The sequence below is a fragment of the Primulina eburnea genome, chromosome 7 (assembly GCF_022965805.1).
Source record: "Primulina eburnea isolate SZY01 chromosome 7, ASM2296580v1, whole genome shotgun sequence".
Taxonomy (NCBI): domain Eukaryota; kingdom Viridiplantae; phylum Streptophyta; class Magnoliopsida; order Lamiales; family Gesneriaceae; genus Primulina; species Primulina eburnea.
Genome location: NC_133107.1, coordinates 6,521,619 through 6,592,008, shown reverse-complemented (window position 1 = coordinate 6,592,008; position 70,390 = coordinate 6,521,619). Strand labels below are relative to the sequence as shown.

The 70,390-nt window shown below is 33.1% G+C and overlaps 8 protein-coding genes across 14 annotated transcripts; 3 read left to right on the top strand and 5 right to left on the bottom strand.

The window, feature by feature from the left end:
* The first annotated feature begins 3,562 nt into the window (after positions 1–3,562).
* Positions 3,563–7,190, top strand: LOC140837003 (uncharacterized). Of its 2 annotated transcripts, none has more exons than XM_073202949.1 (7): positions 3,563–3,845; positions 4,267–4,352; positions 4,696–4,842; positions 4,977–5,085; positions 5,537–5,660; positions 6,366–6,444; positions 6,845–7,190. In XM_073202949.1, the coding sequence occupies exons 1-7, from the start codon at positions 3,719–3,721 to the stop codon at positions 6,950–6,952; spliced, it is 780 nt and encodes a 259-aa protein (XP_073059050.1). In that variant the 5' UTR covers positions 3,563–3,718; the 3' UTR covers positions 6,953–7,190. The 2 variants fall into 2 exon arrangements, with proteins under 2 accessions (XP_073059050.1, XP_073059049.1); XM_073202948.1 differs by having other exon boundaries at positions 3,566–3,845; positions 6,174–6,444.
* Positions 7,191–12,981: 5,791 nt separating this feature from the next.
* Positions 12,982–17,233, top strand: LOC140837002 (glucan endo-1,3-beta-glucosidase 6-like). 3 transcript variants are annotated; one of them, XM_073202944.1, is made up of 7 exons: positions 12,982–13,098; positions 13,301–13,401; positions 13,946–14,006; positions 14,116–14,175; positions 14,763–14,825; positions 15,486–15,759; positions 15,975–17,233. In XM_073202944.1, the coding sequence occupies exons 2-7, from the start codon at positions 13,351–13,353 to the stop codon at positions 17,089–17,091; spliced, it is 1,626 nt and encodes a 541-aa protein (XP_073059045.1). In that variant the 5' UTR covers positions 12,982–13,098; positions 13,301–13,350; the 3' UTR covers positions 17,092–17,233. The 3 variants fall into 3 exon arrangements, with proteins under 3 accessions (XP_073059045.1, XP_073059048.1, XP_073059047.1); XM_073202946.1 differs by lacking the exon at positions 12,982–13,098 and adding an exon at positions 13,118–13,135; XM_073202947.1 differs by lacking the exons at positions 12,982–13,098; positions 14,116–14,175 and having other exon boundaries at positions 13,105–13,401.
* A 12,698-nt stretch (positions 17,234–29,931) lies between these two features.
* Positions 29,932–36,618, top strand: LOC140837001 (short-chain dehydrogenase ptmH). Its single transcript, XM_073202943.1, has 3 exons — positions 29,932–30,520; positions 35,717–35,876; positions 36,139–36,618. The coding sequence occupies exons 1-3, from the start codon at positions 30,184–30,186 to the stop codon at positions 36,473–36,475; spliced, it is 834 nt and encodes a 277-aa protein (XP_073059044.1). The 5' UTR covers positions 29,932–30,183; the 3' UTR covers positions 36,476–36,618.
* A 4,626-nt stretch (positions 36,619–41,244) lies between these two features.
* LOC140837000 (uncharacterized) lies at positions 41,245–45,947 on the bottom strand. 2 transcript variants are annotated; one of them, XM_073202941.1, is made up of 8 exons: positions 45,575–45,947; positions 45,297–45,413; positions 43,842–44,089; positions 43,404–43,559; positions 43,111–43,267; positions 42,742–42,902; positions 42,617–42,652; positions 41,245–42,373 (listed from the first exon to the last, which is right to left on the bottom strand). In XM_073202941.1, the coding sequence occupies exons 2-8, from the start codon at positions 45,370–45,372 to the stop codon at positions 41,630–41,632; spliced, it is 1,578 nt and encodes a 525-aa protein (XP_073059042.1). In that variant the 5' UTR covers positions 45,373–45,413; positions 45,575–45,947; the 3' UTR covers positions 41,245–41,629. The 2 variants fall into 2 exon arrangements, with proteins under 2 accessions (XP_073059042.1, XP_073059043.1); XM_073202942.1 differs by having other exon boundaries at positions 42,760–42,902.
* Positions 45,948–46,916: 969 nt separating this feature from the next.
* LOC140837465 (uncharacterized) lies at positions 46,917–48,507 on the bottom strand. Its single transcript, XM_073203634.1, has 3 exons — positions 48,435–48,507; positions 47,531–48,379; positions 46,917–47,389 (listed from the first exon to the last, which is right to left on the bottom strand). The coding sequence occupies exons 1-3, from the start codon at positions 48,505–48,507 to the stop codon at positions 46,917–46,919; spliced, it is 1,395 nt and encodes a 464-aa protein (XP_073059735.1).
* Positions 48,508–50,197: 1,690 nt separating this feature from the next.
* Positions 50,198–54,407, bottom strand: LOC140836999 (uncharacterized). Its single transcript, XM_073202940.1, has 5 exons — positions 54,172–54,407; positions 52,443–53,792; positions 51,528–51,731; positions 51,294–51,445; positions 50,198–51,170 (listed from the first exon to the last, which is right to left on the bottom strand). Exons 2-5 carry the CDS (start codon positions 53,776–53,778, stop codon positions 50,643–50,645), a joined length of 2,220 nt encoding a protein of 739 aa, XP_073059041.1. The 5' UTR covers positions 53,779–53,792; positions 54,172–54,407; the 3' UTR covers positions 50,198–50,642.
* A 1,111-nt stretch (positions 54,408–55,518) lies between these two features.
* LOC140836998 (uncharacterized) lies at positions 55,519–62,194 on the bottom strand. 3 transcript variants are annotated; one of them, XM_073202939.1, is made up of 11 exons: positions 61,998–62,194; positions 61,577–61,729; positions 61,457–61,491; positions 61,261–61,313; positions 60,616–60,681; positions 60,427–60,467; positions 59,799–59,935; positions 58,740–58,830; positions 57,192–57,263; positions 56,217–56,332; positions 55,519–55,934 (listed from the first exon to the last, which is right to left on the bottom strand). In XM_073202939.1, the coding sequence occupies exons 2-11, from the start codon at positions 61,660–61,662 to the stop codon at positions 55,807–55,809; spliced, it is 825 nt and encodes a 274-aa protein (XP_073059040.1). In that variant the 5' UTR covers positions 61,663–61,729; positions 61,998–62,194; the 3' UTR covers positions 55,519–55,806. The 3 variants fall into 3 exon arrangements, with proteins under 3 accessions (XP_073059040.1, XP_073059039.1, XP_073059038.1); XM_073202938.1 differs by having other exon boundaries at positions 61,577–61,685; XM_073202937.1 differs by having other exon boundaries at positions 61,577–61,675; positions 61,998–62,193.
* Positions 62,195–64,373: 2,179 nt separating this feature from the next.
* On the bottom strand, positions 64,374–67,057 carry LOC140836997 (large ribosomal subunit protein eL30-like). The gene is made up of 5 exons (XM_073202935.1): positions 66,926–67,057; positions 66,684–66,789; positions 66,388–66,489; positions 64,774–64,842; positions 64,374–64,692 (listed from the first exon to the last, which is right to left on the bottom strand). Exons 1-5 carry the CDS (start codon positions 66,944–66,946, stop codon positions 64,652–64,654), a joined length of 339 nt encoding a protein of 112 aa, XP_073059036.1. The 5' UTR covers positions 66,947–67,057; the 3' UTR covers positions 64,374–64,651.
* Between the last annotated feature and the right edge of the window lie 3,333 nt (positions 67,058–70,390).

Genomic DNA, 70,390 nt, shown 5'->3' with positions numbered 1-70,390 from the left:
ATCCACTAAATTAACTAACCCTTTTTATATTATTGATTGATTTTTTATATTTATCCTTAGAAATAAATTAAAAAGCCAAAAGTCAGAGCCTTTGTATACTTTATAAATATATGTGTATTTATATATAGACGACCTTTCGAATTCTGTAGTGACAGTAGTCAATTTACTCTTAGTAATTAAGTCAAATATATGAAGAAGAAAAAAAATGTTGAGGTACAATGATTATTTTTTTATCTCAACATTTTTTGTGTGGGTAGATCGATTAAATCAGTGTTTGGGCTACTATGTAATTTAAGATATTTGAGTTACACCATTACCATTGTTATAGTTTTAGGGTAAAGCGGCAAACGTTCGGTCTTATTATTGGTATCAGAGTCAATGTCATGAAGTTCGATTTCTATTGATTGCGAGGAGTGCAATTATTGAGAATGAGATTGTTGAGATATAATAATTGAATCTAGTTGGTAAACCAATCGAACTATGACGCTTGGGCTACTATGCGATTTATAAGATTTGAATTGCACAATTATCATCAACGACAACTTTTGGTAAAGCGACGAACCAAGTAAAGTTTGTTCTATATATCTAATTTTTATTTCAATAAAAATCAGACTAATATTTTTACACAAAAACACTTGTGATACTGTTTCGTCATTAATTTTTGATACGGATCTCTAACCCAGCCCATATAATGAAAAAATATCATTTTTATGTCAAAAATATCATTTTTATGTCAAAAATATTATTTTTCATGATATTTATAAATCATTTCAACTCGTTTATATATATATATATATATATATATATTACTACGAAAATATAACAATTTTAATTGTTGTCCAAAATGACAGCAGGTCTTGTCCACTTATCATATCTATTCACCGTGATCACTCTTGAGGTGGTGTTAAGATTGATATATGAACCTTATTCATTTCTAAAACCAGTTTAAGTTTCAGGAATTTTAATCAAATCGACGTGAGACAACTAACACACTCTCTCACCCCTGGTATTGAACATCTAGAACAATCAACATGATACAACTAACACAACCTCTCATCCCTAGGAATGAACATGTGGGACTCTAGAGCGTGAAGTTTACAAGACAATATTGATAGGTGAGAGTATGTCAAAACTTATATATATATATATATATATATATATATATATATATATATATATATATATATATATATATATATATATATATATATATATTCTGAATACAAGTGCTTAGCATTAATTAGTTCCAAGTTGGCTTCGCTTTCAGGTATTTGAATCTTTTTCTTTTTCTCTTTTCCTCATTGAAGTCGAACTTCAACACGAATAGGGTTAGTTAGGACATGGTGGTGATGATATTGAAATGCACACACACACACACACACCATAATAATGGAGAAACATTGGCTGATTCTAAAGGGATTCTCCTTTCCATATTCCCTCACTGTTGTGTGTTTGAAAAAAATGAAAAGATACGTCACACAACACAACCATTTTCGTATGCCTTTTGCTTCGAAATGTAATCGTGGTGCTTCTTGCACTTTGTAAAGTTCTTTCCCACTAACGGTGGCTAATGTGTGCCAATGAAAATGGAGAATATTCACTCCAATTTTGAATGAGATCCTTTCCCATGAGTTTGGATTTCTAGCACAAACTGATCAACAGGGTACACTACTCTAAAAGTTATATGCCTTTCCATTTGTCCTTCATGCCTGTGTATTTGTGCTGTGCTGCCCTCTCTCTCTCCCTCCTTTACGGAAGATGACTCGAATCCAAGACCTCACACATAAAAATAAATAAATAGTTATAGCATCGTGGCCGGTATGTCGATTGATTAGTTATGGGTGCGTATTCTTATTGTGCAACTCAAAATTTTTTAAATAAATATCATTCATCACTCGTTACTCTACTAAATGAGATATCCAAGTTGGTGGAGTACGTGAACGCTTGACCAATGATCATGTGTTTGATTTCATCTATCAACATCATCTCAGAAGAGCATGTTGCTTGATTAACGTGGTTTACGAGCTATAAAAACAAAAAAGTATTACTATTCAAGTGTATATAAATTGTGTATCGACTATTCGAAGACATACTTGCAGAGAATCACATTCTAACGCACACATGATGATTATAACAGTTAAAAAGGAATATGGCATTGTGGATCACACTACTTGTGGTATTAGTTCAATTAGGCATATTCAATTCATATTTCACTTTTATAACTCAATGACCTTCGTGTAGCATAGATTCTCAATAGCTCTTACGTAATTACTCTTCAATTTTCAAAATATTTACCTTATTTTTTAGCCTTCTTTTTTATTCTATTTGGGCCTAGACCATTGAATCAATGCTGCTTTATGTCCACGAAAGGTTGAGTTTGTTAGGGTCCAAAGGGCCTGATAAAGGTTGGGCCCAACTTCTAAATATACTAATTACACGTTAAATTTCTCTCTCTGTTTTTTTTTATTTAAAAAAAGGGCTGATAATTAGATAATACAATGCCCATTTTTTTTTTTTTGAACAATAAACATTACCGATTCTATGAATACATAGATTAGGTGAACTACTGAATTTTAGTATGTCAAATAATTAGCATAATAAATATAAAAAATATATATCTTGTGAGATAGTTTGACATATTTTTATTAATGAGATAAGTTAATTGTGCTTATATTTACAATAAAGCAAAAACTTGTGTGAGACGATCTTACGAGTCGTATTTATGAGACGGATCTCTTATTTGGATCATCCACGAAAAATTATTCCTTTTTATGCTAAGAATATTACTTTTTATTGTGAATATCGATAGGAGTGGCCCGTCTTACAGATTAATATCCGTAAGACAGTCTCACATGACATGAGACTTACTCTTACAATAAAGTAATAATTTTGGTATTAAAAGTAATATTTTTTTATAAGTGACCTAAATAAAATAAATGTGTAATAAAATCGACTTGTGAGACCATTTCACAAAATTTTTTATGAAATAATATAAAATACATGTGTCCACTTCCACTTTTTTTTTATTGGTAAATATTATATTAATTAGCAAATACAGCACATGTATTTGGAATGCAAAAAATCTCTTATGTTTTCAGGAATATGATTTTATTCCATCATCATGGGTATTAATCATATAAAAAAATATCTCTTGAAATAATAATAAAAAAATAGACAAAAATAATTTCATAACTGAAAAACTATATATCTATAAAACATAAAAACTCTTGTTAGATTATTTTATAAGTCTTCGATCATATTCATAAAAAAATATATTTTTTTATTGTACGCATGAATCAGATCGACTTGTTTTACAATATATATTATTTATTAAAAGAAAAATCGACTCATATGCATGCAACACATAAAACGATGATTAATTTATAATATAAAAAAAATTTTGTAAAACTATTTTATAAATTAATTTTGTGAAATGAATATTTTATTTAGATTATTAATTACAAAATATTATTTTTTATATTAAAAAAATAATTATAGGTAGGGTAGGATCAAGGATGTACACAGAGAATTTACTTCAAATCAGAGTCAAAAGTCTGTTCTGCTCTTCCTTTATTATTATCATTATTCTCGTTTGAAGTCTTTTTTTTTTGGTGAAATAACCGTAGAATTTGTGTTTAGGTAGGCTTGAGAGGTATTATAGGGGTCTGCCGCATGATTTACGCTGATTTTTTGGAATTTATCACCAAATTCTGTGAAAATGGGTCGTGGGCACACCGAGTTTTCACCATTGCTGCCACCGACTCCGATCACCAAGCACTCGGAGATTGACCTTGAGAGTGGCACGGAGGACCAGATTCAGTGCCGAATATGCCTCGAAACTGACGGCATAACTCCTCAAATCTCCTCAATTTTCAATTTTTTATTTTAGTTCTGGCAGATAAAGCAGCTAACTTGAAAAAGTAGCAAGTTTCGCATGATTTGTGAGATGTTTATTTTATAAAATTGTGGAAGGATGCGATACGCAATTTTTTTTAGTTTTTATTTTTTATTTACATTTATAATTCTTAAATAAAACAATCTGTTATTCTTAGACAGATTTATAATTTTTTAATCAGAACTTTAATCTTGGGCTTTTTTTGGGGTCTAAAATCACTGTTTTTTGTTAGCATAAAAAAATTTGGCTGTTTACTTCTGATGCAAAAATGGAGGATTTTGATCGACAGTGTTGCGTATATGGATGCATTAATATAAACCTCACTGTGTGATTTTACAGACTCACAAGCTACATTTTCTGTTCCTAAATAGGTCGGGATTTCATTGCTCCCTGCAAGTGCAAAGGGACATCGAAGTATGTTCACAGAGCTTGTCTGAATCATTGGCGCGCTGTTAAGGTAAATATTTATAACATGGCATTCTCTTTTAATTCTACTTCTGTCACCCCCCACTGAATTCTGTAGCTGTTCTACTCATCTGCAAATGATTTTCTTTTACTTTTTTTGGTGGTATTATATTAGTTTTTTAATTTAGTTCCTAAATTTGTCAGGCTATTTTACCTGCCTGTTATTCCCTTTATTTCATGATTGCTGTTAGTCGATACGGAAAAATATATTAAAAAAAACGACACTTATGTTCATTGAGTGGAACTGTCTTAACTAATACTACTCCTGTATTTTTTAAAAAAAATTGTATTAGGTTATTTGATCTATATTTCCTCGTTTGTGTTTGTTGGTGCAGGAAGGGTTTGCTTTCGCTCATTGCACAACTTGCAAGGCTCCTTATTATTTGAAAGCTGATAATATAGCTGATAGGCGATGGCGAACAATCAAGTTCAGATTTTTTGTTGCAAGGGATATTGCATTCATCTTTTTGGCAATTCAGATGGTAGTTGATTATTGGACCCCTTTTCAAATTTATTTTCTGTTCCTTCCCATGTATTTTCTTGTGTTTATGTTGTGATAATGCCAGTAGCTCTTTCCTTCCTAGTATTTTTACGATTTTTATTACAATTGTTATAGGTCATTGCTATATTGGCATACTTGGTGTATCTTATTGATGGTAGCCAGAAATTTTGGCTTCGTCTAACCTGGGGTTTCGGCAGCAAACTTAGTTTCTACTACGTGTGTGGTAATACTTCTTGAGCTTCAGATTGGTTATGATGCCACTATCAATACTTATATTTCAAGTAGTTATTTGCTTGATTTGAATTTTGGAATGTATGACGAACAATTTGGCTGGTCATAACTCTAGATATTTTAATGTTATCAACAATTATTTTATATTCTATTTTGGTTTAATTTTGCATACTTCTTGCATGCTTATCACGGTTCTCTCAGTTTGTATCCAACAAAAAATAAACAATTCACATTGCCTGAATAGAAGAACAACATATTGGAAAGAAGGATATAAAACTTTTAGTCAGAGCTGAAACATGTCGTTGTGAGTAATCTATATTGGTCACAGATGCATGGTCCTATCTATACGTATATTTAGTATTAAAGAATGGTTGTTATGTGCGTTGCCTTTCTCACTTAATCCCTGTTGCAAGCACATTTATGACATCGAACTTTATTTCCAGGGACTGTATTGTTTTTCGCTTTTATCGGCTTATCTGGGTGTTTCATTACTTGTTTCGATCAAAGAATCCGCAACGATCCAGCCGTACCATGTCGTGAATTGCATCGTTGCTGTTGTGAGCTTGGGTATTATATTTTTTATTATATGATATCTTTCAATTTATCATAATATTGTGTATTTATAATCATAGCTGTGGTGATCAGTTACTCTCATATTGTGTTTTGTTCCTTGTATCTAGACTCTTTCTTATCAAAATTATTTAGCCAACTTAAAGAAAAATCTTTGATCTGCAATTCTTATCATTGTATATAGTGGTAACAGGGTGTTTTTGTGGAGTTAGACCTAGATTTTATACTGAGGACGGAGATCCATTTTTGGCATAGCCTAGTGAGTAAACCTTCTTCACGCTTGCTTTGCATGAATCCAAATCCCATTCAAATCAATTTGATTTATTCTTCTAACATTGATCTTATGTTTGTGTTATGATCAATTTTTTTTGTCTTTTCTTTTATAATTTTTAGAACAATGAATTCAGTGAAAAAGTTATTACCTGATGGTTCTTGTGGTTGTGAATTCTGCTTAACCTATAAGTCTATGTATTTCGAGTTAAACTGTTTGTCCTTGTGCCATTTGTTCAGGACGTGCTTTGACTGCCAATTGCCTGCTACTCTTAGTTTGTGGTCTACTGATAGATCCATATCGGAAAGTTGTGATTGTGCATCCTGTGAATGTGGTTGCCTGGAAGGAAATCATGAAGCTGGTCTGCCATTATTATGTATTATGGCTATAATTGTGATATGTTTATTTTCTGTATTCGGCATATTTTATAGCGTATTGGTGGCCACTATGGTTGGGCAAAGGATTTGGCAGCGACACTACCACATACTTGCAAAAAGAATGCTAACAGAAGTGAGTTACCGCTGCATTTTTTCATTTGTTTGATTTTACCAAGATCTACATTCTTATTATGTTCAAGTAGTTAAACCTGTTATTCAACCTTTTCTTCTCTTCATATCTTGTTTTCTTTCACATAAAGTTAAATTCTTTTCCCGTGTGCGAAAGATGGCCTGTAATTTTGAATCCAATTATGCCAATCAATTTCTTTGCATGTGTTTAGTGAGCTCTGCCGGTGAAATATTGCACAAATCTTTATTACCTGTTCAACTTCTCATGCTTTCTGTTCAATATTGCCAGTGAAATAGTGTGACATTTTCTGTTCGAGGAACCGAGACTACCTTGCATTCCCCCCAGCTTTTCATTATCAATCAATTTTTGATTAGTTTTCTGCTATATATGTTTATTTTGGTAGGAATATGTTGTTGAGAACGTGGATGATGAGATGAATGAAGCCTCTTGGTCACCCCCGCCTCTTGCTCCTGACGATGTTCAGCAGCTGAAATCTCTTGGACTTCTCTGAATTGCCAAAAGTTTAACAAAGTATTCCCACGTATAGACATGGAACTGCGTTTCAGTTGGTATTCCTATTCTCTGTTAATATGCTCTGGTAATTATGTAGCATCGACATATAGAAACGTGCTCGTTTTCTATAGGTTTAACTCGATTATGTACGTCCAAATATGAATTTATACTGCACCGTCGAATCCCTACGGTGTTATTATCATAATAGATGGTCACTTGGAGGTTGGAATCGACTATGAATTTTGTTGGAGTGCAGTATTTCCTTTTGCTAGGAGAGCGATCAACTCGTAACAACATTTGACTTTTATGGTTTAAAATATTGTATTTTGGTAAATTGATAGATTCTTGATCTTATCATTGTTATTAAAGTCGATGTCATATGTTTGATTCGACATTCAATTTGTTGTTTAATTTAAAATATTGAAGTGACATAGTTATTGCCGACTATAATAGCGCTTAATATACAAATTTATACTCCAGCATAAATCTCCACATTTAGATTATCCATGTCTATTGCAAACATTAACCCGCCTTAAAAGTTCAATATTGGTTCAAATAATCTTAAAAACTTGTCAATTTGAATTAACATTTAAGAGGTTCGTCGACGACCCTTGGCTATTTGAATTTACATGTGTCTTGGGATTCATCAGTTTATTGACAAAAATACACATTGAAACAACGTGTCTCTTCAGTTTAACAACATTAAATATAGAATACCAAACATATTTTTCATATACTTACCAGATTTCTGAAGACATTTGCATCCATCGTGTGATTACAGTTCTTATTTATTCTAAAATAGAGTTTGCTACATTTTCTAGTTATGAAACTTATGATTTATAGTGTTGTCATCATAAGTTAATCTTAAAAGACGACTATCATATCTCATGACAAATATCATATATATCTCATGAGAAACATGATATTTCTCACGAGAAACATGTTCGGGAATTCGTCTTTTAAGGACAAAATGTTCTCTCTTGTCTCGACTTCAAATTTGCTAACACATATTTATGAGTCTTGTTATCTTCAGGTTGCAAACCTAATTAAAATGTTATGGAAAATCCCTACCAACAATCCTAAAGCGATTTTTTTTATGTTATTTTTTGTTTGCAATTTGATTATGTGTTGACTGTCATGTACAAAATACAATGATGATAAATTATGAATCACGAGGATTATACAAAACGTATGAATCTAAGAAAGTTCAGTCAAGTAGTTTATTGGTTCAATAGTTCAATCTTTTGTGTATTGATTTGAGAAAATTCTTAAAACTGAAGAAATCGAAAATCGAGATGATACCCGAGTTCTTAAAATTTGGACTTAGATTGAAAAAAAAAAAACCAATGGGATATGCGTCCAAGCATAAATCATCTCGATTCATCTATCGGAAAATTATTTGTACCCACAAATAAAAGAATAATATTTCATCATATTGATTGATGAATATACAAGATATGATATGCATATCTTGTGAAATGAAATATTAAGCTTTAGTGACATTTGATGAACGTAAGAATGATGTTGAAAATAAATATAGAAAAGGAGTAAAAGTTATTTAAAGTAACGAAGGAATATTTGGTGCAACATTTGATCATACATTAATGTGTGGATATATATATATATATATATATATATATATATATATATATATATATATATATATATATATATATATTTGAATAAATAAAATAGAGTGGCCGAAATAAATATTCGTACTCGGTATAAAATTAAGGCAAAAACTTGTGCGAGACGGTTTCACGGGTCGTATTTGTAAGACAGATCTCTTATTTGGGTTATCCATGAAAAAATATTATTTTTTATGCTAATAGTAATACTTTTTATCGTGAATATCGGTAGGGTTGATCTGTCTAACATGAGACACACCCTAAAATTAATGAATCCCGCCGCAACCACGTTCCAGGCAACTCTTGTGAGTTGTGAAACTTGTGCCTGCACTCTAATCTCCTTATCTCTTCCTTTTCTTTGTATGGCGACAGGCACACTGCACGTTACGGCGATTCAACTTCGAGCCCGGAGCTGTATCGACGGGCCGGGATTTTCTCGTCGACGAGTTTGAGGAATTTGGCGCTGTTTATAATTGGCGGCCTGGGATGATGGATCCCATGGCTAGGCGTAGCAGTAGGTGTAGTTGAAGGAGCAGGATGGAGATGAAGACAGTCGTGATTGTGTAGAGATGGAGCAAGAAATGTGATAGGGTTGCCATTCCTATTTTCATGCTTGAATTATTTCATATGTATTCAATTTATTCTCCTCTCCGCACCTTTGACATTGCTGTCCGAATACATTCCATGCAATATTCCGAGTCTCCGACAGATATATTTATGGGGACATTTTTTTAATATAACTAAGTTTTCTTTTTCTTTTTCGATATTTATAATATTATTTCGGTTGAGATGCAATAATTATGTGTCTTTTAAGAGCTACCGATTCTTTGGGCACTCAACTCTTCTGCAATTGAAAATAATTTATTACACGTTTTTCATCTCAAGTATAATTTTTAGTAAAACGATAGACATTATTGATTTTTAGTAATGAAAAATTTTAAATAATAGTTTATGCATTTGATTGAGATATTTATGTTTAATTTCTGTTTGTTTACTATAATTTAATTTAAGTACAAAAAATTTATTTTATATTTTTTTTACCAATTTAATAAAATATATTTTAAGTTTTTTATATGATTTATTTATTGAGTTGTAATTTTATTAATATATAATTATAATAATATAATACAGGTGGACTAAAAAATATCTATCATTTTATTATATATGAATAAATATTTGTAGAATATTTTATATTTGTGTATATAATTAATCAATTAATATTTAATTGTAATTAATAATTCTAACATTTTTATGCAAAGAGTATGATACTTGTTCATCATAATATAATTTTTAAATAACGATATATTTATTTTACAATTTCAATCAATAAAATAACCTTAGAAAAATTAAAACATGTATCTAATTGAATTTAATAACATTAATTGCACTTGGAACAATTTAAGTTAAAGATAATATTAATTTTTTTAGTTGGATCATGTATCAATTAAGTCATTTCCAATAGTTCATAAATCAATCTGACTATTTATCAATAATTCGTTAATCAAATTATTTTACTAATATATTTGGTCTTCAATGAGTCAGGATTACAAATTTATTTGTTTAATAAAATCGTATAAACTATTTTTATTTTTATGAAACTCGGTGACCCCAAAAAATATATGACTCACAAAATTGACTCATAAAACTTGTTGGGTGCAATAATTGTCCCTGCTTGGTAGAACGATCGAACCGTGGTGCTTGAGCTACTGTACGGTTTAAAAGATTTGAGTTGCACCATTACTACTAGCTATAGCTTTTGGTAAAGCGGTAAGCACTCGGTCCTGCAATTGGTATCAAAGCCAAGGTCACGGGTTCGATTCTCATTGATTGCAAGTAGTGCAATTATTGGGAGGGAGATTGTTGGGTGTAATAATTGTCCCTGCCTGGTAGAGCGATCGAACCGTGGTGCTTGAGCTGTTGTACGTTTTAAAAGATTTGAGTTGCACCATTACTACTAGCTATAACTTTTGGTAAAACGGTAAGCACTCGGTCCTATAAAACTGTCTCACTAGAGTTTTTCTGTTGTTAGGATGAGAAGAATTTGTGAAGAAGTATATAACAATGACGAGAAACAACAGTGAAGGGTCTAAAGACTGTCCATAGGGTTTTTAAATTTTTTTAAAACTCAATCCATTTAAGATTTGCGTTTAAAAATGGATTTAATTAAATTTGGTATTTCTGATTCCTTATGTATAGTGCGTGGTAAGTAAATACTAAAAGTAAATGGTGCATTGATTCGATATAGGGTCAAAGTTTAAAAATTTTACTCATAATTCTAAACATGTAACTTGTAAATTTTATTATTTTTAGTTATGTTCTCGATCAATTCATAATTTTATATTTTAGTTTAATAACTCGTATTTTTCTTTAAAATTTTAGTATTTTTCACTAAAATATTGACGTGACATAGATCACATAATCATTTTATAACGTCACCTCATCATTTTTTATCTGTTTTGTCGTTATTCTATTAGAAGGGTGATAAAATTTTGAAAAAAAAAAGTACAAGTTAATAGACTAAAATTGTAACTTGTATATTTTTTATTTTTAGTCATGTTATCAGTCAATTCACAATTTTATATTTTATTCCAATAACTTGTGTCTTTTTAAAATTTTAGTATTTTTCATCAGAATATTGATGTAACACGAACCACGTTATATTTTTTAGAATCATGTTATTATTTTTCGATATTACGTCATTGTTGTGGTTGATGAGATGATCGAAAATGAAATAACTGAACAGATGTATGCATTTCAGTTTCCTGCATTGGATAGCCTTGCACGTAAGCTTCTTATATTAAATAGTCAAGTACAAGACCTTATTTATTTATAAGCATTCGATTTTTTATTTTATTTTTAAAATGTTAGACTTCTTTTATAAAATTTTGGCTGACTATTTCCAACGAAAAATATATATCAATAATTAAATTGCTTCGAGGAACTTCTCGAGATATTTTGAGCGATTCAAATATGAAAGATCGATCGAGAGTTGAAAACAATGAATTCTTGTGAAACAAAATTAAACTCAGAGGTATGCATAAAAATATTTGTCTCAAATATCAATGACAGTTTTCGGGAAAGTTATCTCGATCCGATTGGACTATCTTTAGGAATCCTTCGACTGCTTTCAATTTCAATGATCTTCAAAGTCTTCGATTCTACGGTTTTCATGGATTTAATACATATGGTTATGTTTATGGTGTTCTGTAAATGCATCAAACACTTGATCAGAGTTCGAAACCTACCGTCTCGAGTTATATGAAATCATGTGATATATCCTAAAGTTACGAAACACATTACTTTACTCATAAGATGAGATGATAAATTGAAAAAATATAATATATATTTTTTTTACTTGTAATTATTGTAAAAATTGAGTCAAATATGAGATAGCGGAAAGATGTAGAATCTTATATTTAACACCAGATTTCTTTTTACTAAAATGTAGTTTAACAATTATCTAAAAAGAATCTATACAGTCGGTATAGTCTCATTTTAAATTTTATTAAAGTAAGATTTGTAAATGGTTTAAAAAAAGATTATAGATTTTTTCTTAAAAATTTTACAAATTTGTTAATAAAAAATCTATAAATCAATTGTTTAAAACAGTTGCAAATCCTACTTAAAACAATTACAGGGTAGCTATAATTCAAAAATTTTACATCATATTTTCTAATAATGGTAATATATTATTTTTCATACTATTACTATTATATATTATATTTAAAGTTTAGTTTTATATCTTGATAAAGTTTCAAAAAAAATCTTAAAATAAAAAAAAATACAAAACATCTGAAAATCCAATCCATTGAAAATTGATCCAATTTATAAGCCCAACCCGAACCACATTGTTGATCAGACGGATATTTTTAGAGCACCGAAATATGTTTAACAGATATGATACGTGAGAGCGTCTCATATAAGTTTTTGTCCTCTTGAAAAACTAAACAATCAACCTAAGAGTAGGTCTCTTATGGAACGATCTCACGAAACTTTATCTGTGAGACGTGTCAACTTTACCGATATTCACAATAAAAAGTAATATTTTTAGCATAAAAAATAATATTTTTTCATGGATGACCCAAATAAGAGATCTATCTCACAAAATACGACCCGTGAAACTATCTTACACGAATTTTTGCCTCAACCTTTATATTCTTTTTAGTCTTATTAGTTATTATAATGAATTTCAAGTAATACATGATAAAACTCCAACCATAACACTGCATAAGAATAGATAATCCGTCGATGATTTACAACTCATATGAGAGCAAACAAGATCTAAAGTTTAAAACGGAATCTTACTTGAACAAAGAACTTTTATATATTAGTTCGATATAACGTCAATCTGAGATGTCCCAATTGATTTGATTACAGCATAAAAAAACTAGTCTCCTGGAAAATATAAAATAAACCTTAAAACTCATAGAAAAATATGATCTTGGCTAAAAAGGCGAGAAAAAAACAAGAAGGAAAGGAGGATGTCCTAAACTCAGATGCCCCCACATTTCAAAAGGTTCGAATTTGAGCGGATTCTCATCTGAAAACTTAATGTGACTCTTTACACCTCAGTTCTCCTCTCTCTAAAACCTCTGCAACTTCCAATCTTTAATGCAGTACTTGCTACTTTCTTTACTCTCTTACCAGCTCCTCGAATATATTGTAGTGAAGATGGAGAAGATTTATTTTCAAGCCTGATTTTTGCTTTGTTTTTCTAGTTTATTTTGTTGGTCAAGAAAATAGAGTTCAAATTAAAGATCTGATTCAGATGTTTCCTTCCTTTGATTTTTACTCTCTGCCCTTCTTCATATTCTTTCTGGTAAGTTATCCTTTTAACCCTTTTTGTCCTTTCCTTTTTCAGAAGCTGATATAGTAAGGAGTGGGAGGGGAAGAAGCATTCTTTTTCCTTATTTGATGTGTTTGGCAGGCTTAGTTCTTAATAAAATGGTATCTTTTTGACTGCTGAAATTGATTAAATTTGGCCGAGTTTCTAAATTTTGCCTTTGCCCAGTACGCCCGATCATTTCTTTGGTTAGACTCTATTTATAGGATGGTGTTTAAAAGCTTAATTGCCCCTAATGTTAGGTTATCTCATTATAATTGCAAAAGTGGGAAAAAATGAAAAATGTTTTGCTCAAAGTACAATAGATGACCTTTTGGTCCCGCTGTTTGTTTTAGGAGACTGATTTTGTTCAATAATCTGACTTAAGTTGCGGCTTTTAGAAAGGTTTCCAATTTGGAAGCCATTTGATTTTTGTATTGTTCTTGTTTTACCGTTTGTTGTCAATAATTTATGTGGAGAGAGCTTTGTTATGGGAATATTGATGAAAATGTACTGATTCATGCTGTGATGTCATCCTCAGCTGATAGGGGCTCAGTTGAATGGATTCAGTCCAATCTTGGGCGAGTCCGTTGTTGATAATGGTACTTACATATATCCATTGTTTTTCTGCAATTTGTTAATCTTCGAAGGGATTATACTATGAGCATTTTCTTGCTGCTTTTTTTAATCAATAATCTCTAACTTTTACAGATGTTAATCATCACATATCATTTAACCCAAACAAAATTAATGATTTTGGTCTCACGGCAGGTACTTGCCCTTGTATCAGGATCATCCTTGAAATTACCGAACTTAATCTTGTTTTGAGTTCGTATCATAAACAGTTGATTTAAATTTGATTTTGTTCATGAAACTGGTTGTTCGCGCTGTTCATTTAGTCAAGATTCACCCTTTACTTATCTTTTATGATTCGGTTATCTTTTGTGCTATAGGAATTACACTCATTATGATAATTATTTTACCAGAAGCTTCTTCTTTTCTTGGAGTTCATGTTTTTCTGTTGCAACTTAATGCAGAGATGATAGTTTTTTTATTTTGTGAGAAACAACCATGGAACATGTCAAAACAAAATTGATGTCCAGAGAAGAGAGTATATTCAATGAGAAATAATGAACTAAGAAATTTGATTCATTGAACTTGAAACTGAGACAAAAAATTTAGAAGGCAGGTATGTTTGTAAGTTATGAGTTTTCTGTGATTGGTAATTGTTTTCTGTTCACGACAAGCATTCAGGTATTAATTTTATTCTTTACTATTTCTGGAGATTCTCTCTTAACTCGTTGGAATTGGCTTTCCTTATCCTCCGTTTTTCCATTTTTGTCCTCGTATGTGTACAGATGCTGGGAACAGAGAATCATTTAGCTCATTCAAAATGACAACTGAAAGGCAAAATGTGGCAGGTCTGTGCCTTAGATATGTCTCCCTGAGAATCTTGTCTGATAATTTATGTTATATCTCTTGTTTGGTGTTGCCAATGCCTTGTACTGTTCTCTTATGTAGGACTACTGGCTTTTTTTTACCAGTTACGTCTAGTTGTTAACAGGCATCTACTAGAAGATGAAAATTGTAGTTGGTTGCTTATGAAATTGAGAGATCTGTTTAAAATTCCCCAAAAGTTCAATGATAGAGATGTGTATTTTTAGCGGAGTTGGATTCACGAATTTATTTTTCGTGCTCTAGTTAACACCCGTTCCCATACTTGTACCAGTACTATTATTGCATCATGCAAGAGACTTCTTGATAACTACCTTAGCGTGTCGTATTTATAAAAAAACTTTCAGCTAGAAGTATATAAAGGGATAAGAATGTTGAATAAAAATTATATTTATAAGATTGTGATATTGCTTATAACATTATGATTGCACATCCCATTAGACTGAGGTGCTAGTGCTCATCATTGCTGTTTATTTTGAACCTAGTTTAAAGCTACTTTCGGGAGGTTGGAGAAACCGTAGTCAGAGTGCTTCAAATTTTCAATTGATTTAAACAGTTTTATTCATTGGGTGTCGTTTGGGGTCCTCTTCAAGTGCTCTTACAGTATTACTTTTAATGCCTTCCAGTGGGTGGGATTGGTGCCAACTGGGGCTCACAAACGTCTCATAATTTGCCACCTGATATAGTGGTGAGGATGCTACGAGAGAACGGTATTCAAAAAGTAAAGCTTTTTGATGCTGATTACGATACTTTACAAGCATTGGGCAAGTCTGGGATCGAAGTTATGGTTGGAATACCAAATGACATGCTTTCATCTTTTGCTTCGAGCGCGAAGGCTGCTGAAAAATGGGTATCTGAGAATGTTTCCCATCATATAACCACAAACAATGTCATCATCAGGTCATTTGATAACCTGGTTCATTTTTGTATCGAGTCTTGAATCCGTTCTTTAATGAAAGATACATAGATCATCTTTTTGCAACTATGGCTTACTATGCATATCTTTTCTCATGCTTGTACGGTTCACACTTTGCATGCTAGATGTCACATTTGTAAAATTATTTGAGTTTGATCATATTTTATTTTATGCAAACGGCCTTCAAATTGATTTACAGATACGTTGCTGTTGGGAATGAGCCTTTCTTGGCGACATATAATGGAAGCTTTCTTAGAACGACTTTCCCAGCTCTAAAAAATGTTCAAGAAGCGCTGAATAAAGCACGGCTTAGCAACCAAGTAAAGGTCACTGTTCCCCTCAATGCCGATGTCTATTCAACCTCAACCACCTACCCTTCAGGAGGGGATTTTCGGGCTGATATCCACGATTTTATGATCCAAATCGTGCAGTTTTTGAGTGATAATGGAGCACCATTTACAGTCAACATCTACCCATTCATTAGCCTTTACACAGACTCAAACTTCCCAGTTGAGTACGCCTTTTTTGATGGAAACGCTACCCCCTTGAATGATGGTGGTATGTCTTATTACAACATGTTTGATGCAAACCACGATACCCTTGTCTGGGCATTACAGAAGAATGGTTTTGGGAATTTGCCCATAATTGTTGGTGAAATCGGTTGGCCTACAGATGGTGATCGAAATGCTAACCTACAGTATGCCCAACGATTCAACCAAGGCTTCATGACTCATATATCAGGTGGAAAAGGAACCCCGATGAGACCTAGTCCAATTAATGCATACCTATTCAGTTTGATCGATGAGGATGAAAAAAGCATCGACCCTGGAAATTTTGAGCGTCATTGGGGTATTTTTGGGTTTGATGGCCAACCGAAGTACTCTCTCAACCTTGGCACCACAAATTCAGGCTTGATCCCAGCCAGAAATGTCACTTATTTGGAGAATAAATGGTGCATATTGAAGTCAAATGCAAAACTTGAGGATCCCCAGATCGCTCCTAGTGTGAGCTATGCATGCTCGCTTGCGGACTGCACGAGCCTCGGTTATCAAACTTCTTGCGGCAATTTGGATTCTGCGGGTAATATTTCATATGCCTTCAACAGTTACTACCAGAAGAACAATCAGCTTGATGAGGCCTGCAAGTTCTCCGGTCTTGGGACAGTTACCAAAGTCAATCCGTCTACCGGGAGTTGCCAGTTTAAGGTTATGATCCATCCATATTTCGGTGGCGCTCAACAAATATCAGGCTATATTCGGATGTCAACATTAGCTCTGGTTCTTGGTTTAACCGCCTTTTTGTTGTGTGATTTGTGATCTTCCCGTATGTTTTTTGGAAGACCTTTGTTACGCTGTAGGTGAACACTTTGTAATTTATTTGTGTGATTGTGTATCCATCCACAACTCTCATTTTTCTCAGTTTTATATTGTTTTAAAACAATATAAAGTTGCATCTCGATTAATGAATTTCAAATGTATTTTCGTTGTTTTAGAATTAAGATCATAAAATTCAAATTAAATAATGGTTTTTTTTGGATTGATGAATTTCAAATCCATAGATTTCAAATGTATTTTTGTAGTTTAGAGAAAGAAGATAATAATCTTCAAATCCACGAATTTTATGTTCATATAATGTTTTACTTAGTAACTAAGGATTTCAAATTGCTCAATAATGGATGTATTTGAAATTCATTTTATTTTATGTTACAATTGTATAAATAAGTAAGTTATGAATTTAATAATTCATTTATTATTTTATTGTTTACAATAAAAATATAATCGAAATCCTTAGAAAATGAACATTTTGTACTCTCATACGTGGCTTTCATATATTATTATTTTTAGCTCCAAACTCTAAGTCGAGTTTTTTTAGTGATCATTTTATACATATTTGATTTTATTATTCAATTATATGCATTTGTATTATCTTTAAAATAGTGATTTAATTCAAAATTTTGTTATAAGTATAAAACAATATGAATGCATATTATGATTAATGGGCCTCTTATTAAAGTTAGATTCATGTCCAAACTCCCGGCCCATCCCTAACACAAGTAGAGGGCCCATGACAGACCCAGTTATTATTTTATAAATACCAGGGGCTACGCCAGGACACCCTCTCTGCCCCTTCTAACGATTTTATTCGTGATTTCAGAATCACGACAAATTCAAAGCTTGCGTCTGGACTAGTGACACTTATTAGAATCAGATCTTAAATTTTCACTAGAGGAGAGGGGATGGGAGGCGGTGGTTGGTAGAGGGGAGACGAGGGAAAGGTATCGATCCCCTTTGTCATATCTCATATCTAAAATGCATTTAATTACTTCTGACTTAAAAGTTTTAATATGCAACAGATACAACACATAAATTTAAACATTCAAAAGTATAAAACATTTATTAAAATAGGTCATTAAACATTACATGTATAAACACATCACTATTTTCTGATAGATTTTAAATATACCAACATCCTCTTATTTAAATTCCAAGTATTAAACTATCTTTGCCTAATTTCTGTCAAAAAAAAAAAAAAACTATCTTTGCCTAACATCAGTCTTTGTCATTCTAAGATTTGAATCCGAAATATTTATATCTCCTCATGCCATTTTAATTAAACTGTCTTAATATACAATATTTTCCAAACCAAAAAATGGTAAAAATTAACATATATAAGTCTTCCACCTAATAAAATATTGAAATCCACTTATAATTGACCTAATATATATACCTTTAAAAGTGAATATGATCTCAAAAAAAGTCGACTGAGTACTTTTTACGTTGTTCCATTCTATGTTCTGTGGCTTCTATTTACTTCTGTTTTGTCGGTTTTGCTTCGTGCTTGTTTCTTTGGGTCTTTGACCGCATTATTACTATTTAATTTGTTATTATTGGTGGAAGAAAACTCATTTGATTAGGCAATCAAACTGGCATGCAATACCAAAGCAAGAAGAAATAATTTTAAGAATACAGAGTGCGTTTAGATAAAATAAACAAATGTCGCATGTCGTCGGGGACGACAATTATATAACATTGGATGTATTTTAGTCAGAAAGTAGAGTGGCAAAATCATATTGTCTGTATGTTGGTTTGTTTAAATCTTTGGTTATTTAAGTTGTTTTGGGATGTGAGTGTAAATTGGCAAACTGACTGAGAAAAATAGTTAATGGTAAGATAAAAAAATTAAGTGTTAGGATCGAACGTTTACTATTAGGTCAAAAATTATAGTTGTTAGTCGAAAAACAACTTTATTTTCTCATACTTGTGATAACTCAGAGTGTACCTATTTAGGTGCTGATGGGGCGGGTTATTAGGCTCATAAATCCGGAGAGCTAGCTGTTTGTCTATTTGTTAGTGTTGTATCATCTCATTTAGAAATAAGTCTTATAATTTTCCTACTGTCGACATTGTTCCCAGCAAAGACTGTATTGTCCGTTAAAATCTAATGTCACTCTTTTACGACCCACGAAGCCAATCAGGTCCATTGGAACACAACATCATCATTAGCTTGATGTACGAGAACTTCTCACCTCCTAGAGGTCACCAATTTCGGTTCTATTCTCACTCATACATATTTAACTCGACATCCTGATTATCGATTGAGACTCCAAATATGAGGATAACGTATAAATATTTTTAGGCAAAACCAACTAGCCAAAGTTTATATAAACATTAATGCTCTCCGGAGGCGTATAGCTAACAGTTATTTAGTATTTGTATTTATTTTACAACAATTGTTAACTTATATTATAAAAATTTATTGTATCTCATCATAAACTCATTTAGATATTCATTTTTTTACCCGGGCAAGATTGGTACTACAAAAACATAGGAAAATTGATGTTTAATCATATAATAATCTAAGTTTGGAACAAAGTACGGGTACAGAATGAAATATCCCAACTTATGGCATAATATTGTGATTTAATGTAAAAAAGCAATATTTATTGCTTTCATATTTTAAATTTATTGGAGATTAAGCTCAAAGTTTTATTTCTAAAAAATTACACTTAGAGACGTGAAAGCATTACTAACCTTGATAAATTTAAACCTAGAATTTTGCGGCCAATAATAAGAAAAAATTATGATTTTAATCATGTAATTTGTCTTTTTTTTATAATTTCGGTCATCTATATTATCATATTTAAGTTTTAGTTTAAGTATATATCTTTTGATTTCTAACCATTTTAATTCATGTTTTCAAATAAGTGTTGCCTCAAATAAAGAACTAAAGCTATGAGGAAAAAAATTAGCGACGGTTAATATTGAAATTTAACAATATATAAGATTATAATCATAAAAGACAAATATAATATATAAGATTAGGTCTCTTGTGAGACGGTCTCACGAGTTTTTATCTGTTAGACGAGTCAACACTATCGATATGCACAATAAAAAGTAATATTTTTTTTCATGGATGACCAAAATAAGATATATGTCTCACAAAATACAACTCGTGAGACCGTCTAACACAGTTTTTGTCAATATATAACTACATTTGTAATTTTTCAGCAATAAATAATTCATATCAATAAATTATATCTTCATGAAAATTACCACAAATTTAATTTTTTTTTAAATATTAAACTCGAGCATATTGTCCTTCCATTAATTAACCAACCAAATAGACCCATGAAACTTTTCATGCAAATTACTTATTTTAATAATGCATCGTACTAATGTTTAATGGTTTCATCTTTTTAATGATTATATTTAGTCAGTGTGAATAAAAAAATGAATTATTTGAGTTCTCTTTATTTGTGACAAATGACAAAGTAAACCTACTCCATCGAGATGTTCCAATATATGTACGTAGAATTGCCCGTCTATTGAGGTATACTTTGCATGCTTTCCACACAATTAACTTTTGAACAAAATATTTTATTTATTCAATCATACATTGATTAAGTTTTTAACTTACGTGTTGATGTTCGATTTTATCAAGCTTATTATAAGTAATTATTTAAGTAATAAATATCGAGATCATTTAAAACATTGATGTTCGATTTATCAAGCTTATCGAATTCACACCAAACATATTTGAATTTCGAAAAATTGAAAAGTTTCATTACCACATGGATAAAGGAAAAACTTAATTTTTCCAAACATGAAACTAAAATCAAATTTCGTCTAAAAAAAATACAAAAAAGTAATTTCAAAAATTCAAATACCAGAAAGTAAAAATTCTCAGTTCCTAAATAAAGCTTTTTAAAAGCACCATCAATCTTATTGTCATTTGTCATAATATGTATCTTTCACCATTAGTTGACAACCGACTCCTTAGGCAACTTTTTCTCTGCACGCCAATTGGCATAATGTGTTTTTAACCATAACATTCAATTAGTGGCATCGATCGATTTCTCTTCTTTTAAGGTCATTTTCAACTCATTGCATTGTATTTTGCACCATATTCTACGCTATATTAGTTTTACACCAAAATCATCTCCAGCCTATTGCAATATATTTCGCACTACAATAAAATATTCTCATATTATTCTTCTTTATTTCAATATTAATATTTATATTTTCTAATAACTAGTTATTAATAACTATTGGATCTTATTTCGAAGATATTCGAGGATCAGAGTCCGATTTACTTAATTACTAAAATATATTTTTATGTTTTGTGATTTTGTTGTTTGTTAATGTTATTTTGTGATATTTGTTGTTTGTCTTCCGTAATTTGTATTCTTTTTAATGTATTATCAATTTAACTCATTTTTTATTAATTTTTTTTTGTAGTAATTTAATTTAATTTTTATAATTATATTTCATAATTAAAAAAATTAATTTAATATTTATTTAAAATTAAACAAATTAAAAAATTATACATTTATTATTTAATTAAAATATAAAATGTTTAAATTAAACTAAAAAAATTTAAAAATATATATAAAAAAAAGGAAAAATTTGTGGCATCTGCGCCACAATTGGAGCAACCCTTGCTCCAATGTGGTGTGAATTTTATTGCTCCACATGGGAGATGATCTAAGGCGCCGATTTCTCTTCATCTTCAATCAGTGGGCTTCGATCGCCATTTTCACTTCATGGGTCTTCTAAAAAGTGAAATCGAGCCTCAAGCCAAAATTGCTACTGAATCTGAGCCAGGAAACGACGGCTCAAAGCGCGCCAGGGAGGAGGATGGCGCTGAGCCAAACGAAGAAAAGAGAATCAAAGCCGAATCTGTTGAATCTTATCTGAGTAAAGTGTTTTGTTACTGGGTTGTTCCACCTCGCCTCTCTGTAGCCAAACGGAAGTTTATGGTATTGTCTATCTCTGCATGGCTCTGACGAGGTTGATTCGAACTTTGTGTGATATTTGTGTGCTTTCTTCATGTTTTTCTTGGCTTCGATCCTAATCATTCTGGATTTATCGTATTGAGGTCGTTGGATACTTGGATATGGTTATTTGATGTTTATAAATTGTAGGTTAAAACTCCAGTTACATGCAGTCATCCCTCTAATCAATTCTTGGTTCACCTTGAAATCCATCGAAAGATTTGATAAAAAAAGGTATACGTTGGGCGATCTGCTGATAAGGTGGAAATTGATGAGAATGTCATACTCAAAGATCTTGATTTAAATCACTGCTTTTACCTGGAACCTTCCTCGTGAGACGGCCTCTTACTGTAAGCAGGATGAAGTTGCAATGTTCTAAGATATGTTCGCTATTTTTGGACAGGGACATAGTAGGTCTCTTGTGAGACGGACTCACGAATTTTTAGTTGTGAGACATGTTAACCCTAGTGATATTCACAATATATAAAAAGTAATACTCTTAACATAAAAAAGTAATATTTTTTCATGAATGACCCAAATAAGAGATCTGTCTCACAAAATACGACTCGTGAGACCGTCTCACACAAGTTTTTGTTTGTTGGATATTATGATTTTATAAATGCAATTCAGTTGTAAATCTTGTGGTTTTGTTACGCATTGATCAAATTTACTGAAGTCGTGGTCGTGTTATAGTGATGTTGTGGTTATGTGATACGGTCAAGTTTGTGGCTGGAACTAGCTAAAAAAATTTAAATTAGTGAGGTGGTAACATTCAAGTACTTCGTTAAATAAAAATTATGCCGAAGTAAAACACAATCTATTATTTCTATTTTAAAAATAAAAGGTGACGTGATACCATAAAAGATCTTTGGTAAATTCAAATTTGTGAAGAAGTAAAAGAACGCATTTACTTCACCACAACTTAAAAATTATGAAGTCAAACATATTAATTACTTCATCAATTAATGTAACTAAAGAAGTAATATATGCTCAATTACTTAGGCGGTCGATGTACATGTGAAGTCATATGTGATCATTCGCTTCGTTAATTGACAAATCTGATGAAGTAAAAGATGTTGTTTTACTTTAGAATTAGTCCAATTTGCCTCCTTAGACCGGAAAAAAATTCGTTTTTTATGGGTTGATAAAAAAAGTTATCATTTTGCTTCACGTGTGTCTATTTTTGTAATTAATAATCTTTTATTTTGTTTAATATCATAAATATATCAGCAAAATTCACGTAGTGAACTATCACTTTGAATAATAATAATCACAACTTGGTCTTACAATATATATATATATATATATATATATATATATATATATATATATATAGTTGCTTATGCATCTCCGCACCATAAAAAATTTGGTCATCACCCCCATCAAAACTATAGTTCAATAATCTTCATATAAAATATAAAAAATAAGTAAACAAGTTTTTATAATGTTAATTTAAGTGGCAAAGGTGCTATTATTGGAAAATATATTGGAGTCCAACGAGTACATATATGGCAGTTAGTACTAGTGGAGTGTGTGTGAGTACGTTTGTGTGTATTCATCGATCTATTATGTACAAATAAATATAAAAAATATTTCAATGGAAAACAGACGTTAGTTCGATTTCACATTAAAACAAAAAACATATAACTCATTATATATATATATATATATATATAACGTCTGTTTTCATATATATATATATATATATATATATATATATATATATATATATATATATATATATATATATATATATATATATATATTGCGTTTGGATTCGAGGGAATATTTGAAATAAAGATTTGAACTGACTATATATTAATATTAATTTGAAACTCATCACATTGACTTTAGAAAATTAGAAATAACTTGAGTATGTCTCTTGTGAGACGGTCTCACGAATCTTTATCTGTGAGACGAGTCAACCCTACCGATATTCACAATAAAAAGTAATACCCTTAGCATAAAAAGTAATAATTTTTCATTGATGACTCAAATAAAAGAGTCGTCTCACAAAATACGAACTGTGAGACCGTCTTACACAAATTTTTGTCCAATAACTTAGCCTTGCTCATGAAAACATTAAGTGCACCACTTATCAATAAATTGTAATCACTAAATCTGCCACATTTACCGTATATATGTATTAAATAATACATTTTTTTTTTATTAAAAGCTACACGAAAGTATAATTTTCTAGGCATAAAACTTGTAGCTTCTTTTTCTTTTCAAACAATATAAAGTTCGATGTCGATTTAGTAGATTTTTTTAAAAAAGTTTAAATTCAATTCAAATAATTTTTAAGTAACTCGAGCTGGAAATATTTTTTTACTATTATATTTTTGACAAAAATATTATTTATATAAAATCTATGGTTAAAATATGTAATTTATGATAAAAATATCTATTAAAAATTAACTTGTATAAAATTAAATATCATCGATCCAACGGTTCAACAACCTAAATACAATTCCGAAGCTCGAGCTTAACTCGAATTTGGTCTTGGCCGCCGAGTTCGGGTTAAACTTTTATTTGAGTTAGTTTTTTGCAAGCAGTTGGACTTGCTTTTATGCACCCTAATTACTATTATCATTGGAAGTTCTTAACCAAACTTGATTATGTTAGTTAAAATATGTTGGGAATATAGGGGATATATGTGCGGGGTTTTAAAACCAAAATAGTCTTTGAAAATTAGTGATGGGAAAAAAGTTGATGCAAGATTTTAACTCTCATCTTTTTCCTTAAAAATGGTATTTCCGTAGTGCTCACACTTATTAATAATATATTTTATTCGGGTGCAATAATTGTCTGCTCAGAGAGTAATCAACCATGACGTTCTGACTGTTGTATGGTTTAAAAATATTCGTGTACCATTAACACTTGTTATAACTTTTAACAAAAAGACAAACGCTCTATCATACACATTTCCTAATGTATGTATGACTTCGGCTTTAAATAGAAGCACTTTCAATTCGAAAGCCACACAAACCTCGAAAATTCATAACGCAATTGAAATGGTGTACAAAACTTCAAATTCTAAGCGTTATAACTTGAATATCTAAATTCAAAAATTTATTTTTTGCGAATTCGAATTTAATTATGCTTTGTCTAAAATATTCACGCGTCAGAGAAAACCCAATTCTCATATATGATTTAAATTTGAATTTTAATTGTACAAGGTATAAAAAAAAAAATTGAATTCAATATTTTTAATGTCTTGTTTTACACAAAAAAAATTTATGAGATCGTCTCACGAGTCAATTTATGAGACAAATCTCTTATCCGACTATGTTCACGATAAAATACTACTTTTTATAATAAAATATCACTTTCCACTTTAAATATGAATCAATTCGACCCGTCTAAAACAATAAAACCTATTCCTAGTTATAAGATCCTAAAATGCTTTAAAAAATTCAAAATGGGACCGGATAAGAAAGTGGAGGAAAATATGATGCATGCATAAGTGTGTCATCCACGAGTACTAGGGCCTTTTATATAATATTTTTTCGAAACAGATTAATGCACCAATTAAAGTACTGTTATAATATATCGCAAAAGGCCCCAAACCTCTGCCTATAAAGTCCCGTTTCGAGTACACACCGAACACTCACAAACAAAAAAAACAAAACAAAATTAATTAATCTTACTAAATGTCTTCCACAGGGGCAAGTTACGCAAATGTTTGGGTAGAGCAGAAGCGGCAGAGCGGGAGACTGAAGAAAATTGAAGCCGAGAGATCATCAAGAAATGGAGAGGATGGAAAACATACTGATTCTCGTGATTCTAAGCCTTTTAGAAACAAGAAAATCCATCCACGTAGCTTCGCGTCGCCTGATTTTCGTTCCGGGTCGGAAAGGAAGCTGATTATGTTTCATATATTTAACTGAATTGCTCGTGTTGTTAAAGAAAACGTGTGCCATTTATCTAAATATATGAAACAAAATATTGAAATATTTGTACCACTCTTACGTAAGTACAAGAATGGAAATGCTTAATGCATGAAATAAATAAAAAGTTATCCAAGAAATTAGTTCACTATGTTCCTTTCTTGAAATTCGGAAAAAAAAAAAATACAAATACTAATCATGAAAAAGTAAAATCAATGATATAAAGTTATTATCATGTCAATCCATTCATGACACATATTATAAAACCTCAATTCAGACAACTTTGATGTATGTTATCAACTCTCATATGGAGAATGAGCCGATCCGGGTGAATTGGGTGAGTTGGGTCGAGACAATGAGCAAAGAAAATGGCTTCAACTTTAACCTGCAAACAAGAAGATGAACTCGTGAATGAGCGTCGGAGGGATGTCTGGCGTGACCACTCCGATGTTTAAACCAACATGTGAAGATGAAAGGATAAAAAGCTGTATATGTGATGAATATACGTGAATGTTCAAAGAACTAGAATCCTTTGAATGAAATACGTACGTGCTATTTATAGGAGGAAATTCCATGATTACCTTGTTTTCAATGAGTACCTACTAATTAGGGTCAGCTGGCTGCTCATACTCTACCTCTGATAACTTCTCTGACACACCAACCCCTGTAGTTCTGACAGTAATGATTATCAAGTATAAGATAGCCCATACTGCTGCACTCGAATGAAGTGGTATTTTTGAGGTAGCCCGGGTATAAAACCTCCCGGAAGAATGTATGAAAGCTCGGGCCTCTAGTAACCCGAGAAGAAGATGTCCCGGGCATTCACCTGCTCGGCTTTATCTGATGAACTTCTCCTATACACTTACCCTGATTTGAGCTTTCTGTATAATATCTCGGATCTATCATGACCGGAGCTTTTATGGGGTATCCGAGAACAATAATTTTAGAGCAATAAATCATCTGATATATACTAAATACATTTCACTCGCTGTAAACGACAGCATTCAGATGACTATGTACACCATTTGATATTATTATGTAATAATTATATAATATTATATAGTAATTGAATACTTAATTACGTTCTGGACTAGCAATATAGTTCATATATATCATAAATTGGGTATGATTAAATCTTAATCAAATATTATTTTACGCTGTATTTATGTATTATATATCAAATATATGACTACTAAATACAAACCATTGTATTCATGCACATATGTACGTCATTTGATACTGGTATGTCGTAATTATATAATATTATACAGCAACTGAGTATTTAATTTCTTGTTTGGCCGTAATATAATATCATATATCAAAAAATTAATACGATTAACTAAGTACTTATGTATTTGGGTATTATGTTATTGAAATTGAGTTTTATAAATTAAGTTTGGGATTACTCCAACATGGTGATAGGCCAATTCGACATGTTTTCTTAAAAATATTGAGATTTTCAACATATTTTCTCAAAAAATATTTTCTTGATAAAATTTAATTATTCTTTAGATTATAAAATCGAAAAATAAATTATCAAACTAACAACTATTGTTTAAATTTAAGATTTTCAACCTAACTTTTTTTAATATTTTTGAAAAATTAATTTTTGAAATGTGTTTTTTCATAAAATAAATATGTTAAACGAATACATTTAAATTATAAAAATCTTTATCGACTGTCTTTATACTATTATATAAAATATATAAATAATTGTGTAAAGATAATTCAAAATTAAATGAGTTTTTGTAATTGCAAAAATAGTAGAATAAATTTGTTAAACAAAATAATAAAGGACATTTTATTATTATTATTATTATTATTATTATTATTATTATTATTATTATTATCATCATCTTAAATAAATTAATGAAGCACTCCAAATTTTATGAGTTAGGCGTAAGGGTAGGAAAATTAATTGAGAAGATTTTCATTTTTTGAAGAAAGAAAAAAAAAAGGTTTCAACCTTATCATTAAGAGTAAATTACCAATAAATTTCTAAATTCAAACTTGAGCATGGCTTCGAAAATAATTCTGCGCTCTTTGATCCATAAGAAAATCACAAAAACTCTTGTGAGAGTCTCATGGGTCAATTTTGTTAGATGATTCTTCTATTTATGTCATCATGAAAATTATTTTTTTATATCAAAAGTATTATTTTTTATTGTAAATATTGTCAGATTTGTCTCGTTTTACGAATAAAGATATGTGAGACCCTTTCACAAGAGACCTACTCAAAGAAAATTTTCAGTACTCCCAGAAAAGTATACTCATGATTTTGTACCCAATTTAAATCAATTGATACCATAATTATTAAATCAATATGTTGATTTAATATTTTGTACAAAAATTTCTTCAATTAATACCCAAATATGTATCATAAATGTTGGTATTACTAAAGTTATTCCAAGTTTATACTCAAATCTTATTTTAATTATAATATTGATACTCAAATATCATATATTAATATTATAATTTCAATATTTTGTATCAATTTTTATCAGTGAAAAATATGTGGGCTCATAAAATACATAAAAAAAAAATTAGATAAGAGAATATAGAATAATTTTCTCCCGTAGGAGATTTTAAGATAATTTATTATTTCAATAAATACATAAAAAAAATTATAATGGAGAAAATGAGGTCACGTGCTTGTCATGTGATAAATAAATATCTTTAAATACTTTTAGGCTTTGGTCAGGAACTGATCATGACTCTATTAATGTAAAGACTTGAGCAAAAGTTTTGAATTTTGATTTGAGATTTTAATCTTATTATTATTATTATTATTATTATTATTATTATTATTATTATTATTATTATTATTAAGTTTTGAATTTTGATTTGAGATTTTAATATTATTATTATTATTATTATTATTATTATTATTATTATTATAAATAAAATGATTAAATACTTGCTTTAGTATTGATGGATATTGTTAGGTTTGATCATACGCCTGAGAGTGCATTTGGATTTGAAAATATTTTGCCTAAAAATGTAAAAAAAAATTAAAATATTTTTTTAATTAAAAATAATAGTTTTGTGTTAAATAGATGAAAAATACTTTTTTCAATATGAATTATTTAGAAAAAGATTTAAAAGCTATAAATTTGAGCTTTTGGAAAATAATTTATTTTAGCTTAATTAAATGTTTTTAAAAACACTACAATACATATCCAATCACACATAACTAGGGGTGGGCATAATTTGGTTAAAACCAAAATAACCGACCGAATCGAAAAATTCGGTTTAAATGGTTCGTTTTATCGATTTTTCGGCCGGTTAAGGTTTCAAAATTAAAAAAATTCGATTTTTCGGTTCGATATATGGTTTTGATCACGAGAAAACCGAAATAACCGAACCGACATATTATATTTAACTATAGAGCTTTTTGTATAATGGACTAGTAAACGAGCATTAATCATGTGAAAAGTCCAATATTGACAATCGGAAGTTCAAATTGTTATAAACTCATATTGTTAAATGTATTGAGATTTGAGATGCAAAATTTATGTACATTTTGGAGTCTGAGAATTGGAATTTAATGACTGTGTTTTTATTGAAGAGCTACTGTTTGAAATTGTATTTGAAATTGTTATTGAAGCTTAGATTGTTAAGTAATATGTGTATTGTAAACATATATGTTCTACTCATCTACTATCATTGTTTCTTTTATATGTGTTGCATCAATCAAGCATCAAGTGATGTATAATTTTATTTTTTAACAAAATATTATAAACCAACCATATAACCGACCATATAACCGAACCGTATTACAAAAAAAAACCGGACCGAACCGTAATAAAATTGTTTGGTTTTGGACCATATATATTTTCAAAGCCGAAAACCGAAAAACCGAACCGTTATAGAGAAAAATCGAACCGAACCGACCGACGTCCACCCCTATGCGTAACACCAAAAAAAACATTTTTTAAATTTTTTTTATAAAAAATAATTTTTTTGCTACTAAATCCAAACGGACACTTATCCTCTAAAATTGTTGAATGCTCCACGTTTCCGCCCATCGGATTGTCAGATTCAGGGTGTACTCTACTCTATACCGCCGGACTTAAATTATCTTCGATTGGTATAACGACAGTCCGCCATTAATGTTAGTTTGGTGAACGGCCAACCTCGGTCTATCGATCTCAACTTTTGCATTATAAACCCTCCTTTTACCAATTAGTTTAGCAATCGAAGCTCAACCGATTTCGTAGCAATTGGATTCAGGCTTTAGATTGATGGGTTCCTGTGAGAAGCAAGTGGCGATCATCACGGGGTGTTCGTCTGGGGGCATTGGTCACGCGCTGGCCCTCGAGTTCGCCGCCCGGTACTGCCAGGTCGTAGCCACTGCTCGATCACTCGCCTCCATGTCTGATCTGCAAAGCGATCCCAGATTCTTTCTCCAAGAGCTAGACGTCACGTCCGATGAAAGTGTGCGCCGCGCGCTCTCCGCGGTTATCGAGAAGTTTGGGCGTGTCGATATCGTTGTGAACAATGCTGGGATGCTTTGTGTCGGGCCACTCGCTGAGGTCCCTTTATCCTCGATTGAGCAAACCTTCAATACAAATGTTTATGGTAACTGACATTTCTTTTAAAAAAACAAATTTGTGAATTTTATCTGCGCGCTTGTGATGGAGTTCCATGTTCCCTTTCTGTTAAAGTTTCGTTTGGAAGCTCGTTATGTGCTATACGAGTTGTCAAATGTTACACATATACGAGTTGTCAAATGTTGTGTTTGATTATGTATGCAATGATTTATAATTTTTTGTTTCTTTTCCAAAAACTCATGTAAACATCCATTCATTCTTCTATCACACCTAAACACAAAATCGTATTATATACGATCACAAGTATAGAAGTGAAATGGAGGATTTAGTATGAGATTTCTTAAAGAAGTGTTTAATTTTTGAAGGAATAAAATTAGTGAAAAAAAAAGTGAGTATATTAAAATCAGAGTGTTCTGAGTGAAACATTTTGTACTCTCAATTTCTCTTTATCTTATTTTTTATTAATAAAAAAGTTATCTCATTGAGAGATTTAGAGTGGTCGTACCCCAATTTTGGGATGAACTACTATAAACATTGATGTCCGTCATATTCGATTTATGATATTACTTGTGATGTTTCGCTGCGATCGGTCAAATACTATAGGAAGTCCTCGTATGCCCTGTGGCTGCAGCTTAGTCTGGACTTCTAGTTCAGAAAAGGCTTTCTAGACAATATTAGGGAATTTTTTTTTCTTTTTCAGATTTTGACGATTCATTCGTTAGTAGCAGTCACAAAGATAGGGGTATGCACAAGCAAGATGATTGGTCTAAATGCCTCTAGTTATCAACTTTGGAAAAGTAAGATGATATATCTTCTATTCGACACATATTAAAAAATATTGTCAGCAACCGAAAGACAATCATGAAACTGGTGATGATCAAATAAACGCCATTGGCGAATTCAATGTCGTTCAAGAGCCAGAGCAAGAGTCCATAAATTTGGCAACTCACGTAGTTAGTTTGGTGATCGATAGTGGAGCCACGTCACATTTTGAACAGAATGATTTACATCTTACAAACAAGAGGACTTTGGTGTGCTCAGGATCAGGAATAGCGATTTATCCTGAGTTGTGGGAAAGAGAGAGGTAAGCTTGACTACCGTGAATGGCTCTACACTGATCATGAAATATGTCAAACATGTGCCAAATATGCGCTTGAGTCTGACATCAGTCGAAAGACTCGTTGACGAAGGTTTCTACACAACCTTCTGAAATGGGGTTGCAAGATTTCAAGAGGATCACTTGTGGTGACGTGACGAAGGGATTAAAGATGTCGAAACATTATGTAGTTCTAGAAAATTATTCTAAAGGTGTTAACTACGCAGGAGAAGAAAACTCAACAGAGTTGTGGCACCGATATCTTGGCCACATAAATTAAAAGATTCTTACACGTCTTGTGAGCAAGCAAGTTGTGCTCAGTATAAAGCAGGTTCATGTGAAACAATGCACGAACTGCTTAGCTGAAAAACAAAACAGGATATCATTCAAAAGTTCCACCTCCTAATAGAGTCAATAAAATTTTAGATTTGCTGCACTCAGATCTATGTAGGTTGATGTCATTGTCGCTCGGAGCAGCTAGGTGCTGGGAGGTGAGGCCATATTCGATGTCACATATATATTGAATTGCTCACCTTGTGTTCCACTCAATTATAATGTCCCGGAACAGGTGTGGCAAGGCAAAAGAAATTTTCTATAATCATTTGTCGGTATTTGGTTGTGTTGCTTATGTAAATATACCAAATGATGAAAGACATAAATTGGATGCCAAAACAAGGAAGTACATATTTATAGGTTATGACGATGATCAACTTGATTACAAGTTTTACAATACAGATCTCAAAAAGCCTATGAAAAGTTGTGACGCTAAATTTCAGAAGAATGGATTTTTTGACGCTGCGGGAAATGAGAATTATGGATCTGAACAAGATCTGGAATGATGGTCGTCAACAGTAAATCCACAATGTTTTGAAGATGAAGAATTGCATAACGATCATGAGGATGATGATGAGATCCGTGTTCAGAGTGAATCACTAGCAAAAACTTCTCGTGGTACAATGACCACATGTTCTGGAAGAGCAGTGCAACCTTCAACAAGATATTCCTAAAATTAATATATCCTACTAGCCAATTTAAGGGGGAGAACAAGAGAGCTTCGAGCAAGCTATTACCAGCGAAAAAAAGGATAAGTGGATGAAGACCATGCTAGATGAAATGCAATCCTTGCATGAGAATGAGACAATTGAGCGGGTGAAGTTGACGAAGATAAGAAAGCTTTGAAGAATAAATGAGTGTTCAGGTTGAAGTACAAAGAACACAATAGTCAACCAAGATTCAAAGCTAAGAATTGTCATCGAAGGTTTAGGACATAAACATGGAGTTGACTTTGACGAAATATTTTCGCTTGCGGTGAAGATGACATCCATCCGGATTGTGCTAGTGTTAGGAGCTGAGCTTGATCTGGAGGTGGAAAAATGGATGTCAAGACCTCATTCTTTCATGGAGATTTGGAGGAAGAAAGCTACATGGTCCAACCAGAAGGATTTGCAGAGAAAGGGAAAGAGGGCCATGTGTGTAGATTAAAGAAGAGTTTGTATGGTCTCGAGCAAGTACCGAGACAGTAATACAAGAAGTTTGAATCTGTAATAATTCAACAGGGATTCAATAAAACCACTGCAACCATTATGTGTTGGTCAAGGATACCACTGATGATGATTTGTTGGTGCTTATACTCTATGTAGATGACATGTTGATTGTCGGCAAAGATGGTTATGAAATCATAGGCCTAAACAAGCAACTAAAGCGAGACATTTTCTATGAAGGACTTGGAGCAGCAAAAAGAATTATTGACATAGAAATCCATTGAGACATGTATTCCCAGAAGACCTGGTTGTCGCAAGAGAAGTATATTGAGAAGATACTTCAGAGGTTCAACATGGACCAAGCCAAAGCAGTTCGATGCCCTCTTGCCAACCACTTCAAATTGAACTCAAAACATAGTCTTATTACGAGGGATGAAGAAGAATAAATGAAAAGTGTATCATAGGTTTCAGCAGTTGGAAGTCTGATGTATGTCATGGTATGTACTCGGCCAGATTTAGCTCATTTTGTAGGTGTGGTGAGTAGATTCCTTTCAAAACCGGGAAAGGAACATTGTGCTTCAACAAAATGGATATTCAGATATCTACGATGCACCTCTAAACATAGATTGAGTTTTGGAGGATCCAGACTTGAGTTTGCAGGCTACACAAATGTAGACATAATAGGGATGTTGACTCCTAACAGTCAACATCAACCTGATTATATTTGTAAGGGGAATTGTGTCATGGCAATCAAAGTTGCAAAAGTGTGTAGCATTGTCAACCACTGAACCGAAGTTCATTGCGGAAACTGGCGCATGCAATGAGTTGTTATGGATGAAAGGGTTTTTGGAGGAATTAAGTTTTGTGCAAGATCAATATAAGTTGTTCTGTTACAGTCTGATTGTAATTCATCTTGGAAAGAATTCTTCAATGAATTCTAGACCAAAGCATATTGATGTTTGATATCTTTGGATACGGGATATATTGGAGAATAAGTTGTTAAAATTTGAAAAGATTCACACAGATGAAAATGGTTTTGATATGATGACCAATACATTGCCAAATAGAAGTTGGAATTACTGTAGGGATGTTGCATGTTTGGTCGAATTCACAAAATAGGCTCGATGAGAAGAATTGCTAATAAATCAAGCCATTTTTTCAAAGTAAGCCAACTTTGAATTCAAAGTACGTTATTTTTGACAAATAATTAACACATGGTTTGAGTTAGTCAAAGATGTTAGGTTTGATTATGTATGCAATAATATATAATTTTTTGTTTTCTTTCTCATACATTTCTTATAAACACCCATCCATTCTTCATTCTTCATCACATCAAATCACAAAATTCTCTCTTCTTTAATCACAGTGTAGAAGTGGAATAGAGGATTTAGTGTGACTTTCTTAAAGGGTGTTTATTCTTGTAAGGAATATGATTGGTAAAGAGAAAGTGGGTGATAAAATCAGAATATTTCAAGTGAAATACTTTGTCAATTCTTTTTGTCTTCTTTATTATTAATAAAGAAGTAATCATCCTGAAAGGTATAGAATGGATGTAGCCCAATTTTGGGGTGAACCACTATAGATATTGATGTATATCATATTCAATTATTGATATCACTTGTGTTGTTCCGCTGCAATGTTAGCTCAAGTATTCCCTGAAATCCCAACAGATTGTAGTAGTATCATAGGAATAAAGTATAATAGTACAAAAATATTTGTAAGTTCTGTTTCATGTAAAATGGTCACTGCTAAGAAGTAACTTCGACAATAACTATCTCTGAATCTGATATTGTTCTGCTTTATCTACATTAAGTATGTCAGAACTCACAGCCCACATAAGATTTGTTCAATGCGGTATATAGGCGTTTCTGCGGTTACTATAAATCTATAATTGTGACCTCTTAGTAGATGACAAAAGATATAATTTAGGTTGTTTCATTTAGATGCGTCTGCCAATTTTCATGTTGTTAAAGTTGAAATGGAAATCATTTTTGGTATTTAGAAGAGTAGAACTTCATTCTTCAAGAAAAATTGCTGATTGGGCTTTTTTGTCTCGAGGAAGAAATTTTTGGGCAGCAGGCTACCATTTGGGTCATCATCTAAGTGCTGTGTCGGATGGCCTGCCTGGTCATAAGAGGATTGTTTGAAGCCTGTAGAATTTATTTTGTAAAAGATCCATGTAACGACCGGAGATATCGCAAAATAAAATGGAATTTATTAAGCATTAGCAGTAGTGGTTTTAATCATCAAGATTCAAAGCGATTGCATCACTGTCCGAATGTTCTGTAGTACTTCCAATTTCCAATTATTGGTCATTCAAATCTTTCTTTTTCCTATCTGGGAATTTATTGTAATTATATTAATTTAGTTTTATTAGTCATGGACTATCATTTCATTTCCATCCCGTAGCTACGAAACGAAATATTTCTCGAATTGTATAGTGTACGACCTTTAAGTGTTACGAAACTTGGGATTTCCTCAGCATCATCTTAGGTTTTTGTCTCATTGTAATGTTAAAAGATATTGCTGTTGATTAACTAATTCTTCTTTGGGGATTGACTTATCAAATTGTTCGAATTGAGTGAATAATTTAGTTTCTTGATATTTGACTGATTATTTCAATACATGGCACTGTTCTTATCTGTAGGTTCGTTGAGGTTGATTCAAGCTGTAGTTCCTCACATGGCATCTAGGAAGAAGGGTAAAATTGTAAACTTTGGAAGTGTCACTGTTTTGTCTCCGCCGCCATGGGGAGGTGTATACACTTCATCAAAAGCTGCCATACATGCACTTTCCGACTCTTTGAGGTGTTCCTAATTTTTTCTCAGTCTCTGTTCACGTGATCATAGCTGTGTACCAATATATTATTCGTGTATTTATTATGTTGTGATTTTTTATTTTTCTTTTATGAAATTCAGTAAACGTGAATGGGCAAAGCCTTCACTTTGCAATGTCAATTGTCATTCAAAAGTTCTATAGAGATCTGTGACATTTAATAGTTAATTTTTCCTGTCTAACCTTTGGCAAGTGTGCACATGCACTCACATAACCTTGGTTGTTTATATGTAGATTGGAACTCCGAGCCTTTGGCATTGATGTGATTACTGTTGTACCTGGAGCTGTGAAATCGAATATAGGAAACTCAGCTGTAGCAATCTATGATCGGATGCCAGAATGGAAGCTGTACAAGCGGTTTGAAGAAGCAATTCGAGCAAGAGCCATCTTTTCACAAAGTTCAAAGTCAACCCCAGCGGAAGAATTTGCCAAGAAAACAGTTGATGCAGTGCTGAAGAAGAATCCACCAGCTTGGCTCTCATTGGGCCATCAATCCACAATCATGGCAGTAATGTATTATGTTCCACTTTTTATTAGAGATTTCATCCTTGGAAAGAAATTTGACTGTTGATTCATGTGAAGATCCTTGTATCTTGTCTTATAGACAGTAGCACATTGGAAACGACTGCAAATCAACAGTGAAATAATTATTATATGTGTAAACTAAGGTGACTTTGCCAAAAAAAATATGAGAGATTTGTTTGAATTTAGAGTGATCTGAATTTCTGTTTCTTCTGGAAATATTTTGCTTGAAATTAGCTTATCGATGTCTCGAAATGGAATTCCGCTGAAACTACTGTCGTTCTTTGTGATTTAGCAGTGAAAAATAGATGAAATATAAATGCTTTTGATTTTCACCAAGGAAATGATTTGATTAACCCTGAAATATATTTTTTGCAGATGATACATCTTTCATTGAAAATATTTGATTTGATTATGCATGTGACTTACCTTGTCTAAGCAAAAGATGATGAGTGGTTTCATGTGAGACCGTCTCACGGATCTTAATCTGTGAGACAGGTCAACCTAACACATATTCATAATCAAAAATAATAAATACTCTTAGCATAAAAAGTAATATTTTTTCATGTATGACCTAAATAAGATATTCGTCTCACAAATACGACCCGTGAGATCGTTTAACACAAGTTTTTGCCAAAGATGATTGGGATTTCAAGTATAGTATTAGATTTTGGGTTTGAGAATCCATTGTAATAATTCTCTATCCATCTCAAAAAAAAAATCTTGGAAAATATTTTGCTCGAAAATTTTAGGTAATGTACGATTTGTATACGATATTGTTTAAGAAAATAGAGTGTTATACAGTGGAACTCAGATATCTCCACAATAATATGAAATTATTTACTTTAGGACTAAGTTTTCATGTCTTAAACATCAAATCTCCCTTACAAATGTTGTGTAGGACCGAGTGCTTACCATTTTACCAAAAACTACAGATAGTAGTATTGGTGCAACTCAAATATTTTAAACCGCACAGCAGCTCAAGCATCACGGTTCGATCGCTCTACCAAGCAGGGACAATTATTGCACCCAACAATCTCCCTCCCAATAATTGCACTACTTGCAATCAATGAGAATCGAACCCGTGACCTTTGCTCTGATACCAATTGTAGGATCGAGTGCTTACCGCTCTACCAAAAGCTATAGCTAGTAGTAATTATGCAACTCAAATCTTTTAAACCGCACAGCAGCTCAAGCATCACGATTCGATCGCTCTACCAAACAAGAACAATTATTGCACCCAACATTTTGTTGTAGCAATATGAAATTATTTTATAATAACCAGATAATTTCTATCATTGTTGAAATATTACAAAAGGAGACCAAAAAAAAGAAAGAATTCTTCACAATCTAACACCACCCCGAAAGATAAACCAAAAGGGCAAAAACTTGTGTGAGACGGTCTCACGGGTCAAATTTGTGAGACGGATCTCTTATTTGGGTCACTCATGAAAAAGTATTACTTTTTATGCTAAGAGTATTACTTTTTATTGTGAATATGGGTAGGGTTGACCCGTCTCACGGATTATGACCCGTGAGACGGTCTCACATGAGACTCACTCAACCAAAAGAAGGTAGAACATGAGCAAATCGATTAGATAAACGCCGACAATGTTGTACAACAAAAGAAGAAGCCCCCGATTGTAGTAGCTTTGGATGAGGGCGACAATAGGAGCTTCCATTGCAATTAACCAAAAAAAAAAAAACTTTCTCTACTGCAACCTCAATTATTACTTAAATCTAAATATAGTAAATACTTTTCTCAAAAATATATGCGATATAGCGAAAAATTGATATTACACGTTTAGAGAAAATCAGGGTGGGTCCATGGATATCAAGGTAGCCGTCTAATACCTGAACGAGTCCGAAGAACAAACTCCATGGATTGTTACTTGCATCACAGAGCAAAATTAGCAGATTTTGGGGATACTCGGCAAAAAAAAATCTGACGTTCAATTCTGTAATTGTCAATTAAATGTACCAAAGAACCAAAAAATTTGACTGGCAATAGAGAGTGATATTTTCAAAAGTTTAGGGGAAAATATATTGAGTAGAAATATTTAGGCACCAAAAAAATAATGATAAACTATAGAGATTAAAAATATATTCAATAACATTGATATTTTTCAGTAAAAAAATATTTTCTTGTAACTGAAGCAGTAGACCTTGAAATGTAGTAGGACCCAAATCCATAGTAGATATAGCTGCTGAAAACCAGCAGCCATTATAATCAGCTATTGTTGCATCCAGCAAAGCCAAAAATAGCATATTGGATTCAGCACCGCAAAATTGAGCAGTAGTCAAATTCAACAAATAGCCAGCAACGAGAATATCAGCATTTCAATATCAAAAATAGTACATAAACTTTTTCAACGGTCATATTCTTGATTCAAATGTTTATAGTATTGTTGGAGGTTATAAATATATAAACTTGAAAATCAAATACAAGATTTGGAAAGAGATTTAAAACATGGGCATCCTCCATGAAGAAACTAACTAGAATAAGAGCTAGCTCAAATATGAGGATACATTTGAGATATACATGCATTTATGATGATTAAATCCTCACATACAATCACTCACACATCTTCCTAAGAGTTAAGCTTCAAAATTTAGATGAACGAGTTTTCACACAAAGATATTAAAGATAGAAGAAGGATGACATATGACTTGTTAATCATCTCCAGACATTCATAAACAAATTTTTGCATCTTTATTTTATTGCATTTACTTATTGTTACTGTATTTAAGATCTATTGTTGAAATATTTTATGTGTTTTTCAAATATCAAAATATTGCATACGAAGTGTTTGATAAAATTTTCAACCAAAACGTTTTTGCGAATTCAACTAACATATCTTTTAAATGTTTTATGACAATGTTTAATCGGATTCTACGAAAGATTATTTTGAGTTTCTTCCACTTAGTTTGAAAAACAAACTCTATTTAATTCATCGATGTTTAATATTTCAAAAATCGAGTCATCATAACTCAATTATTATCTCATAATCGATCATATCATGGGTGCTAAAAAAAAAGAGGAATCAAGGTGAACTCGAATCAATTTTTATGTGGAAAAAAATATTGTTATATTTAATTTACAATTTGTAAAAGTAGTATTTTACTTCACAGTTGTAGAAATGTTTCTTTTTTTTATAAATTGTCGAGTTTTCATTGCAAACAATGCATTTAATTTTTTTTATATTTATTATTAAACTACTACATACTCTTTAAAGATGATTCATCTATGTAGAACTTTATAGTTTCAAAATAAATAATTGAAAATTAAGGAATTATTTTTGTTGAAAAAAATTCTAAATTGTTGTATTATATGTTTTTTGTTTAATCACTTTTGAAAGTTTCGTAATCTAACCAAATTGTATTTTAATTATATGGATTCTGTCACTAAAATAAATGTTAACATAAATTATACAAAATGGTTCTTGAAAGATCACATTCCATGAATACTCTTAAATCTGGCATAATGTATACAACTCTATTGTATTATCATTCAAGAAATCAACCATAATTGATATATGAGTTTTATCAAGACATTGTGGATTTAATCAAATTGAATTAATCGTTAAGAAATAAGAGATGGTGAGATTAGACAGAAAATCGTAAAATCGTTCTCTCCATAAATAGTTCTCTCATATAATTCATTACATTAGTGATTATATTGGAAAATAAAATCATTTATTACAATAACTTGTAATTTCAAATAAAATAAAATAAAAAGTAATTCAAGGTTAACAACTATAAGATCACTCAAATTTGACGATAAAAGTTTCTTGAGAAAAAATAGTATTCTTAATGCAAATGAATAATATATAGACTTATTTGTCGTTGTGAATAATGTTATGTTAATATCAAATAATGGTCATTCAAAAATCACATCTATATTTAAGGTAGAGTATGACCCTTGTGAGACGGTCTCACGAATCTTTATCTGTGAGATGATTTAACCCTACTGATATTCACAATAAAAAATAATACTCTTAGCATAAAAAGTAATACTTTTCCATAGATGACCCAAATAAAATATCCGTCTCACAAAATACGACCCGTGAGACCGTCTCACACAAGTTTTTGCCTTTAATATATATATATATATATATATATATATATATATATATATATATATATATATATTTGTTTGGTTAAAAAATAGAGATTTGATTCAGTACTGAAATTCTCTAGAGCGACCAATATGCACAATTATAAATTCTCTTGTAATAACAATAATGGGATATAATTATGGTACAAGTATTGGAAAACAATTTGTGAGTGTCTCAAAAACTAAAATGTTACAAAGAAAAAGAAATCTTTTACAACAATAAAGGTCATATTCTCAAAAAGAGAAAATAGTCAACAAAATCACCATAAAATGAAAATAAAGCTAAGCTAGGGTGTGGTGTAAATCATCAATGACCAAGAAAGTACAACTATTGAGGAATATATTACAAATTTGTATTCACTAAGAAAAGAAGACAAATAATAACAAATAAAAATGATACAATGAAAAATTAAGTGGTAAAATAAAAACATGAAAAATGCTAAATTTTCAAATTAGAGCCGTATGAGAAATTAATATTAATTTAGGAAAAAATATAATTTTCATATTTATTTATCATATTAACTAATTTTACTTCAAATAAAAAATCGCACGTGCAACATGCGTGTGCAACATGCGTGCACGTGCACTTTATATATATATATATATATGTGTGTGTGTGTGTGACACTGATCATTTCTAAAACTTGTAGAATAGCACTCTTCCTCTTGATTCCCATTAATATAATAATAATAATAATAATAATAATAATAATAATAAAGTTTACTCGAATTCCAATCTACATGATACAAATATGTATCAAAATGGATGTGTATTTTACCATTAAAGAGCATTGCTTCATCATATAGCAATACAAAATTGTCGGCTCCCTCTAGCCTATATTCATACAGTCTTCTCATTACACCACAATTTTTTCGATCGAACAGAAACACTGGATTCACCACGGTAATTACCACCAAAGTTTCTATTCTTACCAAAAACTATAAGACACCCCCCCCCCCCCCCCCCCCCAATCCAATAGTCAAAAGATTTGTGTAACTACGCCGTCATTTTCTAAAATAAAGTTTCAGATGGTCGAGAAAAAAGCCGGTCCTTTGATGGGCCGGTAAATTTATGCAAGTTTCTCTCTCACTGCAACTGATAAGGGTGTGTATAATACAAAGCTCCTGGAGACTGACCTGGAGCTAGAGGGCGAAAATTCGGAGGTGCGTGAAGTTGCTGAGGCAATGGCATTGGCTGCTGCATAGATAATGTTGATGGCTGAAGACCACTATGCATTTGCTGCTGAGCCATATGCATTTGGTTCTGGTTCAACGACACCATTGGGCTAACCATGTAAGACGGACGTACAGGCGGAGGTGGCACAGGTGGCAGAGGAGGAAGATTCCCATACTCGTATGAGATCATATTTCCACAAGGTGATTGCAAATATTGGAATGGGGGTGGGTTCAGGGTAGAATGATAGAGAGCTTGTGTGTGGAAAATTTGGCCTTGAATCGAGGTCTGCGGCATAAGAGATTGATAAGGGCTGTTCTCAGGATTTGGTTGTGCTGCGAAGTTAGGATCTGGAACGGAATTTGGTAATGCCTTCGAGAAAGGAGTTGATGATGATAAAAAATTCATTAGCGCAGCTTTTTTAGCTTCTTCAGCTGCCAAGGAGGAAAGGGCAGATATCATGATGTCCTTAGAAGAGCTTGAAGCAGTAAGCTTGTCCGCAACCTCAGCTGCAATTGCAGCTGCAGATTTTTTTGTCATATGTTCTGGTTTTGCATTGGCAAAAGATGATGGGGCCGATGGTTTGATCGAGAACACCAGGTTTTCTTCCAATTGCTTTCTCATGCTTGCAGCTTCTTCAACGTGAGCTTCCGCTACCTGAAAGTTTATGTAGCTGCAGAGATATTATCACAGCATTCAAAATTATTTTTAATGCGGGTTAATGCATAAAGGTTACAAAAAATCAGTCAAATAATTACAATGGTAAAGTTTACAAGGAAAACAATGCAATTAATTCATTTGACAGCAATCCATATCCAAAAAAAATAGTGAAGAAAGGAGAGACAGCTTTCTTCTAAATGAAGCACGGAAGCGAAAAACCGTAAGCAAATGACCTCTAACCTGAATCTGGGTCCGGATATTCTCTAGCTCAGATTCCTAAGAAAAGCACAAAATCAGCACTGATATTGCACGTCAAAGCAAAAAATGAAAAATTCCAAAGTTATATAGTTGAAACAAATTCGTACTTTGAACTTCTCATCTACCTGCTCATGTAGTGCATCACGTAGCTGAGACACGAGTGCCAGCCTATTCTCTTCCACAACTTTAAGCTTTTCAATGCACTGTTTCAAAAGAGCTTCTTCCTCCTCCAGTTCTTTGGCAAGAGTCTTCCTCGATGGATCCCTAGCTGTGAGAACAAACAGCAAAAAATTCATGGGTCAAAAAAGTTAGCCAAGAATAACTGTGAATATTTTTGCACTTCATGTTTCGGGTCTTGATTTTGTACACGAAGTGCTTTGCATGAATTTTATTTTTCAAATTTTTGAAGCTTTTCAATCAAAAGTGAATTCCTTCCTGAAAACTGTAAGATGTATTTTTTTTAAATGCCAACTTACCCTTCGTCAAAGCAATGGTAACATCATTTTCCATCTTTCTTACGTGATGAATTGCAGATTTGCATTTATTCATTTCCTCATCTTCTTTGGAGTATTCATTTTGCACCAAGTGAAAAGCAGACACTATTTTTTCTGTAGTGCCGCCTATGCTCAATTTCTGGTTTGAAAACAAATAATTCAAGATATAAGCACCCTTTATCTAAATTGTAGCAACCAGGTCACTGGTATTAGATAAATAAATGCCACAAAGACCAGCATAAAAATGCATAAGAACAATATCAAATAAAACTTACGGTTCTTATAGACCGTGAATCCCTTTTAACTATTCGGACAGAACGAGAACGCTTTTTCCCAAGCTCCAATGATGGAGGCAATTTCACACCAAGCATTGCGTCTCTAAGATTTTGAGCTCGGGAACCAAAGACTCTCCTTTCTTCCCATATGCCAACCTTTTATAAACGGACATAATCAGATGAGAAATTTCAAATAAACAAATGCAAATATATTGTGTCATGTTTGCCTATAATATATTGTGTCATGTTTGCCTATCAAGACTCATTAGATTGACCTTAGAACATGATATAGCCGTTATTTAAAAATTTGAAGGCCTAAATACACTTGTAAACAATTCCTTATAACAAATTATTACAGGAAAAAAAATCAGGTTAAGTTCAATGAGGGTTGAGAGACTTAGACATATAATAGTGACATCCTCCTGAGAATGAACTCACCAATCGGGATACCACATTCTTGCCACGATCGTCGCCTTTGTTTTCAACGTCTTTGATTGCTGAAGGAAGAAACTTCCAAAACTCAGTAACAAATTCAGTCCCTTTTCGCTTGCTGTTCTGCAGAATGTCATTTGCAAGGTACAGAAGAGGAACTTTTTGAGCCATTTCTGAACTATGAAACTGTTTATTCCATGTCGCAACAACCTGTTCCGCTTTGCCACGATGAAAGATGCACCAGTGAGACAATGCTGTAGATTAAGGAAAATAAGTAGGGTAAGAAATTTTTCAGAAATAAAACAGTGCTTATGTCATGAGGTAATCGTTCCCTGGAAGGAGGAACTCCAAAAAGTACCTACACAAAACGTCCACAAAACAATATCATGTGACAACTACAAGTGTATCTGTTTATGAAATTTTTTTATCGTCATAATTACAATAAAGCGGATAAAACTACAAATGGACAATAAATAAATGCAAGCTATACAAAAGAATGTTAAGAGTTAATGATCAAATTGCCCAAAAGTAATTAATATGAAGAACTTCTATATATAAAAATCCACACACACACACACATATATGTATGATGAGGCTTGCCATCACAAGAGAAAAACATAGACAAGTATCTTGAACCACAATTCATGAATTATGTTTCTTATCAAAAAAAAAACCCACAATTCATGAATAAACATCCTTAAACTCTGCAACCTCCATACAATAAGAAAACTACAGAGAAAACAGATTTGTAGATGTTATATAATCGTTACCAACTCCCAATTTATACTATTGCAGTTCCTAGCATTTGACACATTCTCCATGCCATGATGCATACCATCAATTGTACAAAAACAACTTCAGCAAAAGTAAGTTAAAAATGGATAAATTAAAAATTCAAGTAAAACGTAAGGTTTGATCATTTAATCAATGTATGGAATAGTAAAGCACCGAAATTCAAGGAAAAATGGACAAGTATCCAACGACAGTGGTTCATGATATGATCACGAACACGTGTAAAACATTTATATAATTTAACGGAAATTAGTCAACTGAAAATCATGGAAATCAAACAAAATGAATTAACATTACAATAAAAGGCTACCAAACATATTTGTTTCAGCAGATAAGTAACCGTTATAGACGTTAAATTCAAGACTAAATAAAGATCAAACTAACATGAAAAAAAAGACTTTCTTTGCCTGCCCCCCTGATCAGAAAAATAAACACAACCGTAGCGCAATGAAAGCATAGAAACCATAACAAGAAAGTAAAGATGTCTATGAAAGATCAGTTTCAAACCGAGGACAACTTCTCTACACTTAATTATTAAACTGCCTAACCGACTTTGAGCATTGAAGTATTACAGTTTCCAAATTTACAAATTTAAGTAAACCAACTTATGATAAGAAACCAAAACATTAATCAAAGGCATAACCAAGTAAAAAGTAGAAGATAAGATACTTTCTATGCATTGCTGAGTGCTGTTAAGCTTCGAAAGCTTGTCAGCAAGAATCTCTTCACTGAATACACTGTTCATTCCACCTTAGCAGTTGTTCCCCCCTTCACCAACCCTTTACACTGGACAAAACAGTTATACACATCCATTAATCAATGTATCACAGCACAAAAAAGAACCCCAAACCCCTTAAACCAACCCCCCAGCCAAAACAAAAACAAAGCCACTCCACCCTCTCAAACACGTAAAATCAATAAAGATTTGATCTTTACGAAATAATTACCAAGAAGTTCCCGGTAAAAGCACCAATTTCAGCAAATGCCGAGAAGTGACCCAAAAAAAAGAGCAAAAATAAAAGAAGAAATGAATTGCACCATAAGAAGATTAAAGAAAAATTAGAAGGTGGCAATTCTTCTGAGACGGCGCTCAGAAACAAACACGAGAAGATAAACAAAGAGTTGTTTCAAGAATTCACAATCCCCTCTTGCTGTTTGAGGAACCCTAGAAGAGATTTATATACAGAGCAAGACGAGACGCATTGAATGTGAAATGAGTGCGCGCCCTTTGGAGAGGGAGACTAGGAGGATTTGAGTTGGGCAAAAAGGTTAAAACTAGAGAGGTGGTAAGCCATATTTTGGGGTTTTCCAATTTTCAGTTGTCTTCCGCACGTGTATACTCTCTCTGCACTTACTAAACTTCTAGATTCATAGAAATTTGAAACTTTATTTTCAAAAGAAGAAAAAAACTAACAAACAAATTGAAAATGCAAAATAAATTATTTGGACGCGTTGCGTGTTTATATAATCGTTTTTTAATATATATAACATGTTCGAGTGAAATTGAGTAACTAATTTTTAATTTATGATATTTCTTCATGTCATCTGTATCCTCGGCATTATTTTGAAAATTTTGTTGAACATATTGAAGGTATTTTTCAGAGTAATAATGGAATATAAATTTGAATGACTAAAATATAAAATCATGCAACGATATGATCATGACATATTTCTGTTTTTTTTTATTTTATTTTTTTTACCAATTTTTGCTATTAATAAACCAAAACGATTGAATATTAACTAACTTTGATGAAATCTTTTTTTAATACCAAATCTGTCGGAACACATTTGAGTAGGTTGAGACAATCTCACGAATCTTTATCTATGAAACGCGTCAATCCTACGATATTTACAATAAAAAGTAATATTGTTACCATAAAAAGTAATATTTTTTTATTGACAACTCAAATAAGAGATCCGTTTCACAAAATACGATTCGTGAGATCGTCTCACACAAGTTTTTGTCCACACATTTTACTCTAAAATACATATCTACGCTATTAATAAAGTATGACGGTTGGATAGTAATTAATTTTGGTGAACTATTTTTTCTTAATGTCAAAACTTATTTATTTCAATTTTCACATTTTATAATGTAAAAATATCATCTTATTAAATCACATATCATATTTAATTTTGTAAAATATTGTAATTAAATAAAAAATTTCGATTTAAAAATTTTGTCAACTATGTGTGTTTCGGGTCGTTAATATTTATACTATTAATTAACCAAGAGGGTTGAATAGTAATTTTTTTTTTTTTTTTTTGACGGTAAAACTTGTAACTTTATTATGAAGAAATAAGATCCTCCATTACAAGATCCACCAACCAAGAAGGAAAATTCCCAGGACCCCACACAAAAGGGGATTGAGAAGAAATAGCTAAAGAGGCAAGGTTGTGTGCAACAACATTCGTCGATCGACGAACATGGCTCAAAGTGATTCTATTTTGTCCATCCAATAATCTCTGGATATCCATTGCTATTGCACCTGTATAACTAAGATCCTCAGCTGGGTTGGTGACTGCTTGCACCGCCAGCAGAGAATCCGTTGTGATATCATGTATCTGCAAATCTCGTTCTTGTATCACCCGTAATCCTTCGCGAATAGCCATCAATTCCCCATGGACCACCGATAAGGGCTTGGATATTAATCTCCCGAAGGCTATCAATATGTGGCCGTCATGATCTCGCACCACTCCACCGATTGAGTAATTGTCATTAGTCTCATTAACCGCAGCATCCACTTCCAATCGCCGTAGCCCTTTTTTTCCGAAAGCTCACAACTTTATTGCATCAAATCATTTGTTACAAGCTGAACTAACCACAAAGGAAATTCACCATTTGGTAGTTACTGCTTGTACGACCAAAAGGGAGTCTGAAGCTATTTGGACATCTTGAAAACCTTTCTCGTATAAGAGCTTGATACCCTCTCGGATGGCCAGAAGTTCCCTGTGAACTACAGTAATCGGTTGATTTATTTGTTTTCCAAAGGCTAACAACAACCGGCCTTGAGAATCTCGTACTACTCCCCCAACACTATACATGTGCCTTTCCTCGTTCACTGATGCATCAACATTGAGTTTGAGAGCACTAGGTCTAGGAGGCTCCCAAGACCCTTCCTTGTTTCTCCTCTCGACGGGGCAGGTTATCCCTTCCTTCAAACGAGCTTTTCTAAAATCTTCTATCATGGCAGCACTCCAAGTAATAATGTCAGCCATCGATTTCCTTCTATCCCCATGCAAGAAACTCTGTTTTTCCTTCCAAATGGCCCACGCATGAATTGCCATTTCCTCAAACACAGCTTTAGGTTGATTCTCTTTCAACCACAAGCAAATTTCTAAAGTATTGGTATGTCTCGCCATTCTTACAACATGCTCAAATGTATTGTTTCTCCAAAGATGTTTAATGGCAAGACAGAAGATTAAGCTATGAAAAGTGGAATCCATAGATGAGTTACATAGAATGCAAGACCCACTCACCGGTACGTGATGCCGCATTAGATTCTGGTTCGTAGGGATACAATCATGAGAAATACTCCACCAAAACAGGCGACTCTTCGGCGGAATAGAAAGACTCCATATGAAAGCCCACCAAGAGTTCAGGGAATATGTCACCTGATGTTCAGGGGGAGAGAACAATCCCCGCTGTAGTCGGCAGCCATCCCGCACTATGTACTGTCCCTTGGCCTCATACCGCCAAAGTATAGAGTCACTCCTCCCTGATGTTGGTAATGGGATCTTGAGTATCTCCCCTGCAACATATGGATTAAAATTAGCGCGCAGTAATTAAGTACTCATCCCACTTACCATCCTTTATTATCACATCCACGGTAGTGTCAATCTCCCACGGAATCACTGGTCTACTGATCTTGGATTGCATAGTTGGAATCCATAAATCATCAAAGATTTGTATAGATTTCCCATCCCCGACTCTCCATATCAAGCCACTCGCCAATAAGTCTTTACCCCATTGGAGCGACCGCCATATAAAAGAAGGGTTACTACCCACCCCTGCAGCCAGTAACGATTGATGTCGGTAGTATCTTCCTTTAAGCGATATGACCTTATAATAAAAGGATTTGGTGTGATATTGTGACACCAATTGATTTTATGAAAATACCCTTTTCAACTTAGAAAAATTGTAACGATTATAAAATATTTTTTTTCCTCAACTCATAAACTTTCTCATGTGTCATTTTAACATTATCCCACCATGGAAATGTTTTTCATTTTCCCCCACGTTCGAACACATGTGCTTCATAATTAAGCACCTAAATTCTTAAAGTATGAGTATCAATTGAGTTGTTATCTTTATTTATATATTTTTGACTTTTAAAATTAAATAATTATATCACTCGTAATATAAAAAATTATTATTAAATTTTTTTAATATAATATGTAGATTTTTTACACAAAGATTTTTAATATGTAAGAATGCATTGCGCGTCAAAAGACACTAAAATACTTGTTAAAATGCAATCATCATTTGATTAATGATTTTTTTAAAAAATAATTCAATTAATTATAATGATCTACACTTGAGAATTGAGAATTATTGTCTGCCATCACTTTAATGCAACATACTTATATTTAAGAGAGAAAAAAATTGGAAAAGCTTATATTTTAATTGAGTCATCTTGATGAATTCGTGGTAAAAGCGAATATTATATTTTTATACCATAATGAGTGCCATATTATGCTTCAATCAGGTACTGAGGCTCGGCAAGTAAATTGTAATCGTACTTAGGAAAACATATTAGTCATTCGGCATGATGAAACTGGCAAGTCAATAGCAAAATCGCCAGTTTTGCCATGTTTAACGGCGTTCACATTTATGTCTATCACTAAAATATCACTCTTCTATTGAAAATATATTAAAATTATATATTCAATAAATGAAAACCAATCCAATTAATGATGATAAAAGTTGACACTGAGTAGTATAACAAAACTGTTGACTTACCCTATTATATTAATATAGACACACTTTGTATATGCGATAATACTTTCCATATTGAAAAACCTGGCAAATTAAATAAAATTTCAAATTAACGAGGGGGGATTTTCTCAATATAATTGATGAAATGTTTGTCCCATGGGAGTAAATCCGCAACTACTGATGCCATTTTGATTTTTAAAAAAAGAAAACAAAGAAAAGAAATAGAACATTCATTTGCTCAATATGTAAATCGTCACACACTTTGGGTAACTTTTATGAAATTAAAGTGGTATAACCGTATATTTTGGCTCAAAAGCGAGATCCATGATAGCGAGACAAATTGTGAAAATACTGATAGGGACTAGTTTCATCACTTTCTGACAAATAATTTTCAAACTAGCAACCGAAACACGCAATGGTTCCATATCCAGTCAAGATAATTAACTTAGTTATATTTAACCAGAAGCATAAATTTTTTTTAGAAAACTATGATGCATTCCTAATAATGGAACCTCATAATTAAAAGATTCGAAATATTTGAACTACAGCTAGAGACATATGAACAATCGGGAGGATGGTCTCGGTCAATCAGGGCAAGCATGCGTGATACAAGGGCATCGACAACGATGCATGAAGAATTCAAACAATGCATAATATAGGAAACATCAACAAACATCAGAGTTACAGTCTCAAGTAAATAGTGCAATTCCAGAAAGGATATCCGCAGCAAGTTTAAGGAAATGTCTTGCTTACTACTTAAGTTTGGGGAGAGTTGGATACCTAATCTGGTCTACATAAAGAGAGGATTCACTAGGTAAAAAAGCGGCTTGACTAAATAGATGCATACGATATCTTAATTTTCATTCTCTCAACCCAATGCCTTCCCATGATAAAAAGCATAAACTGTTCAACAAACCAGCAACAGAAGCCCCTCCTTGAAAACCGGTATATTACGTACGCCACACCTGCAGACCTGCAAAGACGCAATTATAATATACTATTTATTGTTAACTTTCGCACTAACCAATCTATCATGAATCAATGAAGAACTCGGCCATCAGTACACGGCCCTAACGCTAAACATTCTTCCCCTGAGAATTGAGCTTTGCTGCAACTTGTTCATCAGACAATGGCAAGTAGTAGATGCGAGGGGTTGAAATAGTTTTCCGGAAAAGATCATCTAAAGTTACAATTGGTGGGTCAGTTTTCTCAGGAAGTACGGGGGGTGGAAGGTTAGGGTGATCCCTAGCTGGGTGCAGGTGCAGCTGTTCTCTTGGTAGAGGTACCCTTGATGGATGCTGGCGTTCTCTAACTGGTGCTGCATTAGCCAGTGGCGGTGGTGGAGGAAGAGAAAGAGGTGGAAGTTGCAGCGTCGGAACTTGTTGGCGTGGAGAAGGTTGAGGTTGCAAAGGCGGTTGAGAGGTTGAGAAGGTAGAAGGCGCACTGCTTGAGGGTGTTGTGGAAGATGCAGGGGGAGCCTCCACACGAGTTTTAACTTCTTGAGGATCAACAAACTCCGCTACCAACATGCGTCCCCCATTTGGAGGCCACTGGAGATTGTAAACAGCATTACGGGTGTCTACAGCTTCCTCGATGGATGAATACTGCATGTTAAGAGTACTTTCTAGTTATTTTTATAAACGAAATCTTTGATCAAGTACAAAAAATAATGAAATTTTTTTGACACGGATAAAATTATCATGCACTCTGCGAGCGAGTAAACTTACGGAGACATAGCAGTGGGTTTTAATGTGATCCATCCAGAAACTGGTAACAGTACCCGTCTTTCCAAGAAGTTCTTGCACTGCTTTTAAAGTAAAAGGGCGCAGAAATCGATCAATTCTGAGAGAGTTACTGAGGGCCTTTGGTGACGGAGGAACTACCAAAATCCAACAAGTGTGGTTAAGAGAATTACTTATACTCGTAATACATAAATATAATTATTAGTAATCTGCAGTTACCAAGCCGTTCTTTTGGTGCTTCATTATTGGTCGAGTCAGAAATATTGATGCGCTTGATGGAAGTTTGAGAATCTTGTGATGAAGAACCCTTAGGGGTCTTGAGATTCTCAGAGTTCCTTCTTTCTTGCTCAGAACCCCTAAGCCCACCAACTTTCCATCTGTGTTGTCTCTTCCCTGTGTCATTGTTCCCAACTGCTTCATTATCTGTCACATTCAAAGTCATAAATTACAACGCTTTGCAATGGAAACAGGAAAAAAGTGCTCAGCATCATACAAACAGTACATCAATGCAACTAGCTTGGGTGCCGACACAGCTTTTGTCCTACTGCTGCTATTTCATATAATATGTTTCAGTTAGGAATTAAACTTTGTTCTATAATAGAGTTGGCTGGTTTTTAGTAAAAATTAGAGACAACAATACTCAAACAACTAATAACAGTAACACCTGGTTCAGATACATCACCATTTCAAACGGGACAAAACTACTCATTCTCAAAATTGTTCATATGCTACTCCAATAAAGTATAAACCAAAAAAAAAAAATAAACAGTAAAACTTGCAAAAGGAACATTTAAAACAAATAAATTTTATCCTTTTATCAGATCTTTAGCACAAAATTCTGGTTTCCATTTTTAAAACCCACAAAAGATATTATCCTCCCTGAAAATAAAAAAGCATTCAAGTATAATTATTTATCTCTTTATCTTGCAACCACTCTCGTATAATGTCATGTTTTTGACACAGAACAAGGAAAAAAATCCTCAAGGAAACAAAAATTCAATGCTACCATGATTATTCACTCCACATCTGTCTCTGACTGCAAATTCAAAACTTTATGTTATATATAATACCACTCAAAGAAAACAGGAATGTCAAAATATTGCACACACAAAAACTGCGATTAAAAACACTGACCGTCACCATCAAACTTCCTTTTCATAGATGTCAGTCCAGTAACTTCCTTGTTTTCAGCATTATCAACAATAGCTTCAATTGTCTTATCACCACCAACTACATCAACAATATTATCCTCCTCAACAATAGGCAGTTCAGATTTTTCCATCAGATCTCTTGTTTGATCAGAAACAGACTTGCACTCCATTTGTTTACTCTCCAATACATCCTCCTCCATGGAATCATCACCAGAACTCCGGTCTAAACTCAGCTTTTCGGGACCCAATTCATCTCCATCAATGTTCTTAGGACTGTCAATAGTTTCATAATTACGGCCACGAATCTCTTCGTTTTCTACTTTTGTGTCGAGTGGGGGCTCTTCTACATCCATTGGATGTGTTTCTCCATCATCAGGGGTAAAAGTGCTGGGTGGAGGGGGAATCTCACAGTCAACATCAAGCTCTAATACACTATCATTAACTACATCAAGCTTTAGTTCATTTTTCTCAATAATGGATACAGATTCAGTAGAAACAGTATCAGTTATTACTTCAGACCCTAAATGAGGGTTTTCAACCTCAGATACCTGATACTTCAATTGTTGGACCTTGTGATCTGGTTGGGGACCCTCGGGGGTATCAATTTCAGGCGGATCCAGTGAAACAGTGGCTTCATTCTGAACTTCACTACCCTTTACACTTACTCCACCTGGAGGTACCATGGTCGTGCTGCTTTCATCAATCAGAGGCATCTGAATATAGGGATCTGAAAGTTCAGGAATAAAATCCTCATGACGTGATTCTACTCCATCGTGGTTGACTCCTCTGGTTAGATCTACCTCCTTATCTTGTCCACAGTTGTGCGACACTGATCCAGTCAAAGCTTCTACGGGCTCAATTGTCTCGCTGACCACAACAGCAGTTTCCACTGTTGTGAACTGAGAGACCTGCTCCCCTACAACCTCAACAGTATTGACTTCCTGTCCAAGGTTCACTTCCAAATCTTTGCCTTCACTCACTAATCCGCTGTCATGGTCAACCCCAATCTCAGGGCTGTTATTTGGCTTTCCAATCAGGTTGTCCCCAGTATCCCCGAGATCTTTAGATCTTCCAGAAACAATATAACCTTCTGTTGCTTGTTCAGAAGGTAACTCAGATTGGTTCTCCTCATTTAGATTGTTATCATTACTCTTCTTAGCACTTTCCCAATCACTACGAACTGCTTCATCCAAACGCTTTATTAAATCTTCTTTCAACCCCTTAATAGTCAATTTACGTCTCTTAAGTTCTTCCTTCAGCTCAGTGACCTTCCATTGGTCCAGTGGTCGATTTCCAAGAGTAACATATGGTGATGACATTTTGAATCAACAAACTGCCTTTCAGAAAAACTTTGCAATTAGGACAATTGACAATAGGAGAGTCAATAAGGGGATGATGTAGATAAAAATTAAGATTATGTTTTGTAAATAATGCAGTACTTTTAGTACATAATGCACATTTTGTATACTTGCATCTACATTATCAGACCATCAAGACACGCACGGTAGAAAAGATTCATCTTTCCCCACCAAAAAATCGCCAAATTCTTCAAAATCTCTCAAAGATGAGGTGCGTAATAAATGCATTGATTCCAGGTCCAATTGCATATAAATAGTTACGCATTTAAACCATGAAAATGCAAACAGGAAAGGATTGAGATTAAAAAGCAGACATCCATCTATGTATGAAATTTAAAGAAACCACACCGGTACCTGTAGCGGTTGATTGACAAGACCGCAGTTTACGATGAATCGAGCTGCGGAGACAAAGAACACTGCTGAATCACAACACAGAAAAAGATTAACAAAGAAGAAATGAGAAAATCAAGCACAAAAATTCAGATTGAAAACGAGAAGAAACGGCACGCCCAACAGAAGTAGGGCACCAAAATAGGGTTCGGGGTGCGTGGATGCGTGTTGGTCGCCCAGGACTCAAAGAAACCAAATATCCAAACGTCGCTCTTCGTATTTATAGCAGATATATGACCCGTTCTATAAGGCCCATGGGCCAATACCGGGCTTCCAACATACGAAGAGACCTCGTCTATACATGTTATATATAAACCTAAATGCTCATGAAAAAGCACTATATGAAGATTCTACACATATATAAACATTTCAGTCTTGCTCTTTTACTTGAGTATAGTTTTTTTCTAAAATTTATGTAATCATATTGCAATTATTTTTATTTTTTATGCAGCAACTGATTTTTCAGTATCCATACAGTAGTGAAATCTCGTTTTACCACCAATATTCGGGGTAAATGATATGTTACTTTTACCATAACGAAATTTTGGTACGATATCTGTATAATTTTTTGTATATAAATAATATTTTTGCTATCATATAACACTTGAACACCTTATAGTGCCGTCTCGGTCCATACATAAGTATTTTCTGAGATGATTTCATGGATCTATATATGAGAATGATCGTTCCGATCTGTCCCGTACTTAGAGTAAAAAGTAATATTTTTTCTCCATAAAAAATAGATTAAGTCTAGAACGTCACATAGATTTATATACGTGAAACGGATAAACCCGATACAAACATAGACAAATCAATTTAATACAGATATCTATCTATCAACCAGATCAACTTAATTTTTTGTATTTATAATATTTTTTTCAAATCAAGTGATATTTAATTCTTGATTTTTATAGTTTATCCCATGTTTTATTATTTATTTAACTTTAAAATGTTTACTTTTTTAATCAATCGCGATATATAATTAAGAATAACGGATACCAACCGCATGGTTATTCAGAAACGAAACACTATTTATCGAATTCATTGTTCATATTTTTTAAAAATAGTTTTCATAACAAAAACAAAACTTACATAAAGTGAAAGTTCTAAATAATATTTTTACTTTTACAAAAAATTTAAAGTTAATTTCTACATCATATATTAGATATTTTGTAGAATAATATAATAACATAGAAATCTACCTCTAATCTCAAATTTTAATAAGTTCACATTTTATCACAAGCTTGAACAAAATTTTGGCCTAAATCAAAAGTTTTTTTACTCCATATTTTTGGGTACTTTGTTAAAAAAAAAAAATTTGTTTTAAAAGTATTGAAATTCGAGGGGAAAAAAAGTAATTTTTTAAAAGCTGGACAGGATTCCATCAACCAGGAAAGTGGTTGAGTCAAACAAATACCAAAATAGCAAAACATAAAAAGAGAGAAGATATCATCAGTAGAAACAAAAATAACATTTGACACCACACAAGGGACCAAGCCAAGCTGAAGGTGCAATACCTAACACACGCATGATCCATCCACAAGGAATGCCCGAGAATAGCCCATTTGTCAATGTACTAGTCTATAAATGGCGTAGTCTTCATTCACTTTCCTCATCGCTTTCCTCCAAATACAAATGGTTCATATTTCTCTCCAGTGGAGGAAGCCCGTCGTCCTCAGAACTGTTGGACATTCCATCATTGTCGTCTTTAGATTCTGAATGCACTTCTGAGATAGCAGAGAATGTTTCCATGTAAGCTAACACGATCCATGATTTCTACTCAGAATTCAAAAGTGAGTAATGATAAGGTGTTGGGATGAGCCCGGTTGGTTAGATAAGGTTAGATAAGATAAATTTAAATTTTGAACACGATTTTAAGAAAAAGATACAAGTTTCACAACTTTTTGCATTAAGCCATTACTACAATTAGCGGGTCCAACCTGCTCTATCCTGCCCTAACCCCTGTTGAGGAGAAAGGAATCTTGATACTTGTAAGTTGTAACTAATACCTTTTTCACCTGAGTGGCCATCTGAAGTTTGAGGCTTTTCTTGTGAAAGCCATCCGTTTTGAACTGAGATGATGTCAGAGCTGTTTTGACATTCGGAGTACGACTTGAGAAGTTCCCTGCATTCATTCATTCATTCACCAGCACTCAGGCCAGTTTAAAAGGTGCTGAAAGATCAACAATGTCATGGAGCAATAAAGCTTCACAACAGATTATCATAACATAAATGCAGACAGTATCTACTATCCTCGATCCTACAAAAAAAATCCACTAATTCCAAGTTCCCGTTTCCATTCCCGTTCCCAGGGGCCAGGACTCCTTAAACATAATAACATTCATAACATGGCTTATATAGCGCAATACTCCACAACTTTATGCTATTCATTCGCGGCCCCCGAGGTATGACTCAAAATGAACGAGCAAGCAAGACAACTTTATATGTAATCATATCAATTATCAAAAGAGAAGTGTACTCTTAGAATCACTAGGACCAAAATCTCTCGCTCATGAAAAAATGGAGATAAAAAATAATTTTAGATCTTCATTTGCCCTCTCATGTGTTGGCTGAGACAACACAATGGACCCAGAAGTAAACATCAAAATCTACATATTTTGACAAAAAATGGGGTAATAAAGGTTCAAAAATAAATACCAACACTAACTAACTAAAATGTGAAAGAGGATAATGTCCACATGGTCAAGGGCTTCGGTATCATGTTAGAATACAAATACATCCATAAGCTTAAACTAGAGGTAAGTCGATCAAAAATAATTTTAAATTTGAAAAATGCTCTGCCGTTGCTAGCTCACTGTCATCATCTCCACCAAGGACTCACTCACTCCATTAGAACTCCAGCAAAATGCAGAATATGGATGTTTTCTACTTCATAAGAAATTAAGATGACACATTTAATATTGATTAATGATCACAAGTCCAAAAGCATGATGTGGATTGTGCTGGTGGCAAAATAGAATTACCTGTTAAGAGACAAGAATGCATGTCCCCACTTGAACTTACCGAGCAGTAGCTCTCCGGTTTCCGTCTCTCCACTATCAAATACAATTATGTATGAGTAGTCAAAATCTATGTAACGACTTAAATTTAGTCATGCAGCTCTAGTTAAAAAGCTTTAGCCGGGTGGAGGTGTGACTGTATCATAGCATAAATCAACATGTTTTACACCACCGGTTTTAAGGTGCATTTGTCTTGTCAAAACAAGACTTGTTATATAAAAACATTCTAAAATCAAGATGTATGACTATGACATGAAATTCAAAGTCAACTTTACAAATTCTAATTTAAATGTGTGCACCTTACCTTTCAATTCAGCTAAGATGCACGGCTTGTGCATATTCAGTAACTATCTTCAAATATTTCACACTTAAAAAGGGAGGAGGGGGAGGTGCAAGTTTCTATGCTCGTCTTCCATGTGTTAAAAAACATAAATGTAAACCTTAACCAAAACAAAGGTAAATTTTTAAAACTGAACCAAATATTTTTAATGAAGGATAATCAAGCGTTGTAGCACAATATGCAAAAGAAAACTTCAAGTACTGGTTGAAATTGAGAGACAGTAGGAGTGTTTTTCTGCCTAGAATTTGAATTGATCAGAATTCATACTATCCTACGTAGACAATTGTGTCAGTTATCGATAATCAAGAGAACAACAATTTTAGCCATCATATAAAATGTAAATACTCCTGAGGTGCCTCGCCGCCAAATGAATCAAAGAAGCAAATGCTCAAAACTTTTACAATTAACTGATTTTTTTCTTCAAAATGTTAAAGACGGCATGCAGAGGCAGGATGAAACTTCTAAAGAGTTCTCGTAGAAGTTGGTGATGGTTTCAACTTCCAAGCATAATAATCAAATCCGCAGTGCTGCAACAAACTATACTTTAACGAGTTTTCACTTTGTTTAAACTAAATTAAGGCTGAGTTTGGATGAGAGCATTTGGATCTGGTGTATTAAAGGAAAGGATTTGAAATGACTCTGACTCCATGTGGAGATGAATTCGGAATCCACTCAAATGACTAAAAAACTAACCGGTTAGGAATTGAAATTCATTATCAAGTTGATGTTGTCAAACAAACCAATAAATTTGATATTATGATTTGAAATCCCTAAATTCAAATTCATTCATCTAAATGCAGCGGAAGCAAGTTCAACTTCTTATACCATGAGCCAACAAACGATCACTAAAGTGGACACGCCAGAGCTAGAAGTAAACAATGGCAGCTTTAAGCTGAATTCAAATCCTCCGGTAGTAATGTTGAATCAGGCTTGAAATACACGATAACTAAAGATGACATGCAGTTATTTTGACTAGAAAGGGAGGCTCAAGAATTTGTAGAGGGCAGAAGCAGCAATTAGATGTAAGAATAAAACATCGAGGTGGGTAAAAGAATCGTTATACATAGCTTAAGCAAAGAAAATGTAAAGACTAGTAGGTCAACAACAATTTTTAACACACAGTCCATTTATACGAAATCACAGTAACATAGAAAAGGTTTCAATAGAAGTACCATATTATCGACGCAGCAGCAAGTGCCTCAACACATGACAGTTGACAAGGTCGACCATAATTTACTGGATTTGCTGCCACCAACCAAGGTACTGCAAGTTCAGATTCATGCATGAGTCTAAAAACATAATCAGAAGAAAGAAACAATGCGATCATCCCAATGACGGGTGGAAATTCGAATCTAGCACGGTGACCTCGTGGTCGTGATAAGGTGCTTCATAGATTTATTTCAACCATGACAATCATAAATTACAACCTCATTTATCCACCCTGATGGCAGAAAATATGACTCTGTTGGTGAAAAATGTATCACATTTAGAACATAACAAAACTTCCAGCATGGTGAAGATTACCACGAATTAAAAGGACTTTACCAGAATCTCCAGTAGTTTTTACTGATCTATATGAGACTTGGAAAAAACATGACAACCATAACGAAACGAAGAAAAACAATAACAAATAGTCAAGTCACCAAGAGTCCATATAAGGAATCAGCACGTCATTTCTTGCACTGCAAACAACAGAAGAAAGCCTATTTTTTAGACAAGTTAATTACATATACACAACACAAGATAAAAACCAACCACAAACAACTGTCATTAAAATTACATCTCATTAACATGCCCGCTCCAAATGGGATGCAATACAACCCAAAACAACAAATGTTTTGCATGCATGCAAGTTCATAGAAGCTGTCAGCTACATGTTCTACAAAATTTCATTGAGCCGTTATTTGCATTTCAAATCACCTATCCAAAACACAATTTTGTTCTTATTCCGTCGTTTTTTTTTTTTTGGATTATAGGTTGACAGGAACAATGTTAGAGTACATTACCATAATTCAGCAACAACTACACAAATAATAATGATTTCTAGCACGTGGAATCATGTGTGTGCAACTGAGTTGCAATAATTTAAAGTTATATACTTTCAAATAGGTCAAATAAAATTCATGACAAACTTTTCAAAATTAAATTGACATGAAAATCAAATGCAAGGAACACAACTTATTTATAGACATTGCAAGCTATTAGTAAATCACAGGGTTTTGAATCCTTACAGAGCCGAGGTGCAGAACACCGAAGCTTGGCAAAAGGTACATCCTCTAAACGTGCCCATGAGCAATCTACGACAGCTAAACCTCTCCTTTTAATTAGCTCCAGATCTTCTCGTGAAACACATTGTTTCCCAGTAGGGCTGAAGCAAGGGAATATAGCCATTAACCACCCAATCATGCACTTGTGCTGGTGCAACACATATCATGATATATGACATCAAATGTCAAACGAAAATATACAACTATGTTCAGCCTTTTCCCCATCTTCATGTCAGAAATTAAATGTTCAGAACTCAATCTCATAGGACCAAAAGCAAATAGAAATATGTAACTCCTTCACGATTGATGTAAATCATCTGAACTCAATATCATCAATGTACATGAACTAAATTCCATAACTACTATATAAAGAGATGTTAAATGATAAAACACAAGAAAAACAATTGCTGAAGAATAAATCAAGAAAAAAACACACATTTTTCTCTACAGAGGAAATAAATGTGATGATGTCCCGGTCTTTCCAAACGCAAGACAATAGCTAGAGTACGGCCACAAGATACAAAATTAACTGAAAGAACATAACCATAATCCTAAGTAATAAATAGACTATCATGGACCATGGTGTAATTACCTCAAAACAATTCCACCAAATCCACTACTAACGCGCAATTCCTGCAAAACATTATATAGAATTCAATATAAGAATACGACTATCTAAGATTTTGATTAGAACAAATGCCTCTTCCTCGTAAATACAATAAATATCACGAGCATTTCTTCGTTTATGATAAAGATATATTCAGGAGAGGCGGATACTTTCTTTCAACAATCCAAATCTTGCAAGTTTGCGTCCTGTGCACCTCTTTGCATCACATTGACCAAAATCCTGAATCCATCAACTAAACAATTTACAACAATGGATGTGTGAAAGGCACATGACAAAAATAGAAAGAAAAAAAAATCAAATGTCTAGGAAATTTCAACAAGGGCTATGGATCATCTACTGCCCAGGAAACAGAATTATCAACAATGTTCTAATCCTCATTTATTCCATATTGAGTTGCCCATTAACTACGTCCTGCCTAGTGCACACAAAAACAGAAATATTAATAAAGTTATAAATTCTAATTTCAGGATCAAGTTTAAACATAACAAAGAACTACCTCGGAATCCAAGACCGGAATTTTCAAATAGATGAGGGAAAATATACAGACATCAATAGACTGGAAAGTTTATACATCCAGCAGAGGCACCTCATTACTGTCGCAGTAAAATTATTACGCATTGGATTGATGCTTTGCAAACATCTGATTCATTATGCCAGGCAGAAAAGAAAAAACCTCAAGGGACCCATGAAAATATTCCAGCTACCCAAATGGAAGACAATTGTCACAGATAAAATTAGTTATTCACGATTTATTTGCGAAGCAACTTCATAAACATATGGCAAATGCAGTATGCTTACCCACATGGCGAGCTGAATGTTGGTACCCCTTGGCTCCTCTTCTTCCTGGATTGCTGTCCAAACAACAAGTACCTCCTCACTAATCACCAAAAATATTTGAAACCAAACTTTGCTAATACAACTTCACTGACGCAAATAATCGAACATCTTTGCTTCAGAAAAGTGAAAACACCCACGATGAAAGGTGCGGGCATACCTTGTCCAGTTGGCAAAGACTCTTCATTTTCATGACTGAAAGAAACTCAAGCCAGTAAAATATAAATATACGAAGATGAAAAGACCTTTTTAAAGGTGAATGGGCCTGAATACTGCTTGCCTGAGAGAATTATGAAGTAGTTTATGAGAGAATTGACGGTTTTCTTTCTTTGATCTCCTCTGCTTCTGCTTGTCGTTGTGACCCATGATTAATGCTCTTCTGGGAGTCACTCAACCATAATCAAGAAGCAAAAGTTTAGACACATCAATCTGTCTGCCAACCCCAATCACATATACAGTACGTAGAGATAAGTTGTACAAGTAAATAAGTGCATTCTTTAAAACTTGTTGCCATCGTTTTTTACAGTTCAACGTAGCCGAAAAAGGTTAGATATCAACATATCATACATATTACTTTCGTCACACAATTTTTATGGGGGGGAGGGGGGTTGAATCGATCTAATCGCAGATTTCAAAAACATAGATTAACGAATCTTCGGGATGGCAAGCAACAAGGGAAAAAAGAAGAAGAGGGAAATCACCTGAACAGCGCCGGTTTTGTGGAGGCAGTAGACGCGAATTGGAGCTCGCGGGGGGACTCTTGCGCACCAACTTTTTTATGCTCAATTTTCACTATAATCGATAATCGGATTCCTCAGTCATCATGCGGGAAAAGTAGGCTTGACAGTGGGTAGGGTATAACGGGCCTCGACTCATTAACATCCTCAAGAACTTGTTTTGATACTTTAAAACTGGAACTTTTGCTCGACTCGATTTATAATCAAATTTTAACAAGTTTCACCTATCAAATAATAATATTTATATTAAACTCTTGTTCTACTTTTTTTTTTTATAATTCCTAAACTATGGGGTGATCATCGCTTGAACTCGAGCCACTTTCAAAGGAAAAAAAGTGAGATCACTTGGACGAAAACTCGATCTCTATGCTCTACTGATTTATAATCAAATTTTAACGAGTTTGATCTGTCAAATATATATATATATATTTATATATATATATATATATATATATATATATATAATTATTTTTCCAATAAAGATCATATCGCAAAATCAATTCAATCAAATTAGTCCGCCAAAACACAATACGACATGTTGATACATTTCTCATACTTGAACAAATTACCTGCAAACAAGCCATGTAATAAAAATTTGCCTAAATGATATATCTTTATTGTTGACTAATCAAAGAATGGATGTAAAATGCGTAAAAAACATGAGTTATTTATATATTTTTATTATTGACTAATTAAAGAATGAATATAATTGTGCAATGAATCTAAGTGAGGGAGTGGGTTTTGTATATTGTCAAATCCAAGTTTGACAAGTGTTGTGACTATGGGGCTTAAGATATGAAGTTCACCTATAAATAAAGACACCATTCAAATGTACCAAGTGCATAAATTTGTGTGGGTTGTGAGAGGTGTGCAAGAATGTATATCCTTGGATTGAGAATTAGTATCTAATAGAGGAAAATGAGATATTTCAAACGAAAAAATAACAAAACTCGTTCAAAAAATATATATAACAAAAAAGTACACAACGTTCTTTTTCAACCTAGATATTATCATGAGTAGGAGGCAAATGTGTCATCGATCGGTTCGATTTTATTTTGATTTTTTAAAATATATAACTTCCTTCAGTTAGGTTTGATTTTTTAACAAAACGATCTGGTTACGGTTCGGTTTATTTGCTTTTGATAATTATTTAAATTAATAATTAAAACATAATTCAAAATATAATGTCATTTTTTAGTTAATCGTTTAGTAAAACTTTAAATATAAAGTATAAATGAACTAAATAAATAACAATCAACTAAACATTAAAAAAATTATTAATTCACTAAATATCATGTCATAAAATATATAATCTAAATAAAATTATAAATTAAATTAATTTTTTTTTGTCAGCTCAATTTTGACAAATAAAATATGAAATCGAAGCATATAAATTTTGATTTTAATATATGTAGGCACCCAAAGTCGTAATGTCATCGTTATCACTTTATACTTCTAGTTGTTATCTTTTGAAAAGCCAATGATCATGATAACAAAATACTAATTCAGCAGAAATTTTACGGTCTTGTAAAGCCAACCTTTTCATTCTCATTTTTCCTCCTATTTAGAGTCCTAAAATCAAGTATATGGATTTTATAATAAATAGAAGAAAATTAAAGAGGTTAAGTCTTTGGAGACTGAGAATAAACTCAAACTTATATATTTATAACAAGTCAAACAATAATATCTCATTCCATTAATTCAATATGAAATAACATGTGCCAATAGTAACTTATCGTATAGAAATATTTTGCCAAATGAAATAAACTGACTATCCAAGACTCAGAAGTGAATATCATAGGTTAAAGAGGTGTCTCCCAACCATTCAGTGTAGCATTTTTCCCCATCTATTCAAATAAAATTCCGTACAATCAATCATTTATGAGTCAAGGTGAACTGATATTTTCAAACCGAAGTCACGTTATTCAGATGAACCATATAACATTATTCATTGGACTCGCTGGACTGAAGAGACGTTCGGTGGATCCGTTACATAGATTGTTATTCAGTCATTCGGTGTTATTCATGCGATAATATCAGCTGACAACTTAATCCCATTTATTATTCAAGCGACAAAGATTGAAACGATGTCGAAAATTCTTCGCATTTAGTATATGTTAGAATTTGGATGGAAAAAAGAGAAGAAAACGGAGAATTAATAGATATTTGGTGATGAAATGAGAGATTTTAAAGTTAGATTAAAGTGTTGTCTCGAATACAATTTTATAATTATTCTCTACAAGGGTGAAAAATTGCCAAAATTCATAAAATAAACTAAGTTGCCATCCATTCAATCATCCAAACGTATTAATAAACCACCACCGCATATTACCACTTCACTTACAAAAACCATTTGATGCAATAATCAACCGATCACACAATTCTCTATCATTAATCCACAGAAGCAACAAAGAGTGACTACATTAAAAAAATCTGGGGCATAATAAGTCCATAAAATCTTTACCGAATACAAGAAAAATGGAACATATTGCCAGACCCCATTCCGGTTAAAAACCGGAGTTATATGTTCCGAAGGCGTGGAAAAACTCGAATGACAAAATTTTGCTAAGAAATCCAACAGCTAGATTCAAGGAATAATAAAAAGATTCTATACGTTGTCAATGTTCACCGCTCAATGATTTGATGATCTCTGAGTCACCTACATTAGGGGGAAAAACAAATGATTATATCAGGCGCCCCTTCAAAGCAGCACAGTGCATGCAATGAGAATATGTGGTACCTTGATCAATGATGCTGAGGCATGACACACGATAGTATTTGCCGCATGCAGTTCCTAAGTCAATGTTGTCTAGACGTTCACAAATGAAAGATTTAGTTAGGGCTTAAGCGCGGTGGGCTACATGATACTTGATCATAAAAACCTTCAACACAATTCAGAATACAACCACCACAGGAAACCTAAAACAATTATTTCTCAATGTTTCCCTCCAAGGCTTGAGCTGCTTCTAGAAATAACTATTACTTTAAAGGTCCCAAAAAATTGCTTCAAATTCAAAATTCATTCTCAAAACCACAAATTACAACTTAAATACAAACTACAAATTGCTTGACTTGATCTAGAAGTTACCCTCAACTTCACGACAAAAAGTTTAAATTGGTAGTTTGATAACAACAATAGCACCAAAGCTATTGGATTTCAACCCAAACCCACACGCACACGGCAGGACCATTTGGAGTCATTTGACAATATGGAGTGTCATAGCATCAGGCATCACAAATACTAATATACAACAGGAGGGCATGACATATTGCCATCCACAAATAAATTCAAGGGATAGTAACACATGATTAGAACAACGATTATGTAGGTAGCAGCAAAAAAGTGGATTTATCAAGAATTTGAAGTTAATATCCCCCATAAAAAAGAAGGTCACGGTTGAATTCAGACAGGTAAAGGTAAAGGCTGATAGCTTACCAGGTCACTTCGGTTTTTGTGAAAATATTATATCATCTTTTTTTACTCATTGCAGTTTCAATAAAGAATTTAGCCACTCCAAAAAACAAAATAAAGTAAAATGTACCGATAGCTTGTTTTACTTTTGGTTTCATCAACTGTATTCCATAAAGAAAGTCCAACCGAATTTCCATATTTTGTCCATCCAATTTCTCAAACTCGTAAACTTTTCTTATAAAATAGAACTGCCAGGAAATGGGGTTTAACACGGATACAAAACTGTATACATATGAAATTGAAATTAAGGTATATAATATTACAGGGAGATCAAGCCTCTCTCTAAGATGGTACAGATATAATCGACCCATGAAAAGGGATGTAACGCCTCAAATCCTATATTCACTTGTAAATTGGCAGTAACTAGGACAATTACAAATGAAATAGTACACTATATCAGTATCGGGTGCATTAAAGTGAAATTAACAAATTGCCTCAGCAGATGAATACGCAATGAACCAATGGGTAGTTAGATAGGAGTTGCAATAAGAGATACAGAAACTGCTGATCTAAGGATTCAAAAATCTTGTACAAAATCGGACAAGACAAAACATCCTAACCCTCAGCAGATGAATAAGAAATGAGCCAATGTGTGCTTAGATGGGCTTTGAATTAAGATCTATTGATCTAAAGATTCAAATATCTTTTACAAAATCAGACTTGGCAAAACATCCTGAGATATTTGGGATCTACTTCATCAAAGTTTAGAATCAAATAAAATTTCACAATTGTCTTTCAGTTGATCCTATTAACTGCAGCCAGTTTACTCCGACGGTAATATCAGTCATAAGATATCGAACAATATAAATTAATTAGCAAGACAAAATTTGATAGCACGCATAAAAAAGAAAGACAAATGAAAAATGCATGTTCAGCACTTACTTCCATTATAATGGTGAACAACAACTTTAGAGAGCATCGCATAGTACTCAATCTCTGACTTCCTCAGTGGAGGGCAGTTGTTCGAGATAAGTACCAATTTCCCTAAATTATGAACCCAAATGATTAAACATCCGTAATCAAAACTACCCCAGTCACCCGCCAATGTTCGTGAAAGCATCAACCTAAATAATCAAATGTAGGCAGTAAAATAACAAAGACTGGCTCATCGACATTAAAAAACATTAAATCTGAATAACAATAATACATAAACCACAAATTAAAGGAATTGAAACTACCTTTTGAGTTACGTAAAGTTTTGAGCACCGTCTTGTAACCAAGAGTATACTTCCCACTCTTTACCACCAGGGCCAATCTGCTGTTGATGCTTTCGGTCGTCTTCTTCTGCAAGAACAAAAATACAGGGAAAAAAACCAATCAATCAACCCAAAATTCAGGGTATTCATATCAATAGACCTAATAAAATAGAAGGGCGCGATTAATCGGCTAAGGAGAAGCTGAGAGGGACGAAGATTCGTACAGTCTTCTTGGCGGCTACCATTGTTGCGGAGGATGTTAGGGCTTTGCAGATTTTGGATGAACACGAACCCTAATGCAGACTGCTGGAGAAATGTGAGTCGGAAGGGCATTTATAGGGCACCGTATTTGATGAAATTGCGATTTGGACCCTTCACTTCGTGAATTTAAGTTGCTTCCCATATATATATATATATATATATATATATATATATATATATATATATATATATACACACACACACACACACACATGTATGTATCATATGGAGTATAATTTTTTCCATGAAAATCATGAATTTAAGTTGCTTCCCATATAGATTGATTGTAACTATGTAAATTAAATCTTTAAAATCACACAATAACTCAAAAACCACAGTTCGATCGCTTTTAATTATTGTACTCAATAATCTATCTCTCAAAAATTGCATTACTTATAGCAATGAGAATCGAACTCGCAGCCTTGTATCTAATATCAACTATAAGACCGATCGTTTACCGGTTCGCCAAAATTTAGAATTAGTGATATCGGTGCAACTCAAATCTTTTAAGCCGAATAGAAGTTTAATTATCACAGTTTGTTCGTTCTTCTAACATGAACAATTATTACATCCAACAATTATACATACAGACTCAGGGCCGTGCTTATTCTGAGTCCAAAGAGTTTAATGACTCAGGCCCAATCCTTTTTTGGAGCCCAAAAATCTTTAAAAAAATTTATTATATATATACTAAAGTATTATAAATTTATAAAGGGATTTAAAATTTTGCAGCTACAGTCGCTCCTTCTGTTTCCCTTCCTCCGGCAGTAGCTCCCGTGAGTTCTCCACCCACGGTCTCAACTTCTCCGCCGGATTCCGAGCCGGTGAGTTCACAACCGACAACCGCTCCTGCTCCTGTTCAGTCGCCTCCATCTCCTGCACCCGAGCTTGGACCTTCACCCGCTCCTTCTACTGTTAAAGATCAGGTACTTGTCAATTTTCATTGTGAATTCCTTGTCGATGTTTGACTCAAGCTTGTAAATCAGTTTTATCTGGAACTATGAGCCACATTATTCCCATAAATTTACCTGATTTCCAATAATAATTGTGTAGTACTGTAGTCTGTAGCCTGTAGTGGAGTACTTCACACAAAGCTGTGCTTCCTGCAAAAATTAATTTATGGGAATAAATTAATCTTTGTTGCCCATGTAGTTAGGCTCTAATTATTAATCCCGGATCTATATTATTCGCACCAAAACTAAGGCTGTCAACTCATTTAATGTTACAATTACAACTTACAAGTATATTGTGAAACGTTTCTAGTAAGTACTGTGATTGGTTTGGTCTATTGATGAATTAATTATATGAAAAATTAGATTAACTTAATCATGATCACATTTGAGAATTTAGGGATATTGGAGAAAGTGTAAAATTAGAATAAACAGTGGATTGTATCTGAATTCTGTGTCATTTATTTATTAAATTGTTCATTGAATTATTTTTTGACTTCTTAGGTTAATCATGCCTCCTAAGTACATGTCTGGATCTCAAAAAAGAAAAAGAAAGCTAGCGCCTCCTAAGTACATGTCTGGATCTCAAAAAAGAAAAAGAAAGCTAGCGATTGAAGAAATGATTCAAAGTCAAGCTGGAGATATCAACAAGTACTTTATTTCAAACAAAAACATAGTTGCAGAGGTTGAAAACACGGTTGATAATTCAATTAGCAGAGAACAAGATAATGAATTGGATGAGAATGAGATTGATACTAAAAAAGTCCTTGAGTCTGTCGATGTGGATGTATTCACTGATCATGAGAAAGATGAAGAGTTTGTTCAATATGAGAACTTGAATCAGAAAACTTGGTCTGATGATCCGGCAAAGTGGGACAACATTGATCAAAAATTAGAAACTTTTTAGTAGAAAGAGGTCTGAATAGAGATGTCATAAATGTGTTTCCTAAAGATAGCGCTAACAGGCATTTCAATGTGTCACATTATAAGAGAATTTTGCCAAACGGGGAGGAAAGTGATAGAAGATGGCTATTATATTTAGTTTCTTGTAACAAGATTTTTTGTTTTTGCTGTAAGTTATTCAAGAAGCAAGTAACCAAGACTGGATATGGTCAGTTAGCTAATGAAGGATACAATGATTGGCATAATTTGAGTCGATGTCTTGCAAATCATGAAGCGAGTAAGGAGCATATGGAGTGTATGACGAATTGGCTTGAATTGGAAAGAAGATTGAAGACAAATAAAGTGATTGATGCAGGAGTACAAGTACAAATTAATAAAGAAAGAGAGCATTGGAAACAAGTGTTACGGAGGATAATTGCAGTTGTTCAACGATTGGCAAAAAATAACTTAGCATTTCGAGGAAGTTGTGAAAAACTTTATGTTGAAAACAATGGTTTGTTTCTACAAATGATTGAAATGATTGCAGAGTTTGATCCAGTAATGAAAGAGCACCTCCGACGGATTCAAGACCGTGAGACTTATACTACATATCTTGGTTGCAGAATTCAAAATGAGTTGATACAGATGTTGGCAAGCGAGGTAAGAAAAACAATACTTGCAAAGGTAAGACAAGCAAAATATTTTTCAATCATGTTAGATTGTACTCCTGATATCAGTCACAAAGAGCAAATGTCCATTGTCATACGATGTTTAAATGATTCAAAAAAAGTTTCACAAAAGTAGAAGAATATTGGGTGCAATTTTTAGATGTTGATGATACTTCGGGACTTGGGCTTTTTATGCATCTTAAAAATGCTTTAGTCAATCTTGAGCTTGATATTGATGATATTAGAGGTCAAGGATATGATAATGGATCTAATATGAAAGGTAGGCATAAAGGTGTACAAAAAAGGTTACTTGAAATGAATCCCAGAGCTTTTTATACTCCTTGTGGTTGTCATAGTCTCAATTTAGCTTTGTGTGATATGGCGAATTGTTGTCCTAAGGCTATGTCATTTTTTGGAGTAATATAACGGATATATACACTGTTCTCCTCTTCTACCAAGCGGTGGAAGTTTTTCAAAGATCACGTAAAGGGTTTGACAGTTAAGCCATTGTCACAAACACGATGGGAAAGTCATGTTGAGAGTGTTAAACCTATAAAGGAGCAAATTGCACAAATAAGAGATGTTTTGTATGACTTGGCAAATGATAGTGAAGATCCCAAAACGAAGAGTGAAGCTGAGTCCTTAGCGTTATATGAACTTGAGAATTTTGAATTCTTGCTTGGTGTGGCAATTTGGTACAAGTTATTACATGCTATCAACACTGTGAGCAAATTTCTTCAATCTGAAAATATGGATATTGATGTTGCTATCAAACTTTTACAAGGAATTGTTTTATTTCTTGAAGAATTAAGGCCATGGTTGAAGCTAAAGAAATGGCATGTGAGATGGGCATTGAAGCTGTATTTCGAGAGAAACGTGTTATTCGAAGAAAGAAACAATTTGGTGAAAGTAACAGTGAAGAAGTGAT

What these genes read in the sequence shown, in the direction of transcription:
- LOC140837003 (XM_073202948.1), top strand. Translation starts at nt 3,719, where the DNA reads ATGGGTCGTGGGCACACCGAGTTTTCACCATTGCTGCCACCGACTCCG. An exon ending in TAGTTTCTACTACGTGTGTG is followed by an intron (nt 5,086 to 5,536) that starts GTAATACTTCTT and finishes CTTTATTTCCAG; the next exon opens with GGACTGTATTGTTTTTCGCT. An exon ending in CAAAAAGAATGCTAACAGAA is followed by an intron (nt 6,445 to 6,844) that starts GTGAGTTACCGC and finishes TTATTTTGGTAG; the next exon opens with GAATATGTTGTTGAGAACGT.
- LOC140837002 (XM_073202944.1), top strand. Translation starts at nt 13,351, where the DNA reads ATGTTTCCTTCCTTTGATTTTTACTCTCTGCCCTTCTTCATATTCTTT. An exon ending in CGAGTCCGTTGTTGATAATG is followed by an intron (nt 14,007 to 14,115) that starts GTACTTACATAT and finishes TAACTTTTACAG; the next exon opens with ATGTTAATCATCACATATCA. An exon ending in ACAAACAATGTCATCATCAG is followed by an intron (nt 15,760 to 15,974) that starts GTCATTTGATAA and finishes ATTGATTTACAG; the next exon opens with ATACGTTGCTGTTGGGAATG.
- LOC140837001 (XM_073202943.1), top strand. Translation starts at nt 30,184, where the DNA reads ATGGGTTCCTGTGAGAAGCAAGTGGCGATCATCACGGGGTGTTCGTCT. An exon ending in CTTCAATACAAATGTTTATG is followed by an intron (nt 30,521 to 35,716) that starts GTAACTGACATT and finishes TCTTATCTGTAG; the next exon opens with GTTCGTTGAGGTTGATTCAA. An exon ending in GCACTTTCCGACTCTTTGAG is followed by an intron (nt 35,877 to 36,138) that starts GTGTTCCTAATT and finishes GTTTATATGTAG; the next exon opens with ATTGGAACTCCGAGCCTTTG.
- LOC140837000 (XM_073202941.1), bottom strand. Translation starts at nt 45,372, where the DNA reads ATGAACAGTGTATTCAGTGAAGAGATTCTTGCTGACAAGCTTTCGAAG. An exon ending in AGAATGTGGTATCCCGATTG is followed by an intron (nt 43,560 to 43,841) that starts GTGAGTTCATTC and finishes CGTTTATAAAAG; the next exon opens with GTTGGCATATGGGAAGAAAG. An exon ending in ATTCACGGTCTATAAGAACC is followed by an intron (nt 43,268 to 43,403) that starts GTAAGTTTTATT and finishes TTTTCAAACCAG; the next exon opens with AAATTGAGCATAGGCGGCAC.
- LOC140837465 (XM_073203634.1), bottom strand. Translation starts at nt 48,507, where the DNA reads ATGCAATCCAAGATCAGTAGACCAGTGATTCCGTGGGAGATTGACACT. An exon ending in GGATGTGATAATAAAGGATG is followed by an intron (nt 48,380 to 48,434) that starts GTAAGTGGGATG and finishes CATATGTTGCAG; the next exon opens with GGGAGATACTCAAGATCCCA. An exon ending in CAAGCTCTTATACGAGAAAG is followed by an intron (nt 47,390 to 47,530) that starts GTTTTCAAGATG and finishes TCGGAAAAAAAG; the next exon opens with GGCTACGGCGATTGGAAGTG.
- LOC140836999 (XM_073202940.1), bottom strand. Translation starts at nt 53,778, where the DNA reads ATGTCATCACCATATGTTACTCTTGGAAATCGACCACTGGACCAATGG. An exon ending in AGCACCAAAAGAACGGCTTG is followed by an intron (nt 51,446 to 51,527) that starts GTAACTGCAGAT and finishes GGATTTTGGTAG; the next exon opens with TTCCTCCGTCACCAAAGGCC. An exon ending in AAACCCACTGCTATGTCTCC is followed by an intron (nt 51,171 to 51,293) that starts GTAAGTTTACTC and finishes CTTAACATGCAG; the next exon opens with TATTCATCCATCGAGGAAGC.
- LOC140836998 (XM_073202939.1), bottom strand. Translation starts at nt 61,662, where the DNA reads ATGGGTCACAACGACAAGCAGAAGCAGAGGAGATCAAAGAAAGAAAAC. An exon ending in GTGTTCTGCACCTCGGCTCT is followed by an intron (nt 58,831 to 59,798) that starts GTAAGGATTCAA and finishes CTGAACTTGCAG; the next exon opens with TACCTTGGTTGGTGGCAGCA. An exon ending in GCATTCTTGTCTCTTAACAG is followed by an intron (nt 56,333 to 57,191) that starts GTAATTCTATTT and finishes GAATGAATGCAG; the next exon opens with GGAACTTCTCAAGTCGTACT.
- LOC140836997 (XM_073202935.1), bottom strand. Translation starts at nt 66,946, where the DNA reads ATGGTAGCCGCCAAGAAGACT. An exon ending in TGTTCACCATTATAATGGAA is followed by an intron (nt 64,843 to 66,387) that starts GTAAGTGCTGAA and finishes GTGAACGTCTAG; the next exon opens with ACAACATTGACTTAGGAACT. An exon ending in CCTCAGCATCATTGATCAAG is followed by an intron (nt 64,693 to 64,773) that starts GTACCACATATT and finishes CCCCTAATGTAG; the next exon opens with GTGACTCAGAGATCATCAAA.